General features: G+C 44.5%; 1 long non-coding RNA gene across 1 annotated transcript; it reads left to right on the top strand.

The window, feature by feature from the left end:
* Nucleotides 1–39,092: 39,092 nt before the first annotated feature.
* LOC144100618 (uncharacterized) lies at nucleotides 39,093–57,800 on the top strand. The gene is made up of 2 exons (XR_013307760.1): nucleotides 39,093–39,305; nucleotides 56,597–57,800. It is a non-coding gene; the product is annotated as an uncharacterized LOC144100618 (long non-coding RNA).
* Nucleotides 57,801–72,089: the final 14,289 nt, after the last annotated feature.

Below are 72,089 nucleotides of genomic sequence, written 5' to 3'. Positions count from 1 at the left end.
CGCGACGTATGACGCAATGCGAACCTTGTGACCTCATCATAAACTTTCAAGAGTGACAGGTGGAAACCGGCTCACCGTATTGCGAGAAAACAGCGTATAACATAGCAGGTGACCGCAAAAGCAGTGACTAGACGCGTGAGGTTTTTCAATGAGAAGTGAACTGCCAGGCACACAGAATTATTCTGCCCACACTTCCTTGTTGCCAAAGAACTTCTATTTCGGGCGTCCAAGTCATGAGCCATCAGTCACCCCTCAGAGACTCATTGCCTCACTTCCTGGTGGATGAGGTTCATTGCAGAAAATGTATGAAGCCGGAGCTTAAATTTCAACCTTTCTGTTGTAACCTTAAGAGATATTTTTCTTCAACACAGATAGTTAGGAACTTTTACACAGAGCACTAGGTAAGAAGAAATAAATAAATGCTAGTGCCACGGGAGCTTGTCCCTAAGGCAACAACTTAAAGCTGCACGGATTTGAAGCAGGGGGGAGGGGTGGCAGGAATCGAACTTAGCGCATATGCAAAGCAGGAAGCCAGCGTGTACAAGAAGAAAGGAAATTCGTTTTAATTAAATGTGCCCTCAGCTTTGACAGCCATAACTCTGCACCTATTCTGCAGGACTTTCAGATGTCTCAAATTCGGCATTGCAGAGACAAGCACCGTGTGAAAGAGCATAACAAATATAAAAAAAACTGAAATAAGCCTTCTTAAAGTTATTGGGGAATGACAACGAAAATTATCTTATTTGTATCACAAAACCAATTTCACCAGAAAATTTCAATTTTTGATTTCAATTTATTTCCTATGTACACATGGTGAGGGTAGAGGGGAAAAGCCAAAAATTGTGGCTTGACGTGCCCCTCGGCTCCTACATTGTAGGGCAGCAGGCAAAACGCAAATAACATATCCCAGAACATCACAAAATGCATGCGAATAATGGCTGCCAAAAACGACTGCCGGATAACTGAAAACAAACAAACAAGAAATCAAAAGTAAAAGACATCAAGGTAAAAATGGAACATAAACGTAGAACTCTGAACTCAGAAACCTAGCTGATCGCTATGGAAGATACAATTAAGCATCTACCTTCTAGCAAACAAATTTATGCACGTGGAAAATGCAAACTAAGGAACCCTCAGAAGCATTCTACGTTGCCAACAAATACAATGCACCCACAGGGACGCTATCGTACTCATCCAGTAGGCAAGTATTTTAGTTCATCGCGGGCGGCTACAGGTCAGTAAAGTAGCACATTCAGACTAGCGAGTGTATTGATGACTTCCACCTCTTAAAACATCAATAATGTCTCAAACAAGCCGCTACAACTCACCACGGGAACGATGCAAAAAGAAGTGCTCGACGATGAAGTCGACTTCGCGAGCCGCTCGGCGACCGCAGAACTGTGGACGCAAACACACATTAAGGATCATACGCCGAATCGCTGAATGTAGCTGCGTAGTTAAGCGTTAGATTAGCGTTCGAGAGTTTCTTTTCGCCCAATTTTAATCGCTATTCATTGTTGTTGAAAGCTCGCTCGATGCACAGAGTTCATTTGGAATGAAAGGATCCATATATATGTGTTGCTCGCTTTTAAAAGTGAAAGCTAATTCTGCTCTCTTTATCTGGTATGTGTCATCGCATCCAGTGCAATGTCGATGAAAATATATTGCAAGAATTAGAACGTATTCGGGATTTCTACAATGTGAAACACAGACGACTGAAAAGTGACCGTGATTCTTTTTCGTAACAGGAGTTCGTGATGTGGTGATATCGTGTTCGCACATACAAAACTGGGCACTTGTTTGGCTCAGCCCATCATCACATGCTGAAGAATTTGTGTTCGCCACAAATATGGTTCTTGCATTCATAGGTGCGCATAGCCGGCTAGAAATAAAACTACAGAAGAAGCTCTCGAAGTTACAGCTACCGAGAACTCCGATGTTGTCACGCAGGTTACACAGAGCCGCCGGCACACTATCCTAGTACGAGCACCCGTCATCACAAAATGTACTTTAAACGAACACCAAGCCACAGAATGGCGGCGGAGTGCCCGCCGACGGCCGTCAGGCCAACATCGTTACGCGTGCGTAACAGACTCTTTTCGGAAAAGTCACGGTGCACACACAGCAATTTACACGGACAGTACACACACGAACCACGATCAGAACTTGCGACATGCACGGCGTAGAAACTAATTGGTGCGCTTGCAGACACTGCAAACAACGTAACGCGTTTGACACTGCATGGTGGAACGTTCATTTCAGCATGCAGTGTATGGCGTGCGTAGTGAGCTTTTCAAAGTTGGACTGTTGAAACTTCACGGGAAAGCACTCGTTTGACTACACGGGGACTTGTTAGTGTGCTGTCGAGATGATTCCATATGCAGGCAAGTTACCACGAGGTACTATTACTCGCTGCTGTCCGCGAAAACCCTACCGGGCATAGAAGCCTTCACAAAAACTACAAACTGCTCCAAATAAGCACGTCGTGACTTCACCATCATGTATGTTGCCACGTGGTGGTAAAGTCACGACGGAAGGAGGATTCTAGTCCACGTTGCCAACTTGGGGCAGACGATTACAGAAGTGAACTTGGCTGGAACTGTCGCTTGAAACGGCTGCGCACAACAACGTCTGCAGTTCCTGTGAACACTATGCGTTGATTATGCGTGTTCCGACCCAGCCACGGTCACCTAGGCCTCGTTTGTTTCTTCAATCCGCAAGCGACCATCGTTTCCTTGGCAGAAACAACGACAAGCGCTCTTTGAAATGCCACTTGAAAGCAGTCAGGAGCTGCAATCCGGGTGTCGCTCAGGCCCGCTCGCCCGCACACATGTTACGCCAAATATGTGCGGAAGCCGCATCGGGCCGTCATGCTCTCGTCCGGCTATTACGGTACAGTGTGGAAGACGAAAAACGAAATTATACGGCGGCCCATATTAAGCTGGGGCTCAGAGATAGGGTTCTGATACGGTGTCCAAACAACACGGACGGCGTAGGAAAAATTCTAGACAGAAGATAGTCGCCAAAATACATGAAGTGACAGTCTCCTGAGGAGTCGTGGAAGAAGCCTACTCTGCACTGGTCACGCTGCAAATAGAAAAGCCCTAGTATGTGAAGCAGGAGTGTGACAGCGATATTGCTTTACAGGTACAGCTCTAAGTGGAAAGTATGGCCATCCCAGTGGGTCGGCCAAGATAGAGTAAGAAAGGAATTGGAGGCTGCCGAAGCGATAATGACAAATCGAATGAAATGCAGCATTGGTCAGACTGCGCTGTCACACTGGCGCAATTTTTTTTCGAGCGCCGCCTGACGGACACAATGACAAAGCGCCACCTCAGATATATTCAAAAATATGTGCAGGGGGCTCGAAATCAGCAAACCTGAGCAAAACAGAAGAGCCAGTAGAGCTAAAGAGTAGTAAGGGTAGTGGGAAAGTGGCAGAGGACTGCTATCAAAGGAACAGGCTGCAAAATTAGTGGACAGCAGAAAGTACTGCAGTCAATTCTGAAGGACTGAAGCTTAGCTGCGACAGCAGAGGGAAAACTCGTGTGCTCAGCGAGCTGAGTGCCCGCTACGCGTATGTAAAAGCAGCGAAGAACATTTCTGATCACGCGACGAACGCAGGAAAGTTGCAGCCAAACGAAAGGGCGAGCACACCGCTCACTGAATGACCGGAAATCGATATCCAGAAGAGTGATTCAATGGGGCTAGTGATTGGCATTCAAGACAAGGTTCCTGAAAAACCAATGAAAACGGGTTCAACACTGTGTAAAGGAAACGTGAGTAAAATTTCTATGGATCGACTTAAGCGCATGTTTGAGACAATAAAACCGTAACGAATGCCGAAAATCTGCCTTCTCCATGCAAGAGCGTTGTCAAGTCCGCAAAAATGCTTCGGCTCGCAACAGCTCAATCGTCCCGTCTTGAGAAAAATCCATTCAGGCAAGGATAAAGCGGCTTACCAGCAATGCCTGATTTCATGGTCCGTTAAAATAGGTGATGTCGGTCAAGGGAAATGAGCCTGATAAAAGCATTCAGTAACGGGTCCCTTCTAAAGTGTTCACGCGCCTCCGGAAAAGGGCAAGAGGTCGCTTACATCTACGAAGATAAATGCTGACCAGAATGAAGCGACTAACATGAATCGGGCTGCTTTCTAGTAACCAGCCGAGGAAGAACGCATGCAAGGATTCAGGCTCAAAACAAGAAAATCTGTGAGACACTCGTTTTCCTTGCACTACATTGTTAATCAGCAATTTTCGGCTGTGCAGGAGCTGCCATGGAGAACTCACCGTGTCGGAAGTTCTTGAGACGCCACTGGAGTGTAAGAGCAGTTTTCAACGTCCCTTTTTGAAGCACCACGGCTACAGAGAAAATAGCCAACCAGCAACCCTACATGTTCTGCTAAAGGGTTGAAATATCGCGTTGAAAACGAAGTCTTTATAATCACAACTATGCGGCAATTTGAGGTCCCTGGTTTTATAATGTTCTTTTGATTGTCCGTTGAGCAGTTAACAAAAGTTTTGGTTTATTTAAAAAAAAAAACAACTCTCGTGAACTTCGTTGAAGAGACGCGAATCAGTGTTATTGTTGCCAGGATTCACTTCTTTTAGAATGTCGGTCTGAGTCATTTTTTTTTGTGTGTGTGTGGGGGGGGGGGGGGAGGGGGGGGGCTAGAAGTACGTTGTGTGAGGGAGATAAATAGAAACAAGGAGGGCAGAGATGTTAGCCAGAAGCGTGTTCCAGCTGGCTACCCTGCAATAGGGGGGGGGGGGGGGGGGTATGTAAGAGGTCTCTTACATCTATGAAGATAAATGCCGAACGTTAGCGACTAAGACGAATGGGGATGCTTTCTAGTAACCAGCCTGGGAAGAACACACGCAAGGATTCAGTAGTGCACAACGCAAGGTAGCCAACCGGAACACCCTTCTTGCTAGCATCCCCTGCCTTTCTTCTTCCTCTTCATCTCTCTCTCTCTCCCCCTTACACAATGTGTTTCTACCCGAAAAAAAAGTTACTGAGACCGGCTTTCTGAATGAAGCGAGATAAAGTGGGACTAATCCTGGCAGCAGTAACATTGATTCCAGTCAGTCCAATGAAGTTCATGCGAATTCCTTTAAGTCAATCAAAACGACAATCGTAGACTACGGCAATCATGTATTTTCCATTCCTTGTCACCGGCGCTAAGGTAAATCTATGCCGACCGTCGCACTTTTTGTCAAGGCTGCGAGCGCCCCTTCCCGGCGATCGGCAAAAGTACGCGTGCGGCGATAAATGAGGTGTTCGCCGCAACCAGGTGCTCGCATCAGCGAATACCTAAAAACTCGATTATCGCATGGTTCACGCGGTTATAGCCTCAGATATTATCTGCGCGTTCGTTTAGCGTCGCGGGTTATCTTGGAGACTATGTCACGGCACGTCTATTTTTGCCACTGGCCGTGATGAGGCGCTCGCATCGCAGATAACGCGCTCGCCGCAGAAAGATAGAACTGTACGCGAAACAGCAGCTCGCGCACAGTGGCGCGTAGTGAAACCTTCTGACTTCCTCACACTTCCCCCGGGAGGAGGGTTGGTAGCCTTCATTTTGCTTGCACGGCCGCTTTAGGGCCGATGCCCAGGCATGAAAAATATAAGAGGCAATGCTAAAATACATCCTTACAACAGGTTATATATTTCAATATATTTTGTACAGTAAATACAGTATGAAATAGATTGTATAGGCTTATCTGTTTATAGAGATGCTTCTAGCCGCACCATATGTAATGTTCATATCAGTTTTTGAAATATCCAAAACGCAGTTACCCTCGGCTCTGTGACTCAACAACTGCCTGCCTGCAAGATTCTCGAACGTACATGTTTTCGGTGAGGTGTAGCCAGAATTTGTTGGCCACAGCTCTGAAGGCAACTATGCTTGGTAAATTCTGGAAACTCATTAAGTAATTGTTTACTGTTGACTACATGCCTCTCAATAAATACCGAGACTAACGGTATTACTGAACCAGCCTACAAGTTAGCCCATATGAGCTGTAATCTGACAATGCTCTGCCTGAAACAGCGCTTTTGTAACCAAAAAAGTGTATTTCGTAAAATTGCAGAACACTACACCTGAAAGATATGCTTGCGCTTAGATGCAAAAATTGGCTTTGACTTTTATTTGTTATGTCGCGAGTAAGTGGAACGAGTGAAGAATCTGGTGGGCTTGAAGAGCTCATTGTTTCTCAACTTCAAGCAGTGAAGCCACTACTATATAGTGGAGGTGGGTGAAGCGGAGCGTAGGTCACATTTTAAGCGGATTTTAGAATCTTCTGGTAGTAATATGAAAATGAGAGGTTTGGTAACGAATGGGGTCTCTCTTCTAACTTGCAGGCTATGATTAAACGCTTATCGTTCATGGCAACCAGCTTTCCTTGGCGACCTCAGGTAAGAAGTCGACGCTCGCTTTGACACAAAATTCAGGAAAAATTAAAGGGTCAATGTCAGAAGCTTCATTTTATTCTATTAGAGACATAACTTTCCAGCTGGTTTTAACGCCTGCCGCTACGATAGACACTCACGTGGCGTATGTCTGCTTGTTCACTTGAGTCTTCGTTTATGTGCTTTGCTTGCACCGAATGGCTGCAATCAATCTGTACGGTGCAATCTTCAGTTAGAGAATGGGCAGCTACCGACAGTCGGTTTCTTTTGTCGTTCTCCCATGCAGGCAATTACAGAGATAATTGTACGCCTATATGAATTGACAAGTACCATAAGCATTGATTATATCGTTGGAGGTGATTTTAACATGTCTCTACATGGATCTACAGTACACAACTTTTTGCCAACAAAACAATACCTTGCCTTCCGTGGCCTCATTATTGCAAACGACCTGTGTCAGTGTGTCCCGAAGCCAGCCAGGACAAATCATGGATCCCGTCTCTCGCAGTACTGCTCATTTCTAAGCGTGAGTTACTTTCGGCCGACAACCACATTTTCCGGGTACGAGTAAGCACGACAGCGTTTCTGCACGCGTGTTGTGTCCCTGCGTGTTCCCTTGTTTTATGTCCCGGTCGTCTCGCGGTAGTCATGGAATGCCGATAAACCAGTCTTCAGTTCTACACTGAAGCCCCAGTGAAATTTCACTTAAGGTAAAGGCAACTGCGCGTCATTATCTAGTGAGATTGCTATCTTCAGCAACGTAGCGTAGTGGGCTAGTTGGCATTGCGTCTTGAAAGCATGAAACAGCGCCACTAAAACGAACTACCAGAGAAAGGAAACATAGCACTTGTGCCTGTCTTTCCTTTTCCTGGTCCTTGGTTTTACTGGCGCTGTTTCGTTCTTACGAACTGCTAATTTCTTTCGATATTTCAGTCATGAACCAAGTTTTAGATAGAAAAGTTAGTTTTAGATAGAGTTTTAGATAGACACAATTAAGTCGATGCTCGAACTGCTCATCGATAAATACGCTCCTTTCAAGTCCATATCAGTTAAGCGACGCAAGCACAAGCCTTGGGTCGCACTTTAAATATGGACAGAAAATATGGGGATCCCAACACACTTGCAAAGGCTTGGAATTCATGTGAATATAAAAAACAATGCTGCGAAAAGAGAGAGGCCTGGATGAGTTGGGTCCTAAACTTCAGAATAATCCGCAAAAATTGTGAAAATTTCTCAAAGTCAGTGCCCGTGAATAAGTCGGTATTCCGGCACTGAACAATGGCGCTGAACCTATCATTGACGATTTTGAAAAGGAATGACGCTTTAATCAGTATTACAAGTCAGTTTTCCCGGAAAATGTGCGTCATTAACTCACAAGCAAGGGCGTCCTTGTTAAATAATCGATGCTACAGATAAATATTATGTACAATGGCGTGTCAGTCTTTCCCACTAACATAAAGGCATCTACGGCCAGCGGGCCCGAGGACGTGTTTGGCATGTCTTTAAGGTGTGGTGGTCTCTGCGTCTGGGCCACTGCACGGACCGCTAATCCGAACCTTCGTCATGCAGGTCTTTGAAAAGGTCATCACCTTCACTTTCCTGCCGGTTATCGCGGCGAGATCACCTGGCATCGTAGCCAACATCTGGACGCCACATCAAGAAGGCGAACTTTGTGCTCGTCAAACGGTCGCCACCGACAATTCAGAGCCCCTTGCTACGCCACCTCTCGAATACTGGACCAAAGAGGCTGCCTCGATGGCCCGATCGTCACCTAACAGCATCATTTACGTCAGCCATAAAACACCGACACCCATCTTCGGCACATTGTGGGCTCTGCGGTTGTGCCACTGCACGTGCCGCGTATCCGCTTACCTTCGTCTTGCAGTCTGGTGGTCCTATACCCTTTTCACTAGGAAAACTAGAAATGTTTGTCTCGTGCAGATTCCGAGCCCACAGTGCTGCTTGTGCCTTGCTGTTGAATGGTTGAATGCGATTCGCGCTCTACTGCTACTGTCTGACGAAGTTGAAACAAATCCGGGACCACCTAAGACTCATGCTGTTTTGGCCAAACTGCAAAAGTTGACAGCAGGTATTTTAAAACTCATCTCCAAAGTCCAAAGCCAGAAAAACCACCTAGTAGCAACAGATAAAAGAATAACTGCCCAAAGCGAATGAATTACGAATCTTGAAAAAACAAAGTGAGGTCCTTAGCTACCTGCAAACAGAAATCCAAACTCTCAAAATTAACACTGCTAGAACGACCCACCAGATTTTTGAGATAGACACACGTCTGGGTGACGTCGAGAACCACTCGAGAAGAAAAAACCTAGTATTCTATAGACTTCCTGACCCAAATGAAAAGGACAAATTCTATGACCAATCATAAAAAAAAATAATCCAGCACTGCCTTGATAGCTTGAACGTCCCAATCGACCCTAAAGAAATATAGCGCGCAAAACGCCTTGGTCGCCACAACATTGACTGCCAATGACGAATAATAGGGCAATTGTCTGCTTTCAAAACCAAAGGGGTAATTCTTTCAAATGGCCCAAAGCTTAAAGATACAGATTTTTTTCCATTGGCGAATATTTTTCTCGAGCCGTCCGAAATGCCCGAAATGTTATATAAAATCTACCAAGAAAAAATAAAAATAAACAAAGCTTCCACTGCAATTTCAGTAAAATAGACTTGACCATGCATGGAAAATAAGAAATTAAATCCAAAGCTAACACCTATCGGAACGCATTTTTCCACAAAAGATTCAAGAATGAAATCGGGCACAACAGCAAATTTTTAACTGACGCTCAGAGTCATTGTTAGGCGCCCTGTTTTCGGAAGTGCAACTGTATGGAGCGGACTTCATTTTGTACTTCCTTGTCATGCCTGTCGTTTTTTCCCTTCGTTCTTTTCTCTTCCCTGGCTTATTACTTTCGTGTTATGTATCTGCCCTCCACCTTCCCCCTGTAGTATTGCGCACGGGCGCTCCAGGTATTTTCAATAAAAAATAAACAGACCATCGAGTTGAGCAACTGCCTGCAAACATAGCTTTGTAGCCCGTCATTAGTAATAGCCCCATCTATTTTTTTAATTTCTAAAACACGATTTCTGTCAGCGCTGTGGCCCGACACGTTTTCGCTACATCGCGACAAAATGTATGCGCTTTGGAAAAGCATACAGGTAAGGCAACTCCTCCGGTGTACGCAATTAATCGAAATAGCCAATCTTTGCCGAGCCGCCGCTCCAAACGCAATCGCGTTTCGAAACTATAAAGCTATAAAGAAATTAGTAATTATAAAAAAAATTATTCCATCGACTGATTTGTGCCTCTGCGGTGGCTGAGTTATTATGGCGCTCGGCCGCTGACCCGAAAGACGTGGGTTCGATCTCTGCCGCGGGGGTCGAATTTCGATGGAGGCGAAATTCTAGAGTCCCGTGTACTGTACGATGTCAGTGCACGTTAAAGACCCGCAGGTGGTCGAAATTTCCGGAGCCCTTAACTACGGCGTCTCTCATAGCCTGAGTCGTTTTGGGACGTTAAACAACCATAAACTATCAATCGACTGAGTTGTTAACTATCTCCTCTTTTCTAATGTCCGCCAACAATGGTATTATTCTCCCGCAGAAGCCGTCAGTAATTCAAAAAGCCTATGTTTAAAAATTAGGGATCGGTCTCTCTGAAACACCTTGTATATACCTGGTAGGATGTTTGTTGTTTAGCGTTCCAAAGTTGCGCACGGGCTATGAGAGATGACGCAGGGGAGGACTCCTATTAATTTCGACTGACTAGGGTTCTTCACTCATCTGTGGTCCGCACAGCTCAAGGGAGTGTTGGAATTCCATTCCATCGAATAGCAGTTGTCACGGCCGGAATCTGACTCCATGTTTTCGGGCCCAGCCGCCGAAGGCATCACCACTCAGCCAACCCTACTGCTCTCTAAAGGCTTTTAAGGTGCATGATAGATTTCGGCCGATCTTTTTAATGTAATTAGAAAGCTTGTCCCGGGGTGTGCCGCGGGTAGCGCGCCCAACTCTTAGCCCGAATATGCAAGTCCGGATAGTGCAGGTCGTGTCACTTTTCTCTTCAGGCTTCAAGTATTGCTGCGTTGGGACATACACCTTACAGTGAACTGTGAGCAACGACATGAAATATAATACTGTTTCTATTACACTTATTCTCGGCAAAAGTTACTAACCACTCATAACGCTATAACGCAAGGTATGCGATTATACACAGAGCAGTTGCCGACGTAATCGATGAGATCAAATTTTCTGTCCCATATTTAATGGCCGGAATTACCCAGAATGGTAAAAAACGAGCACGTTATCAAATATAGGCCTTTAATTAAACTTCGCTAGTGAAATTTCTTACGAAGCGGCTCTTTGATTTGAGGTACATCGAGTAAAGAATGCTGTTGTAGATTAGCATATGCACGAATACAAAAAAATGAACTCGAAAAGAACGCCCATTTAAGTGTAAGTGAGCTTAAGGGGTGCCGTGGTACCATACGAATTTTTATTCTTTTCCACGGGCGACGCTTGTCACCAGCTGTTCTGGGAAGGAAGGGGCGTGAACTGAGAAAAGTAGCGTGGGTGCCGTTTACAGCGAACGATGCACATGAAAACCCAAGATCAAATAAACAAGACGCTCTCAAACTCAAATCACGTTCTGCAGAGGTCGAGAATGTCAGCAGGAATGGGTGCAAGCGCTGCATGGAATTCGGAGTGCCAGGGCGGGGATTTAATAAGGAGCCTTCCAGCCTTCGCTAAATGCATTAGGGGAAGTTTATGGGCGGCGGGCCAAGCACGCATTTCGTATGCGGGCTGGTTCTCATGCATCAGCGCACTGAGAAGGCCGCGTAAAGGTGGAAAATGAGCATTTCACTTTATACCCTCTTTACTACTGCGTGCGGCTTCACGCATTTGTTTTTGCTTGCGCGCAGGTGTACCACAAGCCTGGTAAAAAGAGCTATGATGTGCTCCACAAATGTCTTCAAATGAGCGGCCGCTGCAGTGGGCATCACAGCTAAAAATCCAGCCTTCCTTGCCACGTGAATGAGGTAATAAAAAAAAAAACAAGAGAGAAGTTAATGTCTAAATGCAAAGCGCAAGTTAAAAATGGGGGCAGTTGTTTCAGTAAAATGAACTTTTCGGCAAGTTGGTTGCTTTATTTAAACATAACTGCAGCTCGAAAAAATTTAATGTGCATTAGCTCACCTAATCCAGGAGATACAAAGCGAAAGATATCGGCGTTCACTGTGTTCATTGGCGTTGGCAATGTTCTAGACGGCGATGGCTTTGAGCAATGTAAGGGCACATCCCTGGATATGCGGACGCCTCATTCGTGCTATGATACATGTGGCGGTGGTGAGAGAGAGAGAGAGATGTGGCTTGAGTGCATTACCGCTGAAAGCGTTGTGGCTGACATGCGACAATGAAGCGACAGCTACGCCGCAGCGTTCATTTAGTGATCAATCTCTCGCGATCAACCATTAACTGCATGCCACCTCCCAGGTTGGCAGGGAAGGCGCGTTGCCTATCCAGTGTGCGGAAAGCGATCAAAGCAGGCTTTTGCGGTCGGACACCAACGCCATGTACACGAAAGCGTGATTTAGGTCTCCACTGACCCACGGAGTCGGTAGTGCACTTTTCCTTTCGAGAAAATGAACGGCCTTTGCAAACTTGTCAACGCCAATGAACTCTATGAACGCCTTCGGTTGACTGGTTTGGTTTTTGAGGAAAGGTAATGGCACAGTAACCGCCTCACATATCTCGGTGGACTCCGGAACCGCGCCGTAAAGTAAGGAATTAAGAGGGAGGGAAAGAAGAGAAAATTAAAAGTTGGATTTTCAGGAAAGGCGCGGCGCTACGCAGCGGCGGAACACCTGTGTCTCGGTGCTACTAGTGGAGCATGCGCAGTAGTGACTAGGAAGCGAAAGTGAGAGAGAGAGAAATATCCGTGGTGAGGCGCGCGTTGTGACGTCATGTGCCTCCTCCGAGCGCCGTCACGCCGAAATCGCAAGTTCGCGGCCAGTAAAGCTATCGCTTTCAAATACAAACACAGCAGCTGTCCATGTCTGTGTGTGTTTCTTCCTAATGTGTTTGTGGTTTGCGCCAGTAAAGCTATCGCTTTCAAATACAAACACAGCAGTTGTCCGTGTTCTGTGTGTTTCTTCCTTATGTGTTTGTGGTTTTCGCGCAGCAGGTATGCCCGAAGAACACTTGTTTGCTGTGTAGGCTGCTCCTACAAAGCAGGACAACTCATATACGACCTACTGTTGTTAAAGTACTTTACGAGCACCTTAGTGGTTGCACTTGCACTCTCTCCTAGAAATAAAAATGATGAGGCTTGTGGTAAATGAAAAACAATAAATATTTACATAAAATTCAAAACGAAAAATGTCGTCGAGCAGTGGTACCCAACAATTCTAGAAAAAAAATTGAATGAGAAAGAGTTCACGAGGGGTATCTTTCTAAATATACTGTAAAATTTCACTATAGAAATCACCATATCCCCAGATCTTCCCTCGGCAGACTTGAATGTTTTTGCTATTAACAATTTTGCTATCATCAAAAGCATTCCTAATTGTTTTCCTAAAGCAGTCTTAACTGCTCGAGTGAACGATGGAAACACTATAAAATAATGATTCTGCTACACATCGGAACAATTGAACTTTACCTTCAAGTTTTTTATACGAGTACATTGCAGTCTTTTTTTTCAATTAAAATTTTTTTTCTCTAGTAATGTTGGACATGTTCAGGGTCTACAGAAGAGACCACAAAAGCTGCCCTGCTCACAAAGTTGCACAAAAAAGTTCAAGAAGAAATGCTTTCCTCCGATGTTTTTTTCTTAGTGTTTCTCGAAACTGTATCTTATATCAGAAACTAAAACGGTTTCATTCATTGAAAAACTTACCACTGATATAGGATGAGAGCGAGAAATTGGAAGATCATGCCGACCAAGTAAGACTGGACCATAAACTGTCATTTATGATGTCACGTGGTGGTGACGGCAGTTCAGCGAATAGAAACATAGCGAAAATGGCGTCTAAAGAAAACTATTTATTTGGGTGACATGCGCCCAATAATGGACTGAATCACTCGGCGGCGGTATAGCAAGAAGCATGCTCGCCGGTCGTCCAACAGAATCCCCGCTGCTCTCGGCCGTGCTCAACTTAAAGCTGATAGCGAACTTTCGAGACACGACGTGCAAAGTTACTACAGCATTATCGAACAACGTAGAATAGGCTCCGCCTGGTTGAAATCAATCGAGATAAATCTTATCGTATCTTGTGTCACAAACAAAGCGATAAAGTGGCGTAGCGGTAGCTTTGAAGAATGATCAAACAAACAGTAAAAGGACTCGCGGCAGCATGCCAAAGCTTCCTCTTTAAACATAAGTGAATGATGAGGTTTCATGCGGTTTATTCCTTGCACGAAGCACTGGCCACCGCTGGCCCAAAAACGCAGCGAATACTCTTTAGTTTTGTTTGTTTTCTCATTCATACTGTAAGGAATACTAGATGTGCACTCTGGTACGCGTGCGCATCAGGAGCGACATGCTTTCCATAACGCAGTTTCCGGCGTAGAGCAAGTAATTTGCACGGCAACACCCGAAATAAAGAACACGATAGGCATCTGAGCCTATTTGTGAGGTTTTCAATTCGGTAGCTACTTCTTGGAGAGCATATGACGGATACAGACGCTAAGGACGTAATTAATTGCGCTGCGTTGCGTATTAATTGCGCAGCGCGAAATGCAGGCTCTGGCGCGTCCGAGGGATGGCGGTCAAAAACTTACACAGTAAAAAAATTTCCACCCCTAAGGTTGCTATGCTGTGTCTATAACTGGGACCATCCAAAAAAGGCGCAAAGAATGATTGTCACGCCCGTACAGTGGGTGTGACACCCGTACTCCACACATGGCTCTTCTTAGCTCGGGAGGGCGCTTGCAGCAGCAGCTCTTAGGTAATGTGGGGCATGACGTTGCATAAGCTACGAGAGGAGGATACATGGAAGCGGCCCTTATTCTCTTCGCATCGTGACAGTATGGTGAAAGATGACTCTTACAGTGCGGTGGCCCTTGTCTGACGCTTCTAAGTGGCCCACAGCGCTCGGATCCGGGAGACCATATGAAGGGCTTGCACAGACCCAAAGATGTGTGTTGTGGAGCAGCAGTATTCTCGACACTTAGAACGAACACAAGAGCGAACACTCAAGCATTTTACGAGAAACCGATTGCTCGAAATAAGAAAGACTATGTCTGCCTGGGAAAGAAAAATGCATGCAGCTCTCTTTTGCGGAGCATAACGTTACCACTGCTTCCACAAATCATTTACCCACTGCGGTTGATACGAAATTTCGCTCAGTATTCAAATATGACCTATGTAACGATAGCGCCTAATCCTAGCAGCTTGGTCGCCAATAAGGCAGTTCTTCCAGTTAGTGAAACGACACCATTAGACATTGCACGCTGGCAAAAATGGGCAGCCGCAAACTAATATGACGCTAGGCACCGGACAATAATAAGACAGTTTTATGTAGCGCAGAGTACTATTTGCGTTTCCACACTGAAAGCTGTTTCAGTACATTGATCTGCACGCTATCGACCGTAATTTGTACTAGACCGAGGCTTTAGTTTCTACCAGGAAATGCAAAACAAAATACTGTGGCACCATCTGGTAACAAAAAATCGAAACACTTAAACGACGACGCGGACTCACCAGAACTTTTAATCGAAAGCTGTATCAAGAGAGCATGACCCACAATAAAACACTACGAATGCATTTTGATGAAAGAAATATGCAAGTAAAACAATATGAACCTATAGAATACATTCACTAGCAAGACATTAGCCTTGTGACAACAGGTGCGAAAAACAACCTGCACAGCCAAGAGAACGACACACACAAAACTATACATGTACGCGAGTACAAAAAACAATGTACTGAACAGATGTCATCACTCACGGAGACTCTGCTAAGTTCACCACGTAGCCGAATTGTACCTTTCGTGGTTTGTGGATAAGACTTATCCCCAATTCTTGGATTAGTAGGAATAATTTCAAACCTCATAACCGTTTGTGAGATCGTTCTGAATTACACTAAGTAGCCAACATTGTTCACTTTTATTGATATGAATTTGGGTGCATAATGTCACTGAGGATATTTCCTTTATGTTATGCTTCCTGGGCTTCAGCGGCTCCAATTCTAACGTGGTGTCTTTTTAAGTGATACATCACAACAAGTCGAAACCATACATAAGAAATCCCCCTGCTTATTTTTTAGGTTTTGCTACCATTTGATCAGATGGTTGGGGCAGAGGTCGCATAAAATTCACGCATAATGAGTTATATTTGCAGTCGCCATACTAGTGAATGAATTGTAATATTTCCGCGAAGAAAATTTATATGCGGTTTTACTTGCCAGTGATAATGCAGGATCTATGTGCCCGTTGTTAGGTGAAAAAGTAAAACAAATACCTAAAAGTGCTTGCAGCTTTATTGGTTTATTCTTTGCTTACGTATTCGTCCTCTTATCTGAAAATTACGCAAGTAATTTGCTCATGTCATTTCACTACATTTTTAATGTTTAGGAATATGTGTCACCGTATGCGCCGTTGCGCTATCCTAGTCACGTCGCTTTGAAAGCTTTCTGTATGATTTGAATAGTTGCTTTTTTCTGCAAACAAGGCTTTAGCCTGCAAGTAGTTTTGAGGGAGACTGATCGGTTCCAGCAACGGCGCTTATGGATGTAGCAGAGAACTGTGGTCCTATAATGCATCCGTGTCGTGCACATCACGTAGCATTTCCAATAAAAGTCCGGAGTCATTGACAATAGACCTTGTCGTGACCAGCTAGCCGGAACTAAAATGTAATGTTCATCTTACCAACTTGGCAGACCACCGTACTATTCCCAGACTATGATTTTTCATCAATATTACTATCATCCAATGATCAAGTCTGTTATCAGCCCTGCCCACTGTATCCCCAACCGCGCGAACCACCAGAAGTCTGTTTACCCTCCTCCTGCCCGGACATTTGCTTATCTGCCATCACTTTTTGTCCGCACTGCAAAGGACTGGAATGACTTGCCCAACGCCATCCTACTTAATGGCGACCCATCATCATTCAGATCATCCATCGAATTAACCATGTGCCCTGAACTCCACTCCCTCATGTAATAAACCCTTAATGGGGCCTTTGAGGTGGTAATAAAAAATAAATAATCGCTTTTTAATTGCAAAATTATTGCTCAAAAGTTTTAACTTAGAAAACAGAACGTTACTGCTGCTGCATGACACACTTTTCTGAAATCGGTACATAATGCACATATCAGATATTGCGCTGTCCTAAAAAATACTTCGCTTTAAGCTACTCAGCTCACACTAATGATGACCCGGAGGAACTGAAAACAAGGCAACCAAACAAGAAAACAGCTCAGAGGGCTCGATTCACTTCAAACTGATTTATTCTTCAGAGACACTTATCTCTATGTAAGAAATTCACATCCGGTTCATAAATATAACAAAAAAGTATACAAAAAGGTCATGTTTGGAAAGGAGGCATGCCTTTCCGTAGTAATTGGTTGTGCAGCGTTCTCCTCAAATACTGTCGGGGCAAGAACGATTGAATTTTTTTATTAAGGTTAGAGCATAAAATTCTTGCTCAAAAAAATCGCTTAATGAATTCATGAAAATCTTCAGCGCTGAGATATCTTGAATGTAATGTAGGAGGTGCTTATGAGAGGCATGAATGATCGCGGTTTTCCTGCATGCCTTTATGGCCTGCATCCCATAAAGAGATCTAAAAGAGTAACATGACTAGAGGAACACAAATCGAATAAGGATCCCGGCAAATGCCAGAGAGAATATAGTGTATTACAGTTCCTTTTGGCAGCCTTTTGAGATTACTTCCCGGGAAGTTGGCACGTTGATTTTTTGCATCTAGTGCGTCGAAATTATTTTTGAGTGCATTTCCTGATTATGTCCTAGAAAATCGGCACGTGCATTTTTATCGGCGTAGGTGGTGCGAGTGTAGCTCACCATTTCCGGACACGAGTGTTCTGAAAACCAAGTATAAGCAATTCCTTGCGGGCTTTATCCAAACAAAAAGCCGTAAAAGCGCAACAAGCGAAGCCGGACACGTGCCAACATTTCACAATGATTGTTTTTAGAGGTGACGATGAAATGTAATGGAAGGGCAAACTGGGCTGACAGACTAAACTCGAGAGATATTGGAGAGGCGTTGGTCCGGCGTTGGGAGTACTTAAGCTTAAGATGATAATGATAATCTGAATTGGAAGACATGCTCTTCACTTGAGCGATCTTTAATGCACGCGTCCAAAAAGAGGAGCCTCCACTAAATATTAGTTTATTTAGGGAGTCGAGCGGAAGTGCCTACTTAACGCGCATTGTAACCGCACTAAAAAACGGCAACGAATGCAAAGAGCAGTCCTTGACCTGAGTTTATCGTCCTTTACCTTCTATGGCGCTACAAGCACTCCAAGTGATGCAATTTGAACTTGAACAAACCTCCTACTTAGCAACGTCATGTAGTTTGAGCACTAAAAAAACGGTATAAAAAACAAACAACGCAAATATTTTTATCTCTGAGTTGGTCAAGGAGTGTAGACGCGCTTCACGCCGGCTCCGCGAAACGGATGTCCTACTGCCAAACCATCGATCTGCACCGCTCAGCACTACTTGGTTTGTCAAGCAGGCCACCAGGCACCCGTAGACATCATTTTAATCCAGGTGTGCCTTCCTTTGGCGATTTTACGGGGTTGTGTCTGTCGCTCACGCTGGAGCAGCTGCTAAGCCTAAGGCTTGGCGACGACGCCGGGCCGCTGACACGCGACTAGGCGCAGCCACCATGAGTCTTGCACGGAGCTACGACCCGGAAAGCATGCACGTAGTGGAGCTACAAGCTGCGAAGCAGCCAGTCATCGATGAAGCCATTAAATATGCTTTTCGAAATAAATTGCAAGACGAGCGTGAGCGAGTTGCGCGCGCTCGGAACGGCAGGAACGCTTGCGCGGTGGAGACGCTGCTGACGCCAACGACCCCACTTCGGCGGCAAGCGAACCGCTTCAACCGAAGCGTTGGAGACCAGAGGTGGTGCCCAAGTTCGGCACTGAAGACTCTGTTGTCGTGAAACCCAAGAAAAGCTCAATTTTTCATATTACAAGGGTACTAGTCAGATAGGAGAAGATATATATGCTGCTGGCATCGAACGCAACTCACAGGCGCTTGCAATATGGCCAGCGTGGGATCAGAACACAGTTACTGATGGAATTCAAGACGCAGCGCTTATATGACAAGTCCTCGCGGTCGAGAATCTTCGGATTGGCGGCAAATTGCAAACGGTGCAAGTCTACCTCAAGATGCCCAAAAATACGTGCCGTGGGGTACTTCAAGTGACTTTGAAAGTGTCAGAAGTAGATATTTCTCAACCTCTTTACTCGCCAGTCAGTCCAGTGGTGCATGTGCGGAAATTAGGAGAGTCGAACGCGGTGGTGATTACGTTCGAGGGCTGTAAAGTGGCGTTCAACGTGTTCGACTGGGGAGGGGAGGGGGGGAGGCTGCGCCCGTCCGTCTCTACCGAAAGATCATAGTAGCATGTACCCGCTGCACAACAAAGGAACATAGAGTTGACGTTTGTCCTAATCCACGAGATAATGTCTGCCGGGCCTGCGGAAACATCATCCAAGAAGAAGGGCACGAGTACCAGCCACGAAGCCTAGTCTATGGGGGCAGAGCTCCGCGGACTGTACCTGAAAATACATGAATGGGGCCAGCGCCGGCCGGAAGCCTGGCGGAAGGAAACCTAGTAACCAGCGCCAATCCAGAGAAGACCGGAGGAATTCAGGGCCTTGTCCGCAACCATGGAAGAAGCGGGTGGCGACTCCGTCGCCGGATCCCGCAGCGAGGACCGCAACGGGTTCGTCCCGGCACAGACCTGAAGGAAGCGGTCGTCCAGGCGAAAACAAGTTTGGAGGAGCCGGGTCGGGTCAGAGGAAACTACGGGCAGCAACGTGAGCTGGGCACGGGTTGCCACTTCCTCGCCTCCCACGTAGGCTGTTGAGAAACTTCAGGAGGAAAATAGCAGAATAAAACAGGAAATAGCGAAGTATAAAAGTCAGGAAGTAAGGACATCGGCAGTGGGAGAAAATATGCCAGAAACGCCTGGCGAATCTCCAATGGTGGAGGATGCTCCGCTTCTTCCTACTCAGCAGGCACTAACTCTTGTCTGCGAAAAAAGGAGCAGAAGGGAAACAGTAACGCCGTGCCGATGGAGACCGATAAGGGGGTCGGTGCCAGAGAGAAAGCAGCCAGGATTGAGGCGGTTGTGGAGCGATGTTTGCTGGTCGACCTTCCGTGTTTGGGACCTCGCATAATGCAAAACATACAGACGAGCCTCGAGGGAACTCTACGAAATATTATTGAGAAAAATGTTCAGGAAGCCATTGAGAGGGGCATTCAGGCGGCATTAGAGCGGGTCTTACAAGGCATCCTGGAGCCCCGTCTGATTAAGCTGCAAGCTTTTGAAATCAGAATCGATCGCAAACTTCAGAAGCTCGCGGAGTGCACGCGGACGAAGGATCTAAATTTAACTGGCCGGGTGGGTAATAGGCAGCTTGGAGCTGATGATTTGCCCGACACCGGAGTGGACGCACCAGGCGCGATTTCCTTTAGTGTTCAACATGGCCCGCCCTCCAAAGTTGCAGATTTTGCAGTGGAACGGCGGCGGTTTAGGAGGAAGAGGGAGTCGCTACAGCAATCCGTAGACTCGTTGGATAAATTACCAGATATTATTGCACTGCAGGACATGAATATGGAAGCCAAACTCAGATCATACAGCATGCATCAAAACCGCTCATCACATGCATTCTGGTGCATAAGGATTGCACGGCTGTGACAATCGAGCTGCAGTTAGTCACTGAGGCGGAATATACATTTATTCAGTTATTACCGAGCGTACGCACTAGCAGAAGTGCGTATGTGTTGAACATATGTAGTCGACCGAAGAACAAGGGGGCGTCTTTCGATGAGATTTTACAAAAGGCAGTGCTATTGGCAAAAAGTGCACCTCTCATCATTGTGTGGGATCTTAACGCGTTTACGTTTTGTGGGGTTATATTAAGGAAGCTAATAAGGGCAACAAGCTCCCTACGGCCATATAGGACGTAGCAATGTATGTCGATTCTTACTGATCAGCAGCATCCAACGAGTATTGGCAACAGTGTCTCGAGAGATAAGTGTCCAGATCACTCGTTGATTAAATGAGCGGGAAACTATGATTGGTACAACACGCAGGAGACCTTATTGAGTAACCACTGCATTCTCAAGATCTGCCTCGACTACAATAAGCATCGCAAACCGAGAGGGCACACCTGGCACACGGACTGGCCATTCTTCCGACAGGCTACGCTTAACGAGCCCATTGAAAAGTACGAGGAGTGGGCTGAGTCACTGCTGGGAGTCAGGGACCGTCAGGATCGATCTATTGCATGCTGCTGAATTTTATTTCAAGGGACCGGGTTTTCTATGCTGCGACTATGCCTCTTTTTGCGCTCTAAAGTTTTTACATCATTGCGAAAAAACAAATATTTCCTTCAGGGTTAATATTTACGGCCGCAATAAAAGCTCTTGTAGCGTTTTACTAACAGCCGCCCTTACCGTTCCATAGTCAGCTTAAGCAGCCATCTTTAAGCTTTTAGTTCATGCGTTAGAACTCCTTTGCCGCAAGCGCGCTGTCATCTGTATCTCTTCTTCCTAAAAAGAACCCGAAAACGACCAGTATTCCGTCCGGTGTCCTGCGCGGTGAAACTTCATTTATTACAATTGTAGTATATTTTCCCACCGCACCACTCTGATAAGGAAGTCATTCGCAGTTACTGTGCAATTTTTTCCACTCGATACATTCGACAGCACTCTAAACTTCGCAGCGAATATACCTTATGTTTTTAAGTGCAAAATGCACGGACAGCGCTTGTTGCGAGTATAGCACTCTGCTCCGTGATGCCTATCCAGGAAAACTAGTCGAATCGTCGGACTTTCGAAGCTGCTATTTTACAGTTTTCGACCAGAAATAGGTAAAATTTGGAAACAATTTCTGTGTAAATATGCAGACAGAAGAAGGGTGCCGTTTCTGAACGGGGGTGAAGATAACTATGCCGTTCAACAAACCGCATTTCAAGGGCTGAACCAAGCACCACGTGTTGGGAAACCCTTCCGTGACTGGTTTAGGCTCGCTGAATATACGGTACCAATCTGCGCAAATTGTCACCCGCCCGGATGTGCGTTGTAATGGTTGTTCGGTCTCTACGTAGGTGGTTATTTCCTGTAGTGGTTCTCGCATATTGCCTGTTTGCACACTGCACAATGACGGTGCGTCTGGAGAATCATCCAGATGCGCCACTGCGACAACTCGCATCTCTTTGAAACTGCGGGCTGTTCGACGCTCCGGTCGTAGAACTGGTCAGGACGGTTTTGTGCATCTCCTCTAGGGCGCATTCTGCCAAGAGTGCGTGCAAACTCTGGCTGTGGCACTTCTCTGCCTGCTAACCGCTTTCTGCGATATCCGCAGGAGGAGATTGGATGTAGCGCACTGTCTAGCTTGGTGAAGTAGTTGGGAGCGTGTGCCTCAAACCGAATACGGCTGTGCTACGACTTGCCTGCATCCTAGTTACACAGTTTTCACACTTTTTCTGATCTTTTAAAGCAAGCGCATTGACAAATATCTTTCTTTCCTTCAAGCCCTTGTTGTTACCAGAACTTTCCGGAAGAGAAGAGCTCAAAATGTGGAGCGCTTTGAAAGAAGGGTGTTTGTTCCCTAGCGGAGTCCTGGCATTGACAAGATATAGAAATTCTGGTACGGCCGTTCTTTGCCTGCAAACCTGCACAGCACTAGGGTTCACAGGATTGTTTGAACTCATAAATATCTTTCTCTTTCAAACCAAGAGAGCAACGGGTGTGTAGGGACATACCTTTTAAGATAACAGTACGACGACCACGACAAAACCGTTATAAACTACTAGTGATTGCTACCACACACCAGAAAATATTACCGCATTCACTGACCTGTTGCGTTTTAAGTTTACAAGCGGTGGCAGTCATCCTAGCCTCCTCATTTAGTAACACCTTAGTCATGTTATGCTCGCCTCTCATGCGATGTCCCGGCTAGGAACCTTTAACGTAAAATGAAAAAATTAATAAATAAAAGCGTTTTACAGATATGGTTTTCTCTCGGTTTCCGGGAACAACAATGAAGGAAAGAAAGTGGACGTGAAAATTTCTGAACCTAGTTTATCGAAGACATCGAGCAAATATCGAGAAAGAACGGGCTCTGTATGAAATTCGTTACGGTCTGCAGCACAAACGTTTAAGAAAGGAGACGAGGTGCAGTGCCTTTAAATTTTCCTTGTGCCACTTTGGTGAAATTTGCTTAACGCGCTTCGTCTTGCCTAGACAAGGAGAAAAAAATCTGCAAATTCTGAGGTTTAGGTGCCGAAGCAACACAACGGCTATGCAGGACGCATTAGTGTAGGTCTCCAAGTTAATTCAGGTACGCTGGGCTGCTGACACCGCGCAGCAAACGGACGTTTCAATTCAATGGGGAGATCCAGGGAAGAGAAATGGTATCTGACAGACAGACGTAGCTTTCGGAATACATTTTACTTACTCTCTTTCTTAACTTACTGCATTCACTGAAAGGATTGCTAAGGTGCACAACCTATCAGAAATTACGTTGAGTCCATTCCTCCTCTTATTGCAAACGTTGATGTACTTCTGGCCTTCGGAATCTCAGCTAGAAAAATTTATGTTTACGCCTTAGGGGGTTCACATTTCTGTGGATTTAATGGTTGAGGTGTACAATTAGTAACTGAGAAGTACAGCGACGCTGCCCTACTAAGCCTCATCACTTTAAGCCCTAGTGTCGACCCTCGCGTCAGTCGTTCAGAACCCACACGCTGAATTTAATCAGGCTGGACACAGTACAGCAGAATAAGGGATAAATTACTCAGTAGCATTTACTCAAGCACACCTATACGGCTACAAAGGAAAGCTAGAAAGCTTCCGCATACACTTCGTAGTTGAAGACAAATTCTTCCTGGTGCGGGGTTCAAAAACCAGGTCTCGCAATCTGCTCGGGGCAGCCACTCTAGCAACTGAGATAATGAGCGCTAGCAGACCGCTTCTCTATATTGGGGAATTCTTCTAAAAGTTGTATCAACAAAAAGCAAGCTTGTACCTAGGAAAACGGTAGCCTGTCAGCTGTATGCAAATGAGAACCTGACAGCTATCGCGAGCAATTCAGCGGAAAAGATCGGCATATGTTCCCGGTAACCAAGCCAGCTTGTTGCAGCCTATCAATTGCATGTGCGTGGGAGTAGCATAGCGCCTTCATTTTGTAAGAATTTATCTCGGCTGCAGTGCGCCATGCGTGGCTGTATCGCTGCGTTAGCGTAAACTCTTATTCTATTGAAGTACGAAGTTTCTATTGTACTTTTATGTAAAAAGCTGTGGATTCACAGTTGCAGGTTCAAGTGGCCAGTGCGCATGTGGGCTAAGGATAACAATTTTAAATTTCCATAGTTTAGAAATGAGCAAATTTGCTTTCGCAAAAAGGACGGCGATCAGGCTGTTCATTCAATACGTGCTGATTTCAGCACATTGGTTAAAAGAATTGCTTGGTGTTTTCAGGATATCATTAGCAATTCAGTATTGCATCTTATACTCCCTATTTCGAGGGTTTTGCCTCTTTTATGGATGGCATTGCAAACACGAATATAAGCTGTAGTACAGGGAGGTGGGGGTTTGACCCCCAGCTCTGCTGGTACGCATCGTTGATACAATGGGTGCAAGTTTTTGCTAGGATCTCTGCAGTCGAAAGGCTTGGAAAATGGGTGTTTGGCACCACAATTTGTAAACGAAAATAATACCTTGCGAATTGGCACTTCATGGCCTATGCCGACCCTGTACCATTAAAATTCTGCACCGTCACCATTCCTGTTGGCTACATAAATACCAGGCGCGTCCTAAAACACTCGGGTGAATTTGTCTCGCAGGCTTCTGTGAAAGAGACTGCATTGACGATTTTATGTAGAAGAAACTGAAATGACAAGAGATCTCATGCATAACTCTTCACTTACCGATTACTATGATTACTTTAATGCTCGATGAAACAGTGGTGTCGGTTTGATTGAAATGTTCATCAATGGACTATGGAACGTTTACTTCAGCGATATCTCGTCCGTATCTTCTGAGGTTTTTTTTCGTGAACTTCTACATCTCACGTTGTCAGATATCCTTGCTCACTCTTTGCCGACCACCCTGCGCAGGCACACTGCTTGATCAACTACGACTGGTCCCTATTCAACCGGGTAATGTTTGCAATAATGGTAGTACCGAAACAAACTTGTTAAACACCGAGTAACCAAATAGCTGTGTGTGATATCAAGCTATTCAAGCTGGCATCAGTGTATCTCCTAAGCGTGTGAAATTATACTGCTCGTTATTTCGGTACAATTAATTTTGCTACGCACGTACAACGTTTAACTCGGAAGCTTCTTCATGATTTGACAATATACATACTCCGAACAGAGCAATGTATTTTTTTGTTGTCAAACGCGACATGTTGCATCATTTCCTGCTCGGCTGCCATTTTGTAGCTGATGCTGCATCAATAAATGATGCTTTATGACTCTTTGCCGTTCTACTTGCCATTAAATATAAACTGGATTCGCTGTTAAGGTATCACGACAGAGAACACTTAATGACTGCCATGAAAGGACAATACCTTTTTGATTCGCTCATTGGAATAACTCATAATTCTTTCAAGAAATAGAAAGCTTCGCTCAAACAGCGGAAGCCTGGATGCTCTAAGTTTAGTAGTAGGATAACTCTATTCATCGAAAAGTGCAACGAATGGAATCACGGGATATTTGCATTAAAGTTCATGGTGTGTTCTCTGCCAGACAGGACGTCAGGTGGCTACACGGCACCAGAGATGGGCATCCTCATAAAGGCCAGCCCTTATTAGAGTGTCCTCACCCTCACCTCATGAGGATTTCACTCGGTGAGGTGAGGGTGAGGGAGGATGGGCGCGCGAAAAATCGTGAGGACGATGGTGATGGAGGAAAGACATAGTGAGGTGAGGGCGAGGGAGGGAAATATGCACTGACTGAGGGCGAGAGTGGTGGCCCGAACCGTACTCCGGGCTAACGTTTTCTTCTCTGTGCAGCCAGTTATAAATTCCCGTTTAGCTCGCTAGTTCTTAAGATTCCCGTCGAAGACGTAGATTGTGCAGTCTAGAGGTACACGAGGCGAACACGAAACGGGGGTGTCGCACACCTCCTCCGTCCCCGCGATGTACTACACCGCTGACAACGGTATGCCGGAAAAGTGCTGTTGTAACTAAAAATGCCTATTTTTTAAAAAAAATAATAAGGTTTAGATGAACCACCCTGAATAGTGTTCTAACAATGGGGCACTGGCCGGGCCGTGTGGATGGCCGCCTGTCCAACGGGAACCGTGGTACCGCAGTCGACATTTTCATCATCAGCTCCGAGTCGGTCGGATGATCAGAGTGTAGAGTAAAATACATAGAAATTATGCTTAGTAAAGCTATTGAATTAAAAAGTTCTAAGCCTTCTGTACCGGAATAAAATCTGATTTCAGCTCAGTGAGGTTTCCAAGAAGCGGCTGCAGTGTAAAAAATGCTTCTGCGAAATTCCACTGCCAAATCAAAACCCGTTGGCAGCGCTGCGGTGGGATTTTTTTTCATTAGCACTCTGAGTAGTTCAGTACAGTCGTATCTTCTTTCTATATTCTGTTTTACCTGTAATTGCGGTATAGGAAAGCGGTGCCGCAGTGTGGTGGGCAAAGCAAACCACAGTAGTCTTACCATAGAATTAAAGCGGCAACTTACCGAGCTTGGTCTGAATCATCGCTCGCTCCGCCTTGCATTGTACGATGTCCTAAAAAAGAAAAATAATACTGCTTTCCAAATAGGAGGAAGATCTCTTGGTATATTTCGGTCCCTAGTGAGACGTGTGAAAACGTAATCGCGCGCCTGGTATTGTGAACCAAATTTCAAGAATACTTGGTAATTTTGCATTCAGCCTTTGGGTAATGCGTAAATGTGCAAGCAAAAAGTTGCGGACGGTTTAGTTTGGGGTTAACCACAATTTATCGTGCGCTACGACCATTATCCTTCGTTTTGCAGGGTTTATCTTGATTTTCTATAACTTTGCTTCGCCTTAACTGACTAACTTTGGTTCATATGATGTAAGTTTTCGTGTTATTCCATCATTTTAGACTTGTACTGCGGTAGAATTGGTCACTATGTACATTCGCAGCTACCTGGAATACCTGATTCCGCTCCTCCCGCAGAGGTGCAGTTGTTTACTACGCAGCACTGCCCTGCGATTGTAGGTGCTGCCATCGGTGGGGCTTTTGAGACCTATGTAGTGACGGAGGAATCTCTCGCGACTAATCATTAAATTGAACTGCCACGGTGGGCAGTTTGCTCACACTGCGATGGGCAGCTTGAGATGACGTCGCATCGTCACGTGAGGAGCAGGCTTCGGACAGATAGACAACTCTTTTCGGCAGAGTGGAAGCGCTAGAGCATTAAAATCGCAGCTACAGGTTTCGTTCACTCCGGACTCGGGGAGTTAGTGATTACCATTTTCAGTTGAAATTCTGCATATAGCGAGCCGTTTGATTTTCAGGTGGCGTGAATAATTTTTTTATTTTAAGCCACAGCATAACAGCCTCACGGCAGCGGAAAGCCGGCATCTCACTGCGGGAAGACACTAAATAAATAAAAAAAAATCATAGCTTGGGGAGCGCGATCCGAACCCGTGGCGGCGCTAAATATCAGTTCCGCTGGCCGCTGCTTCAGACCACTACGCCGTCGCCTAAGCTTTTTATGGGTAATATTTATTACATTGCAAATATATTCTCTTTACATTAAATAAATTATTGACAAAGCCTTTAGGAAACGCCAAGAAACACATCGCAAAAGGACTGAGAAACAGAGCACAAGACGCGTGGCAAGGCTAAGCACATCACCAAGAGGGAGTGCCACTCCGATTTAAGGTCGGTCGGATCATACACATCCTTCAGATGAAAAATCAATTGGGAGAAATCTTAACACTCTACCTGTATGAAATGCCAAGCTACCGAGTGCCAAGCAAAGCTCTCGAGCTTGTCAGGTAGCCGCGTTCAATCGTGTTAAACTGCCAATCTCTCGTGCGGTAGTTTGAAAGCGTGGTCTTCATCATCTTCCATCCGTGCGCGTGGAAGCGTCATGAGGAGAGCATGTTGAAAACCGCACGAAATCGGAGATTGGAAGCAGTGGAATTCAGAAGAGCCCGTGGTATCTCAATGTCATCGGGTAATGGTAACTAAGCGACCTGCAAACTTTCCATGCTCTGACTCTATTCTGCGCTTAGCACTTATTGTAATTCTCGTAGTAAATGTTAATGCATTGTTTTCTAAATATTCTTGGCACGCATAAGTTTTTGTACACAGACACAACAACACGATGACTCAGTTTAGTAGTCCAAATAGATAACAATAAAATATTATAAGTGTAGGGCACATGTTTGCTTTTCGTGCGTGCCGCAACCCCACAACTAAGGGCACATTGATATTTTAGGACTCAACTCGCAACTGTCTAGGTTTTCTATCACGTATTATCTCAAACTCACACAGACGTACACGCACACACACGAGTATAACCATGTAACCTTTTCTATAATAGTGCCTTGAGGGCTTATCTGGTATGTTAATTGATCAGTAATATCACCAGAAGTTGCAGACTACAAAATCTAACTCTAGTTTTAAAATGATTGTTAGTGAGGCTGAGGGAGAGGGAGGGCCGACGTTGTGAGGGCGAGGGCGAGGAAGGGCCACCAAATTTTTCGAAGTGAGGTTGAGGGTGAGTGAGGACCGGATAACTTTTGAACATGAAGAAGATGGTCAGGGAGGGCCATCGATGCAAAAATGGAGGGTGAGGGAGGAAAAATAAAATTTAGGGCCTTTCCCCACGTCTGCTTATTATAGATTAGCTTCAAAGCTTGGCGCCCTCTTTCCCCTCTTCTTCATAGCTTTTCCACTCCGGTTTCTGCATTTCCCTAACTCGCTTAGAAAAGTCATCAGCTAATGATTTTGAGATTTTTGGTGTTTGGATTTTGAGGTGATTTTCGTGTTTTTGAGTTAATAGCATGATCGTAATATTGAATTTTTTTTACACAAATCGAGGAGTTTCAAAATGACTGGTCGTGCCTTATTTATCTTTTTTTTACCCACCCTGTGGCATCTTTCGGCACCACTCGCTATTAAACCTCGTCTGAGAAAAAAAAGCACCAATAATTACTTCCTTGCCCAGTTCCTCACTAGTCGCCTCGCTAAGCTCTTTTATTCCGTAAATGATCAGGTTATTTCTCGTACCTCTGTTTTCTAAATCGTCTATCTGGTTCCTAACTGTACTAAGCTGCTCGTGAAGTTCCGATATTGCCGATTCCATTTCTTACCTTCGTGACTAAGACATTTAGGCCCGACGACTGTTTCCCACTCTCATCAATTCGCTGAGTTAAACCGGAAAGTTTATTCTCAGTTATGTCTTAAGACGCCTGCAGCCATCCTCCTCCCCCCTTTTTTTTAAGTTAATCTTGCTCTGGCCTTCTAGCAATAAGGATAGCATTTGTTTTTCAATCGGACTAGGATTTTTTTCCAACACCACCACAAGACAACAGATCTTTTGCTAATCCGATCACGCAAGAGAGGAAACACTGAACACTTAGTGGGCAAGGCAGCAGCACAAGAAAGCGATCGTCACTCCTGCAGCAATATGCAAGTTTGGAATCACTAACCTGGATGGCAAAGCAAAAAGGATTGCTTAGCATGCTGCCTCGTTTCCTGCTGCCATGCCCACTGTGCGAAAATAGACTGCTAAAATCATTCAGCCCGTTGTTGTGTATGTGTACAAAAACTAATGTACGACAACAGTAATTAGAAAACAGTTCAGTAGCGTTTGCTACGGTTATTACAATAAGTGCTTAGCACAAAACATATTCAGAAGAAGGAAATTTTTTAGGTCGCTTAATTACCATTACCCGATGAAATTGCAAATGTACAGGGTATTTCAAATTTCACCGCTTCTAATCTTCCGCCATTTAGTGCAGTTTGCTACATGCTCGTGTGATGACGCTTCCACGCGCACGGATGGAAGTTGATAAAGACCACGCTTTCAAACTACAGCGCGACAGACTGGCACTTTCAACAGCAACTCTCGTGAACGCGGCTACGTGACGAAGTCGATGACATTGCAAGCACAGCACGAGAGCTTGGCAGTTCGTACATACAGGATGTTAGGATTTCTCCCAACTGATTGTTCAAATTAAGCAAATGTATGAACCGACCGACTTAAAACCGGAGTGGAAATACTTCTTAGTGATGCGCTAAGCCTATACCTCGCGTCTGCTGCTCTATTTCTGTCTTTTTGCGATGTGTTTCGTGGCGTATCCTAAAAAGCTTTATAAACAATCTAGTTAATGTAAATAGAATATATTTTCAATCTTGTAAATGTCACAGTTAAAGAAAAGTGGTGGCGACGGCGTAGTGGTGTGACGTAGCGGCCAGCGGAGCTTATTTTTTAGTGCCGCCGCGGGTTCGGATTCCGCTCCCCCAGCTGTAAAATTTTTTGTTTGTTTTGTGTCTTTCCGCGGTGCAGTGCCGGCTTTCCCCTGCAGTGAGGCCCTTATGCGGTCGCTTAAAATAATACATTATTGAGGTCACTGGGAAATCATACAGCTCGCTAAAACGCAGCAGTTGGGCTGAATAACAGCAATCAACTCCCCGAGTTTGGAGTGAACGATTCCTGTGGTTGCCATTTTAGTGCTCTATTGCTTCCAATCCACCGAAAAGTGGTTGTCTGCCTGTACGAAGCCTGCTTCTAGCACGTGGGCCACATTGGTCACGTGACGTTGTGACGTCATCACAAGCTGCCCATCGGAGTATGGGCAAACTGCCCACCGTGGCATTTCAATTTAATGATTAGTCGTGAGAGATTCCTTCGTTACAATCCGCGCCTGGAGCGGAATCAGGACTCATAGGTATTTGTGAATGTAAAGAATGACCAATTTTACCGAAGTAGAAGCCTAAAATGATCAAATAACACACAGACTTACATCATATGACATATCAACCAAAGTAAGCATGTTCAGGCCAAGCAACAGCATAGAAAGTCAATATAAAACCATGCGAAACAGGACTAATGGTTCTAGCGCAAGAAAATTGATGGTCAACCCCAAGTGAAACCGCCCAGAATATTCTTGCTTGCATGTCTATGCCTTACTCAAACGCTGAGTGTCAATTACCTACCACGTCTGCTATAAATTCGGATCATAAAATCAGCGCGAGATTACGCGGTCAGATGTCTTACCTGGGTCAGAAATAAACCATAGAAGTTTATGTTCTATGGAGGGCAGTACATACTTTTAGCGCATCATTTTTAGCACTTCATTTTTAGCACACCGTACAATGCAAGGTGGAGCGAGCGATGATTCGGACCAAGGTGGTCAAGGTGCTGCTTTTGTTTTTATTTCATGGTAAGACTACTGTGGTCGCCCTTGCCCTCCACAATGCGGCATCGCTTTCCTATACCGCAGCACCAGAGAAAATAGAATATAGAAATAAGATATGACTGTACTGAACTACTCACAGCGTGAATAAAAAAATTCCACACAAACGCCGCCAGCAGGCTTTTATTTGACAGCAGAATTTCGCAAAAGCATTTTTTCCGCTGCAGACAATTTTGTGAAACCTCACTGAGCTGATATCTGACTTTTTTTCGGTGAAGAAGGCCTAGAACTTGTCAATTCAACCGCCTTACTAGGTATAATTGCTACGTTTTTTACTCTACACTCTGATCATCCGACAGACTCGGGGGCTGATAATGAAAATGGATACTGCGGTACCATGGTTCCCGTTGGACTAGCAGCTACCCGCACGGCCGCCAGTGGCATTTGATGTCGCACTGTACAAAGCGTTTCACCGAATACTTTACACAATTTTCTTAAAAAAGGTTTTTGATTTAGAAGACCGCGTTTTTCGCCGGTGCAGTGCATCACGACGACGGAGAAGGTGTGCTGCACTCAGGTTTCGTGTTCAGCTCGTGTGCTTCCAAAGTGCAGAAACTACGTCTTCCCCGGGATCTTCACCCTTATAAGTAGCGCTTTAAAATGGGAATTCATAACAGGCGGCCCAGGCAAAAGCGTTAGCCAGGAGTACGGATTGGACCACCACCATCGCCCTCGAATAGCGAATTCTGCCCTCCCTCATCCTCACCTCATCGTGTCTTCCCTCCCTCGCCCTCACTTCTACATGTATTTCCTCCCTCATCCTCGTCCTCACGTATCTTCATCCGCCCATCCTCCTTCACCCTCACCTAACAGAGTGAAATCCTCACGATATGAGGGTGAGGACGTCCCTTCGCCCTCGTGAGTATGCCCGTGTCTGATGATAAGCTAAGCGTTAATAGCGTATAGTATGGTTGGGATGAAACAAGGGCTCCTAGCTTTAGGCTTACAATGAAATCAAACTGACTCTGGACTAAGAGACTTCAGACCGTGAAAATACTAAATGTGAATTGTAGAAGTGTCATAAAGAAGACAACTTAGTTGGAGGCCCTTCTGCTTTCGCACGACCCTGAAATAGCGGAAGTGACATCTGAGCTAGTTGGTTTTTCATTTTCAAAAATTATAAAGCGCACTTAGGACACCTGAAATAGCGGTTTTGACACAAGCTTGACTTAACACAGTGTTTGACAGTGAGTTCGTTACCAATGGCTTCAGTTCGTACCAAACGTATCGTGATGGTAGAGGTGGAGATGTCAGCATTCGGTTTAAATCGTCCCTCTTAAATTTACGAATGCCTGATGTACCAAATGTAGAGTGCATTTTTTGCACAAAGTACTATGGAAACGTCAGATATGTTACTGGAGCAATGTTGAGGCCTCCCAACTCTACCGTTGCCATATTATAGGAACTGAAATAATAATTGCGCACGAATGTTAAACCTGATGGTCGTATTACACTGTCCAGATATTTTAATTTGCCTGAAGTAGACTGGTCAAATTTTTCAGTTAAAAAGCCCTACCCCCAACGTGAAGCTATGTTGGGCATTGCTTTTGGCTCCGACTTATTGCAGATTATAGACGAAAATACCATTTTTCTCGGCAATTGTCAATCAACACTCAACCTCTTTTTTTTTAGGTGATCAATTGCTGCCAAAGCAAATTGTCAGATAGTAGATAGAATATCGGACCACAAAGCTGTACTGCTCACTACTGCAGACGCCGCTTTAGATAATAAGCCTAAACATTCATCCTGTCGAAAGTTTTCTCGAGCTTTTCTGGAGATACATTATAAGTATCTCGGACTCTTGATCGCTAATGACTCCACTGGGACTAAGCACATTGACTACATAATGGCTAATGTTAAGCGCAAGTTGTTCTTTCTGTGGAGAGCTCTGAGACTTCCTGCTCCTTCTGGCTGACAGCTCGCATACAAAAACATAATTCTGCCGATACTAGATCATGCATGCGTTATTTGGGACACTTTCACTAATACTTACAATAATAAGAAATTGTGCCAAGAAAAGAGGCTCGCTTCATTTAAAATATATTTGGACGTACGTAAGTGACAGAACTGTTAATCAATGAGGAATTGCCCCCACTAACGGAAAGAAACCATGTGTCACGACTAAGCTCCGTCTTTCAATTTATTAACGGCCACTATAAGACTTATCTGAGGAGAATAATCTCTTCTTCATCTGGTTACGCCACTAGGCAAAGCATAGCCGCACAGTAACACCATTTACCACGCGTAACCGTTTCAAGTAGTCTTACCACGAACAGTAATTGAAGGTAATCTGTTAACCAATGACCACGTTTCGAAATCATCTATGTCGAAATTTTTTTCCAGTATTGTTTCAAAATCTGTTGTTTATGCTTATCTTTCAGAAATTTCAAGCTACGTTATTCTACTTCGTTCTTGTGTTCATTGCCTGTGTTATTACATTGTGTTTCCTTACCTGTATCCAACGCTGCTAAATCGCCAGTTGGGATTGCAGTATAAGCAAAATACATACCGATAACAATGAAGTGTTATAAGTGCAGGGCACATTTGTGCATGCTGTGCGTGCCAGAAGTAAAGCAGAAGTGATAGTTAGGTCTCCACACGTAACTGTCTCGGTTTTGTCTCCCGTATTAGCTCAAACATCTCACACAAACCTACCCGCACACACACAGTAGTATAAGCATCTAGCCTCTCGTTCAACAGAGCCTTGAGGGCTTGTCTTGTAAGTTTATTGCTCAGTAATATCGGCAGAAGTTGCAGACTATAAAATATAACTCGAATTTTAAAATGACTTTTAGTAAGGATGAGGGAGGGCCGGATGATTTATCGAAATGAGAGCGAGGGTGAGGGAAGGCCATGAATTCAAAAGTGAGGGTCAGGGAAGAAAAGTAAAAATGACGGCATTTGTTCACCTCTGTCCGAGACTGAGTCCATTAAATAAAAAGCATTCAACATTGAAATAATCTGTGCAGCACCCCTTCGAAATAGTCTTCCTAGCAGTCTACACACCGCTTCTAACCTTTCTTAAGGTCTTGAAAACAATTGGAAGACGCTTCTTTTGGCAGTGCTATCAGCTCCTTTGTCGTGGCGTCTTGAAGAGCGTCCACGCTCTCTATCCAGTGGCCTTTTAGGGCTCTCTTCACACGAGGAATCAGGAAAAAATCGCATGGAGAGAGGTCAGGCGAGAATGGCGGATGGAGAAGTACAGTAATGCTGTGCTTGGCGAGAATTTTTGTCGGGTTGAGAGCAGTGTGCGGACTTGCGTTATCGTGGCGAAGACTCCATTGTCCAGATGCCCAGAAGTCAGGGCGACGGCGTCGCAGGACATCACGCATGTGTTGGAGCACGCGGACATAAAACTCCTGATTCACCGTCTGCTCTTGTGGGACGAACTCATGGTGTATGAATCTTCTGGCATCGAAAAAACTATCAGCATCGTCTATGTTTTGATCTTCTGTCACCGCACCCTTCTTGACGCCGGAGAGCTTGTCGACCGACATTCGGCGCTCTGCCTTTTTTTATGATCGTATTGAAAACACCAGGTTTCGTCTTCAGCAATGATGCTGTCGACGTATGCAGCATCCTTCTCTGCCTCGGACCGCAAATCACCGTTCACTGAAGCCCGCGTGTCCTTCTGGTCCTCTATGAGGGAGCGTAGTAGAAGTCTGGCATCAGCTTTCGTTTCCCCATGTTCTCACGCAAAATTTGGTGGCATATTGTCTTTCTAATGTCGAGAGCATCTGATAGCATGCGGGCTGTAATGGTGCGGTCTTCCTGTACGATTTCCCTGATCCGAGTCACGTTGTTTTCTTTCCGTGAGGTTGAAGGGCGTCACTACCTTGTGTGGTCTTCCACCGACGTTATCCCTGACACGAATCACTTGTATGACTGCAAAACTCGCGCCCGTGATAATGTATCGTTGCTGTAAGCATCACAAAGGAGCTCATACGTCTGTGTGGCTGTCTTGCCAAGCTTGACACAGAATGTCATGTTTACACGCTGTCGGAGGTGGAAGTCCATCTCTCCACTTTTACTCACAGTAGAATGCGCTGACGACTGTCGACAACGTATTTTTAACATGTAGTGCCACCTAGCGGCTGCCAGAACAGTTAACATAAATAGCTCAGGTTAGCACGAAGAGATGGCGCTACACATACGCCCCAACATTTGTTGTTGGGAATAATTTCTAGAGAACAAAATAAATCAGTGTAGAAACTTTACGGGCAAAGGTTGTATGTTGCGTTTTTGTTTTTCGTTAGGAATACGTCCACTTAGAACAGGTAGTGATCGCGCATACCAATTCCGAGATTTAAATAACAAGAAGAACATGATTAATTGGGGGGGGGGTGGGGGGGTTCAAAGTTAACATTTTCATGCCGACCACTCTACTAGCCGTCAAATATTATTCCATGCATGTTTTACAGGGCAAAAATATTGTATGGCTTCTATTGCCTTTAGCACAAATTATGATTGGAGTGCTCTCCCTAGTTTCTATGCTTCAAAAAAATTGTAAAATAAGCGGTTCATTAGTAATGCCATTTCACCGAGCAAATGGGGCCTGCTGCAGGCGTTCTTATTCTATATCGTGGAAGGCTCACCGGAGGAAAAAGCCAGCGATGAGGTTGCGGCGTTGTCCGGAAAAATTCTGGTTGACTGGCTGGCAATGACGTCTTAGCGACGTCAGCGGAGAGGAGAAATCACATTGGGCTGAGGGACGTGACAAGGCCACAGCGGGAGTGACATCGCCGGAGCAGCTACTACATCTGGGTAGCGCCACCAACAGCCAACCGTAAGTGCTGTGCGGGAAGCGCAACCTGAGCTCCACCCGTCATTTCCGACAAAGGCATCAACAGCTTGTAAGGGTGTCGCACTGCAAACGCAAAATAGAATTTATGGTACCTATGTTTTCTCTGCATTTTCTCGCAGACGCTTCCTGGATAAACTACACATGATTTCGGATAATATACGCGTCGGGAAAGCAATCACACATAATTCCTGCCCTTTTGCTCAACCCATGAGTATCACTCAACCATGTGTGATACTCATGGTCAAGCTTTGTAGCTTTATAGAAACATTCTACAGCCGACTCGCGTGTCACATTGACTGTGCACAGTTTTATTTCGAGGGTTCTGCCTGTGAGACCTCCTGCTAACTGAGAGGGCTGCATCAGGTGCCAGGGTGCTTTCTGGCAGTTTGAAATATTTCGCATTATTTTTGTGCCGTTCTCGGAATAGCAGTGTGCAGTGTTGGTAAAATGCGTTCACTGTTACGAAAATTCTTCTTCGTAAATATCACGTGATCGTTTTGCTTCAAAAGTATTTTTCGGCCAACAAACGTGATTTCTCTAAAGCCAGTCAGGAAGCTTCTTCGGATGAGAAGGAAGCAATTTTCCCCGAAGCTCGAAGAAAACGCAACCCCAGGCCCATCTGAAGCAACCCAGACGCGTTCCTGTTTTCTGGTATTTGTGATTTTGCTGACGCCGCCGACACCCTTTCATGCATGCATTCTATGCTTCCACTACAAAAAGGAAAGGCACTTAAATTTATGACGTCGCAGTTCGGTGATGTTTATAGCTAGAGTGTCAGGCTGTCTCTCTTTTCCGGCCTATACTTTAAATATACTGTACGCATGAGCAAAATGCCAAAAGGATGATAAATGCGGTTGTACGATCCTTAAATGCGATAACCTCTTCTCATCGCCAAAACATGAAAAAGGCGCTTTAGACATATAATAAAGGCGTCCAACCCCAATTGGCCGAGAAATATTCCTGGAAGAGAAGTTAACATTTGCGAGCAGGACACTTCGTTAAGTTGATGGGTGGAAAGCGCGCATGTTTAGCATCTTTTATATCTTTATATATTAGTTTTAATATCTTTCGTATGACCTAAGAAGAACCCGACAGGGAGGAAATTACAAGGTAAGTATTGCGTGGTTTGCGGAATATTTTTCAGACAGGCTTGGTGTGTTCAGCCGTGTCGCAAAGCTTTCACCGCACATTGCCGCTCAGCTGCTCAAACCCGCAGAGGCCTCCTCTTCTCGCATAAAAGCAATAGTGAAGATTATTGTGTCTCTCGGGAATGATTCCCAGAGCGATTCTATATCGTTTTATTTCGAGTGTCGCTCTTCCCTCACTATACGCCACGTGACAGTTGATATGTATGCAGCTTGTTCCTTCACCCCGCTTGCCTCCTTCAAAACAGCTCTCATGACATTTCTTCTTCGCCTTCTACAGCATTTCTTAAGCGTAATGGGCCAAACATCGTACAAAAAGCCATTGTAAAAAACAAACGCGCAAAACGCAGTCGCCCGCAAACTGACAGTGAAAGCTGAAAAATCAACCCAATCGTTCATTCCCACGTTTTCCTCATTTGTCGCCGATGTACATTTTATTTTGGTCTGAGAATCGCCACGTTGCAACCAACGGAAGCTGCGATATCTTTTCTTCACAGCGATACTAAAATGGTGGTGGTCCATCGTGGGAAACCTATCGAATCCTAGTGGCGCCGCCACCATTAACAGGGCTATTAATTCGCCATTTTTCTCCATCGCTCATAGAAAATTTCATTTTCTGATGTTGTACTGTTTATTTCGCACTAATTTTTCATCTGGAGACGTAATGCACGGTAATGACGAAAAAAAAAACTGAGAACCAAAGATTGTGACCATGTTGGTGATTTTGCATTTATTTCCTATTTTCCACAAAAAGAGGAATAGGCACAGTTCTTTTAAGACATAATCACCCATGTCCGCAGAAAATACTGTTATTCTTCAGCACTAGAAGTAGCGCAGAATCAGTGTAGAATATTGTAAACATGGAAGCCGTAGCATCCCGAAAAGTCGTTCTTTCCCGACCATTGTCAGTGACCAGTCAGGTTTATCTGTTATGGTTCCTAACTAGACGGTATGCCGTGAAACCATACACTTGCACTTGTCCAGGTTGTGAATTGCTCTTGTGTTTCACTATGCTTCCTTTAAACTACGACAAACAAAAATTGAGATTTTTTAAAATTCTTCCGACGCCTTTTAATATCTCTGGCGGCAGCAACACCTCCCCTCGTCACCTGGTGCTAGCGAGGCTGCTATGTGCTAATATGCTTGTTTAAAGCTGAATAGAAAGGACTAATCAGGACAAAGGCCGATCAGCTTTCGAGGTCGAGAGGACGGGCTCCTTTTAGCGCAGAGAGAGAGCGAAATTCGCAAACCGACCCAGGCGGTTTGAGGCTGGAGGTCGGTGCGGGTGCACAAGTTAGAAAACTTGTAGTGAGTTTGGGCTACCGAGAATGGCCATAATCTTATACGCAGCTGTGTATGTGGGCCAGCCGAGCCCTCCCACTATGAATATTCGTATATTCGTAAAGAGGGTTGAGGTTACAGTGAAAAAGGGCTGATGGCTATGTGCCTCTTGAAGAGTACTAACAAATACAGCGCCCTCCAATATAAAATACAACCAGCGTGCACGAAAAGATCCAATGTGTTCTGATTTATTAACCAAACATTAAAATGCGTTAGGTATTAGGATAAAACTTGTTTGAAAGAAGGAAAACGTGCGTTTGTCCCCTATATTTATGAACTAGCCAATAAATGAATGCCCAGGTTTTGTTCCCTTTTATTTTGCTGGACCATGTTAGTACTTATCTTGTAGCTGTAGCGGTCGCAAGGCAGTGAGGTGATTTTGGCTAGTTGCAGTCAAATCGATCCACACACGGTTGTGTGCGCATAAAATGGACGGAAGCGGCGCTGCGAAAAAGGTCACGTGACAGCGGGGATGTGTTTGTTCCAAAATTTTTACTACTAACATCATAGTCGCCAAGCGAAATGGAAAGGAAAACTTCGAACTGTGGTGCACGCCTCCAAGTCGCGCGTCAGAATTGATCACAGGAGGGAAACGTGAGCTATCTTCGCCGTCGCCAATGCTTGTACCTCTGCCTCTATCGCTGGCCCGTGGGAATACCCGGTTGTCGGTGCACACACGCTCCTTTTCTTTCGCTGCTCCCAAACCACAGCCATGCTACACGATACGACAGAACACCTACTTCGAGGAGGAGGAAAACAAGAGCTAAGCTTCCGGCCGTGAGCCGAGCAACTAGAAGCCACCGCCAGCTCGTCATGTGACATGGTGACGTGGAGGACAGATTCACCATTGTCCGTCCGCCTCAGATATTCTGGTCCTGCATGACGGCAGAACAGCACAGACTACTTGGACGTCCTTTTCTGTCTCACCTTCGCGTGGTCTCCTCAAACAGCTGTGAGTTCATTCTTTTCGCTTTTTACTCTAGAGGCGAGCTAAGCATGCTCCGAAAAATTACTCTGCGTAAAGTAATAACGTTTCCACAATTTTGCACCGCTTTAGCGCCTCTACTGCCTCTCATTAGCGGTCCCCGTCGCGGTGGTTTTCTCACGTGTTGGGAACGGTAAGAAAGTGGCTGCACCAGAACCCCTTTAAAAGAAGGCGAATTCTACGTCACAATTATGTCACACCATCGCAAACCGAAATATCTTTATAAGTCCGAGTGAATGGCTCATTCGCAAATCTGTATACGCACTGAAATGTTCACGATGTTTTAATGAAAATCCATGATTGAGATGGCGACGCGGCAGATTGAAACCACTCTAATTGTCCAGGCAAACTGGCGTTGTCCCACGGAAGGCAGAGAGTGATGTTCCATTGTTTTTGTTGGCTCGATTGCGGATTCTCAGAGAGTGGCTTCCAAGGACTCCCAGACATAATGCGGGTGCTTGGTCGCAAGAGTGAGATATCTTGGGCTTACATTTGCAAGTAAACACAAACAGTAAAATATTTGCAATACACCGCAGCGTACCTATCATGGTCGCCCATGGCACACTTAAGGATTGCAAGCCGTTATAAGCGGGCCAGCCACGATCGTGTACCCGTCAATACGCGATGCATTCGAGCGACAGCGGGAGATTTAAACTTGCAACCGCACACAGTAGCTGCTTCGTTAATATTCTCCATACTTTCCCATACTCACAGCCGGACCTCGGTTCCCCAGCGTGCATCCCCCCCCCCCCCTCTCCCACGATTTGTTCATCTCAGCAGTAGTCTTTCATTCTTTTTCCGCTGCCAGTGGCCGCGATTCTCGCCTTGCTTCTCGGGTGCGTCGCCCGCACGCGCCGCGTTTACGTCAGCCGGTGCGAGGCGCCGCGATTCTCGGCTAGCAGGGTACGTGTGGGAAATTATGGGATGACCGGGTCTCAGGACACCGCAACTGGAGCTAGGCACTGTTTTTTTAAGCGGCTGCGAGAATTGCGAGCCTTGGTTCGGCCGGAGTTAGAATACTGCTAGTGCTACAGCGCAGATGTCACTGCAGTAGGAGAAGCAGGATTACACAGGAGTAGATAAACTGAAGCAGTTTTGGTTTGCGCACTGTAGTAGCCGCCATGAAGTCTTGCTTTGACGTCATCTGTACAATCTTGCAGTATTTTTCTGCCATCACAAAAAAAAATTAATTTCTCGGTTTTGTGATTCAATGCATCCTCGTCTGACTGCGCAGTGTCTAAAACAGGCATCACGAAGGCTGATGCATAAGGGAGCGATCGCGCTGACTTAAGTTGACACCAGTGTGTAAGCGCGACATGCACCCCCTAGAAATCGAAATGTAATCAGGAGGTAGTAAATGTTGTAATTACTTACTTACTACAGACAAATGCACCACCAACTGAACGCCAGAGATCAGAAAAGCGGTGAATGCTTTAATCATTTGTCGTAACGTCTTGCTCGGTATGTGGTGCAACTTGGATGCTGATTTATATCTTCTGCGATTGCTGTCCCGAGAGATGCTCGGCAGTGTAGACAGCAACGGCATTAAAGTAAGCCAAAATGAAAGTTACTTACGCTGAAGTTGTGATATAAAGTGACAGAGAAGACTTGTTTTCAACAAAAATATATTGTGCCCCTTTGTATGGATATGCTTATGTTACGCCTGCAGCAAACGACGAATTCACGTAATAGAATCGAATTAAGAAATGCAATGTTTTCTTTCACGCCACTCAATTCAATCGCACGACGCAAAGCTCGGGCAAGACACCGGGATCACCATCAGGAACACTTTATGCAGCTGTAGCCTTGCCGCAGAAATCCCCGTCATATATAGGGTGTGTCACCAATGACGTTACACAATTTTTAAATACAGGCTTTTTCAGTCAGAATAGCCCTTTCTCGGCATAACATTGTCAGCAGTATCGCACATCTGAATAGAGCTGATATAGAGAAACTAGCAGGCTGGTGAACTAATATTAAATAATTTAGTTTTTAACTATTAATGTTATGCTTTATAATTAAAGGTAGGCGTGCAGCCCACCCGTAATAATATTCATATCAGTTTTTATAATTTTGAAAACGATTTTACCCTTTGTGCTGTGGGCCAACAACTTTTTGCTACATGGCGCCAAATAGTACACCCACTCGTCCAAATAGCCAAAATTTGTTGAGTCACAGCGACTAGGGTAAGAAAAATGAAAGTCAGGTTTTCAGGAAAGGAAATGACGCAGTGACTACCTTACATATCTCGGTGGACACCCGAACCACGCCGTAACAGCAGGGGTAAAGGAGGGAGTTCACCGCCTTTACGAAATTCTAAAAACTGACATGGATATTAATTACGATTGGCTACACGCCTCCGAGTTATTAAGAAGCCTAACAGTATTACATCAAAAAGTTAACTATTCAATATTAGTTAACCATCCTTCTAGTTAGTACATATTAGCTATACCATGATGCCTACACCGCTGGCAATGCTGTGCCGAAGAAAGCGGTCCTGTAACTCAAAAAGTCTTTATTAATAATTATGTAAAATCTTGGGTGAAACAGCCTGTATAAGGTCATGACGCACCGCAGTGTATTTGAGGAAATGGCCAGTTGTGACAGCAAATATTTTTCGTTTTGTAAGTGTCTAGCTGGCAAGAATTGCGTTTTAAGTAAAGTAGCCTCTTTGTGATTACAACAAGGTAATGCATCGAAACAGGTAAAATAGTAACCCTAATGGATGTTCTTGATAAGTGCTCGTGCTCACTTAGCTGCACTCAACTTTATTGTCCTGTGCGCACGGAGGTCAGGGCCCTTAGACCTGTTCTCATAGCCTTTACCTGGCCTCCCCGTAACACTCTTTTGTTTTTCATAAATATCAAATCTCTATCAAATTCAATTTATCCTCAATGAGAAGATATTTATACCGCGGTATGATCGCGCTTCACAGTTGGCTACATGAGGCCATCTAGTCCAGTATAGCCTACAAATGGCTGTGCCGATGGGGAGGGGTGCAGTGTAGCAGTTGGCACCACTTAACCCTAGAGAAAAGCGAATATTGAGGAGGTCTTGGAAGCACTAGATTGGTCACGGTTAAAAACAACTTGGCGTAAAAAAAAAAAGATTGCACGAAGAGAGACAGACTGTCTTTTTTATTGCGCTAAGTTATTTTAAACATGATAAACCAACTCGCCCATAAGCCTTCAGTATTGTAGCTACAACATGTATTACCTAATTAGTTACTCCCGTTTCTTGATCTCCACGTACTAGTCCGTATTGTGGTCCGTTAAACTGCCCCTCAGCAAAGGAATTCAACTGCACAGCAAGGCGTGCAGCAAAAAAATTTTGCGCCCTGGCCTTAATCCTCCTGTGAAGATGAGGCATGAAGGCAAGCAAATTCGAAGCGGAGGCAATAATCCGGATCTTGAAAACGAGTACGCAAAGCCAAGTATAGGCCCCAATCACACATCGGCAAATGCGACAGTTCAGTGGCAGTGAATGCTGGCTTCCCTTAGCAAACACAATCGTCAAAGCGTAGTACGAGGCATCATCATTATTTTTAGCATTTCGCGGTCCAGCTCCCGCTAGTCACTCGTCGTACGTTGGTGTAGGCGGCTATAATTCTTGCTTATATGAGTGCTTGGCGCTTAGAGGTTTCGTAAAAGCGCTACACCTCAACGCCTGGTCTTTCTAGTCATCCTCCCTGCGGTGCCAAGCCATACAGAGTATCGAGCTTTACGTTGGATTTTAGCGTAGAATATTATTTAGGGTTGTTATTTCCGCAACAAAGACGTTTTGTTAACAAGAGTTAGCTAAAGGCGCCTTCCGAAACATCTTGCCATGTTGCAGGCTACAAAAAGCTTTATGAAGATGAAGTTAAAATATATGTATGGCTAGCTACTGATTTCTTGGTAAGCCTAAAACACGCACTTAAAATAACATCTAAAGGCAGTAACCGAGATCATCGCGCAGCCTAAGATAGATTTAATTTGCAGCTTCGAGTGCGCAGCAGCTTTTACCGTTTCAGACATCGGAACACTATAATCAGTTCTTTTCGTCGCTCGACCACTTAGCGCCCCTCGCTCTGAAATGGCGATAGAGGACGTCCTACGTGGGGGATATATTAACTCCAGAGCAGCCAGAGTTTTATAGATGTGCGCTGCGCACATATCTCTCGCGTGATCTTTTTCGTGCGCAGTGTTCACGTGCTTTGTGTGAACTGCATGCTTTGTTCATCAGTTTGTCACGGCTTAATTGTCTGCCGCGGAATTCCCACAGTGCTAACGGTTATTAGTGGACCTCATCTCGGAATAAAACTTTCTGGCGTCGGCGTCCACCGTTTGAAGCCTCGCAGCCGGACCGACCGCACCAAATGGCGCTCCGGCAACCTAGGTGGGCACTAAATCTCGTGACCATGCGGCGTCATCTCAACGTGACACCTGGATTGTAAGCAAACTGACCACCATTACAGTTGGCAGTAAAAGTAATGATTGGCCACGAGAGGATTGTAGTGAAGAGCAACCTCGGTCGCTCAATCCCCCACCGGTGGCGCATCGCTAAACCGCTGCACCAGTGCGCCAGGAGTGGTATGAGTACTGTCACATGTCTACGAATATTAAGTTTAGAATTGACTATTCTCCAAATATGGGCATTAACACACTACGGCTATCTCGTCCTACCCTTAAGGCGGAGCTTTAATGTCCCCTACGTTTTGTTTTAAATCTTTAAAGCTTAAAAAAACGACGATGATGGTCACGGGCATTTATTTATTCATTTCTTTATTTAAAAATACTGCAGGCCTTTTTCGGGTTCATGCAGGAGTGTTTACAGTGCATCAATGATAAAACGGAATAGAACAAAAATACAAAAATGCAGAGATATTCTCGGAACCAAACACAAATACAATAGGAGAAAATTAAACAGAAAAAAAATTAGTACATTAAAAAATAATTTCACGGACGTACACTTCACCGCATCTTCAGGCAGTTTATTCCAATAGGATATAGCATCTGGAAACAGGGAGTACTTGTGGATATTTACACGGCTGACTGGTTGAAGGACTGTTTTACTATGGTTAGTTCTAGACAAGTGTTTGAAAGGAAGATGCAAGTATTGTGAATTTGTTATTTTGAAGTGGCCGTGAAGAAGTTGGAACAAAAACTTTAATCCTGTAATGATTCTTCTCTGTGGCAGGCTTTGTAAATTTGATTGAATGATTAGACTGGTAGCGCTAGTCTGGCGTGAATGCTTTGAGTAGACAAACCTTACTGCTAGTTTTTGGATGCGCTCTAATTTGTTGATTAAAATTTTTTGATGGGGCCTCCAGACTATATCCGCATATTCTAGGGTAGGTCTGATAAGAATTTTATAGGCACTGAGTTTAATATGGGCCGCCGTGTTACGCAGGTTTCTTCTTAAATAATTTCATTTACCTTCACCTTTAGAACAAATTGATTTGATGTAGGGTTCCCAATGCAGGTTGGATGTTAGGATGAGTCCCAGAAACTTCACCTGATCATATCTTTGAACCTGTTCAAATATAATAGTAATAGTTCAAATATGTGAAAAAATTTTGAATGCGGATTTAGCATTTTGTCAATATATTAAAAGCGTACATTCGTAAATATGAAATTAATGCATTCGAAGCACATGTCACATGCCAGCGAAAGGTACCCCGATTGGCAGGGCCGACCGGCTGCCATAGACGCTCATGTATTTGTTGGTTGACAGTTCGACTCCTGACCGATGTCTGACGCAAGTTACTTCTAACAATTCGGTTCTAGATAGACCGCAGATTCGAACGCGACCACTCCGACACTTGTGCGACAATTTGGGGCCCCACAGTCTATGCGTAAAAGGCGCCTTACCGGGCAAGATAATGTGTCCCCTCACGAGGGTATATATGAGCCAAGCCAAGTACTGGCTTGTCGAATGAGTTCGTGCTTGCTGCATGACGTCACTTTTCGTCGACATTTCTTGCGTGGCGACATCTTTCACGTTCAGGTCCCGTCACGTGACCTTGCATTGGCATAGTCTTCTTGATGACAACGCTTTTTATCTGCGATTATCTGTCTCCTAATGCTTATAACCAGTTCTGTCATTACTTCTGCTGTTAAAAACATTGACCAGTATTATCCGGCGAATCCGACTAGCCAACCTTTCGTAAGCCGAGCCGAAGTGCATGTATTTTTAATGTTTACATTGTATATTTTAAATGTGGTTTCATGTATTTAATGTATATTTTTAGTTTAATTTATATGTATTAATGTATATTTTAGCATATTTTTAATGTATGAATTTTATATCTTTAGTATATCTTTCATGTATTTATTGTTTTTAGTATATTTTTAATGTATTAGTTGTGTATTTTTAGTATATTTTTAATGAGTAATAAATATACTAAGCGGACAGAAGATGCATTTTTGATGCATTTGTAAGAATGTTCAGAATAGTACTCCTAGCATACTTAGAAAGCATTCATGCTACAGTTTAGGCATAGGGACAAAAAATTCGAAATAAATACGAAATTATTAAATGTGTTCGAAATGCGTTTTTAGCACAGACTTTTTTCGCTAAGGGATGACATACCGTCTGCCCAAAGTTTCTACAGACTGTATTTTACTCTGGTATTGTTTAATTCAATCAGAGGAAACGCAGAGTGTTTACGACGCGGGCGAAACATGAGCGCTTGATTCTAAGGAATTGTTAACGAGAATTAGATCTTATAATATTTACAGCTATGTATACGACACAATCATCTGCAAAAAGGCGTAGCTGAATCGATGAAGTAACATTATGCATTATGCCATTACGTAGAGTATTTCCTGCTAGGCGGACACAAGATAACGATGGACATCATGATTTTGCAAACAAAGAGACAATATTATTTTAACACTTCCTAAATAATCACGTTATGCTGCAAATTCCAAGCGCAATTTTAAAGACGGTAGCGAAATGGCGATCTTAAAGACAAATACAGTGTACAGAACTTGTCAAACTGCAATGGGTCTTGAGGCATTGACGAATTCATTCCTTGCTCTTTCTCAGCCTGCGCTCAGTTTTGGCGTACGGTGAGCGACCAGTTTTGGAAGGAGGTGCGAAAGAGCAGCGAAAAGATTGGTGAATATCTCAAGGCGTATAGCACTTTGGCAAGTTACATGAATCGTGTATTCTCGAATCAGTAAAGTTTTCAAGATTTTACTGCAGCATGCAGCATAAACAGAACTATTAAAAAATTCCTGCACAAATTCTGGCTATTTGTTTTTATAAGCTTCCACGATATCTCAATATCGTGTGCCCACCGAGCCCAAAAAACTCTCAGTAGGCAGCATCCACGTCACCATTAGCATCAATTTTTTAAGAAAGCATTGAATAATAAAAAAAAGATCATCTGGTGTAAATCAAAATAAGTAGTGATTGCATGTTGTGCAAAATGAAATTGAAATAACCAAAGTAATTTTAGGTGAAATGAAATGCATTAGGTAGGTACTCTAGGCAATGAGGATTGGCTTACTTATATGGCTTTAAAGGAAAATATTGAAGAAAGTAGGGTATAAAACTGGTAATCAGCAACTCTGAAGCATAAATGCTGATGTAGCGAAAGGTTTGGAGTAAACGACGGGACAAAAGAGTGAGCTATGCAGAGCAAAATGATGGGCCTAACGTTGGCTGTGTGTTAGAAACAAACTCGTGTTAATAGAGCTCTGGCCGAAACCGAAAACAGGATATGGACTTGAGCACAACATGTAGTGCGGAGTAGAAATTACGAACTGTCCCGTAGTGAAGTCCATGTAAGCCGGAACTGTTAATGAAAAGCAGTTGTAGTCCCTATCTCTGGTAACCGTACGTCCATGCTGCAAGTGTACACCAAGCTATGTTTCTTTTCAGTATTCCACAAAAATAAAACTGATTTCTACCGACTTCGTCTTTTCTGGAGTCACCATGGTGAACTCATATTTTCTAGCGCTTAGTGAACACAAGGGACAAGAACACAAATACACAGGACGTACGCTAGTCTTCAACTGTCGTTTATTCGAAAAAAACATTCAGTATAAGACATCTCAATTGCTGATATTCACACACGCGCAGTAGCAACGCCACGTTTAAAGAACAGCAATGCTTTTTTTTATAGATATAAACAGATGGGAGGCTGACACATTTTGAACCTTCTTTATCAATGCACATAGGCCTGCCTTACTAAATGTCACCATGGTGCTCTGGGAGGATTAGATATCACTAAAGTGGATTACCTGGCAGAACAGACATACAGGATACTCTTCGAGCAAATGGTCCAACTGTAACACTTCACCCAGCAGCAGGGGCGGCAGCATCAGCGGCGGCGCAGACTGCCTTCATGGAAAATAATCGCTCGAGAACTTTTGCAGGTTGGTCGGCCCTTTAAGACTGTTTCTTGCATGTTCGCTTCAACCACGTGCGTTTGGTTTCGGCGGCCGCTGCTGTTGGGTGCTCCTGAGCGTATAAGTTGGTATCATTTCTGCATGCCTTAAAATAATGTCTGAGGACTGTCTTGCGTGCCATGGAAAACCATCAGACGATGAGCTGCACCTGTCATACGCCGAATGCGATTTCAGTTATTACATTGGTACATGCTCAGTAGTCAGTCGGCTAATACGAGAAGATCGCTAAAAACGCATGGAAATGCGCTACTGGCGAAAGGGCACAAGCTAGTGGTAACATTTCATAAGAAAGATAAAGAAACCGGTCTAGGCCTAGCAAAATAAATTACAGGACGTACAGGACGAGCTTGCCGTGGTACTGGGAATGAAGTCTACACTAGACAACGTTGATGCTATTATGACCACCGTAAGCTGCATTTAAACTGCTGTAAGAACAATGCTACATAAATACGATGAAGACTTTAAACGCATGAAAACTCAAAGTACGGATATAACTGGAATGAAAAACAACACATGCAAAAACTTGAGGCAGAAGTTGATGAATTAAAATTAAAGAAACTGAGGCACGAAATGAACTATCTTGAACAGTATACCAGGCAACCAAATAAGGGAATACATGGTCTGGCACAGCATAACGACTAAAAGCTTCTGGAAAGGACTGACCTTCTGACTGATGATGTTGAGATTCACAGGCTTTCTGAGCGGACATTGAGGCAGTTCATCGACTTACGATAAAGAGCGAGAATGACGCGTCAAACAGGATCTCTCCTGTGCTAGTTTCCTTTCATCTCGCAGAAATAGGCCGAAGTGGCTAAGCAAAAAGAATGAACTCGAAAAGAAAGAGACCAAGATATATCTAAACGAGGACCTTTCAGCTCACAACAGCAACCTGCTGTGGGAAATGAAGTCAAAGGCGAAAGAATTGGAATAAGTGTTTTCTTTGGTTAAAGACAAATCTGTGCGTCGCGCCGCTCCTATCCGGGTTATCAGGACTGTTTCTATCCACGACCTAGAAGAAATACGATAAGCTTTCTGGAATGACAAAAGAGGTATTTACTTCATGTTCTAAGTGCATGACAAATGACACTTCTAAAGATGGCTATCATGACCCTCGTTCTTTCCGGGATTGCAAAACATGTTTCGATAAGAAACTTTCTGTGTGCCACTTAGGTCCACAAAGCTTCAGAAACAAAAAGAAATCAATTGGTACGTTTCTTGACACGCTTCAACACCAGTTTGACTTTGCTTGCACTGAAACTTCGTTTTCAAATGAAATAGATATTTGCGAATTCAATGGTTATAAACAGCCATCAATGTTTCGCAATACTATTAGGTGTGGAGTCGTCACAGGCTATCTCAAGAAAAACTTGACTGTAATGTTATTTCAAACTATTGGCAAATTATTGATCATTATGAGAGTGTTATGACAAAAGTGTCAAAGCCAATATGTCTAGTGGTATGGCAACGTCCTTCTAGAACATTGTCTGTGTTTCTTGAATTTCTTGAAGAAATTCTGGAATACTGCAGACAATATAGCTTATCTTTTTCTGTCAGTGCTAATAATGTAGTAGTTCCTTCTCTTAATTTGAACAAGCGAAAGCTTATTGATGTGTTTCTGTCATACGGTTATAAAAACGTTATCCATGTGCTAACAAGGGTAACAAATACTTCCGGAATTTTCTTAGACCTTTGCTTCAAAAACTGTAGCTCGAGCGATATAGAATCTGGTGTTTTGTTAGCGGACGTGAGTGACCGTTTACCTATATTTCTTTTTCTAACTCACCATACAAAATATACAGTGCGAAGCTCCCGACAAGGGATTGGTATGGATTGGTCATTAATGAGGAAACAATTATGTTATTTCAAACCCTAACAGCAGAAACAAATTTGGAGACAGTTGATTTCTCTGAAGCTGTAGTGATGGCATACGATTTATTCATAGATAATATTGAAAACTTTTATAAACCGTTATTTCCTCTAAAATAATTCAGGAAAAGAGAGAATTGTAGAAAGCCAATGATTAGCAGGGTCCTTTTAAAGGAATAAAAAAGTGACAGACTTTTTGCATTGTTATAAAAACTAGAATTCTGGACTATCTAAATCAATATAAGAAACTCCCGAACAAGCTAGGACAAGACATTAAAAAAGCGCATCATACCAAATGCGAAAAGAAGTTTGCAGGTATCACCAACGACCCAAGGAAATTATGGGAAACTGCAAACCACCTTATGTCAAGAAACCAGAGCTCAGAATTGCAAGAAGGGAGCTTTGATGGCTCGACCTATGGTGGGAAGTCGCTAGCTGGTAAAGTTAATAACCGTTTCCTAAATGTAGGAGGATCTAATATAAAAACCCGAATTGCTCTCTTGAGGACCGCAAATTTTACATGAATATGTCTATTGCAGGTTCAACTAGTTTGACTCCTGCTACAGAGGCAAAATATGTTTGCTACTAGAGAAGCTAAATGACAATAATTCTTGCGGAGTACATGAATGAATGAATGAATGAATGAATGAATGAATGAATGAATGAATGAATGAATGAATGAATTAATGAATGAATGAATGAGCGAGCTGTTTATTTATAAAGAGAGGCTCAAAGTCGTTTGTAGGGGAATTGGGTTGTTAAGGAAGAGAGAAGTAGGGGTCTATTGAAACATGAAGGGACGGCATGGGTGGTCTAGCCACGCTTTACACTGCTTTGCAGACGCCACTTATCTTAGCATATTTGCCAATGTCTTACCAGATGCCGTTCGTTCCGGCTCTGGCCAACGCAAAAAATTCATCGCCATCTGTGTAAAAACCATGCTTGGCTACGAGGTCGTCGCGTCCCTTGCGGAACTTTGAAGAACGCCAAACTAGGCGGTACAGGTCCGCACGACACATACAGCCGCAGTACGGGCACTATAACTTGAAAGCACAGCCCATACAGTCAATTGCAAGCATATTCAACCGCCCGATATCACACATATGCAATGTTAATATATATACGAGGGTCTTTCTTGAAAAACTATAACGGAAGAGCTTCAGTTATTCATAAAGAGGGTGATAAACTCAGCCTGAATAAATATAGGCCAGTTTATAGGTTGCCAATATTTTCAGAATAAATTAACATGCTATCAATAGACGTGTTCTAAACTACTGTCAGCAAAACGGCGTCATAGTAATGGAGTAGTAGGGGCTTCATAAATGTAAGTAAATGGAAATGGCGCTGTTATTTATTAAAGAGAAAATAATCGATAAATTTGAGCACAAATTATACACAACAAGCTTGTTTCTCGATTTTAAAAAACGTTTGACTCTAATAAACATCAAATATTATTACAAAACTAAAAGCTATGGCAATGGAGGTGTTGCTCTAGACTTAATCAGGTATTACCTACCAAACAGATCCAAGAACGCAACGCAAACCAAGCGCAATCCGACATTGGTATTATGCATGTAGGATACCAAAGGGCTCTATACTTGGCCCATTAGTATTTCTCATCTACATTATTGATATCTTAAACAACCCGCTGACTCCAGAAACTATACTGTTTGCTGAAGAAACTAAGACATTCTTTTCAGGAAGAGATATGAAAGATATCTAGAGGAAAGGAAATAAATGGTTAGATAGCCTATAGGTGTGGTTTGGGGTAGATAAGCTATCTCTAAACAAGGACAAAACAAAAAATGTTGTGTTCATACCTGAAAATAAATGTAATAAAGACATCCTGATTCATTTTGATAATGAACAAATAGAACGGGACACGTCGCATAACCTCCTTGGTGCATTTTATCAAGAAAACCGGTACTGGTCTGCTCATGCCGGAAAAATAAACAGATATCGCAAGAACGGTTGGAATCACATTCAAATTGTAGGATATATTACTATCTTCGCTAACGCACAACCATATTACACTCTAACACACTCCCATCTGCACTATGTCTTCTCGTATGGGGTACCACCACGAAAACAAACTTAGGAAAGCTACACGTATTAAAAAAAATTTGCGCCAAATAGATTTTCCACGTTTAACTCAATATGCCCCATTATTTTAAACGCATCGAGTCTGGACTATCATTGATAGCCTGTGTAAAAAAAAATAGAGATAAGTAGATACTCTCGAATTAATCAGAATAGATGATTGTTTTCAGAGAATTATCTTCACAAACTACACCTGTATAACCTCCACATACTAATTACAGCAAAGAAAAGATTCGTACATACTACAGAACACAAAAAATAACATAGCACGATTCCCGACTTCTTGAATAAACACGATACGGCTTTAGGCATCTTTACTGGAAGTGTCTCACTTCAAGCATTAAAAAAGAACACAAATACACGGCTTCTGGGCACACAATTTTGATCGTTTTTTCTGTTTTTCAGGGTACTAATTCTGTGTCAAATACCAGTTTAAGTTATGAATGCGTTCTGTTCAAGTCTGGGTGCTTGTACTTCAGAGCATGAATGAGATGTTTTTACATCGCTGTGTATTTTTCGCAGTATGCATCAGTATTTTTTCTTCATGGTGTGTTATTTTATGGCGTTTGTTATTTATGAAGTGTTTTTTCGATGAGCGAAATATTTAATGCTGTTGAGTGATGCGTATGGGAAGGGTGCCGACACTGATTGAGGCCTTAATTTGCCTTGATATCGCCTCCTAGGGAACTGTTTTTTTCCTTAAAAAATCTTTTGACTTTGACTTTAAGGAATATGGTAGGCTAAGACATGACTCATCTTTTCCTCTAAATATTTCGGCTTCTTTTCAAGAAGATGTGATCAAAATTTTTATGCCGTTTATAAATCGGTCGTGTTTTTTACGTGCGAAGATTTACTACCAAAACGACAACCACCGTGGTATCACAATATCAGTGTTATAAATTGTTTCGATGCTTTATTCGCGATATTGGATTGGGTACTGTCCGCTTATTTCCAATTACATGGAAACTCTTATGAGTCAGAAGAAAATGAGTAGTCTGCCTTTTTTTCGAGACGCATTTTTTAATACTGGCGGATTAAATTTTGCACTCTCTGTGAAAACATATATATATATATATATATATATATATATATATATATATATATATATATATATATATATATATATATATATATATATATATATATATATATATATATATATATATATATATATATATGTAAATTATAGTTTTTTGAATATGCTGTCCTTTTTGTTCACTCCATGCGCCAGGCGTGTAGAAAACTCAGGGGAAAAAATACTCGTAAGAGGTATTTGGGCTGCGGTCAAAATGTTCCTTTGCATGCAGAAAAATTTGGTTTTCACAAACCGAATTATTAAAACGTTTAGCGCAGAAACAGAGGGTGAACAGAGAACTGCACACCGGGAGCACTATAGAGGAAACAAACCACAGAAGTGCTGAATGCTGTGCTATTTGGTGATACATTAATAAAAAGTTCAGCGCAGAAACGCCGGACGAACATTGAAGCAGACACACAAGTGAAAGAAACTGCATTTTGATGTTTGGTCACTAAATCGTAATCAAATGTGCCTGATGCATTTGGTATTCATTGTCGTTTCCTTCAAAGCGAGTTATGAAATGTTTCTTGGCAGATGCCTTCAACTTCCTTTATTTTTGTTTCCAATAAAAGCCTCAAAATGTTGCCGTTGTTATCATGACGTTTGCCATGTGAATCAAAGCACAACACGCTTAGCGTAACAGACGGGTTTCTGCAAAAACCGTATTTCTTTGTGTATTGGCAGCAAACGAAGCCACCACATCCTTCGCAGTGTATTTGTAAAACTATGAAGCAGTGGGAGCTTTTGCAACTGCAAAAACTGAAATGCATTACAAGGAAGAAAATTAATCCTAGCCCAACAAATGGGAAAGGGCGCCCGTGGGCCCAAAACTGAGGTATTCAATACGAGAGACTATTTGAGCGATATGTTCGGTAAAATTCATCAACAAAAAAACAGGCTTACATCGCGTTTTCGTTATTTGAAAATAAAAAAGTAAGCATGCGAACAAACATGTCTGCCACCTTTCAGGTCCAAGATATAGAGAGTGCCCTGACACGGTTCGTGCTAATTATACTTCTTCGAATGATCATACAAGCACATATTTCAGATGAAGTGTTCTTCAGGAGCTCTAGTGTGCTTAGGTGAAATATTTAAATCACACTTTCAGTTCCTTTTACCGCACCTCCACCATTGCGCACCAGATCAAGTCGCTGCTAAACGTTCAGAAAAGAAGCGAATCCTGAAGACATACGTGGAGACCTGAATCGCATAAATTATTGCTTAATTACGCCAATAATAATGCTATAATGTTAGAACATGTTTTATTTTATCTACTTACCTTAGTGACCTCCAATATTGGCGGTAATACATAAATACTCTTAAAGAAAGTAAAAATTTTCTTTATGGGTTTTTTTTACGAATTTATCGACATAAAGTTCATGTACGATTTCTGTGAGCTGCCTCATTGCTGAAAGTCTGCTTTTAATTCGCCAGCTGACTTGCGAATAACAAATGATTACTGTCAGGGTAAGTAAGTTCATAAATGTGGTTGTCCACCGAGCAAAAGCTATCATGTTTGTGTTCGTATTGCGAACATGGCCTCACGTTCTTTGCAACGCAGTTTCGCGACCATTTTAGGGGAGGGAGCTATCTTAATCCGCACAAAGCCGCTCTGGTTTCAGATCATGCGCAGTTGTGGGAGGCTAAATTCTTATGGCTGTCTATTGTAGGCTCATATATTCGAAGTTCTCTTGTCGACTTACGGTGGAGGTAACACAATGATTTATTTTTGCTGTGGTCCGTATGAAACATGAGTTGAGTGATCTCTACTGCAAGGCTGAAACATTTGGTCGCTATTCTTACCTTCTCCCTGCCTTAATTTCTGCCTCGCGTTCTTTTCACTGGTTTTTAATGAATTTCTTTCGAAGTATCAAGTGAAGAGGAGTGGCCCAGCGTCGTGGCTTTTTTTCTTGTGTATCACTTCTCCACAACACGAATCCCAGGAATCGTGAAATTCGCATTTCACGTGGTACACTGTTTGTAGGATTTCGCAGATTTGGCTTCTTAAACATAGCTTTAGGATAGTGACCGCAATTCCTAGTAAATAAGGCTATATTATTAGCATAATTCTTACATTAAAAGTTCATAACTTAGTTTGCTTTTATAGGATTTAACGTAACAAATAGACTGAGGCTATGAGCGGCTTCGGATAATTTCGACCACCTGGGGTTGTTCAAAATGCATTGACGTCATACAGTACACTGGCTCTAGAATTTCACCTCTATCGAAACGCGACTGCCGCGGCCGGGATCGAATCCGCGTCTTTCGGGTCAACAGCTGAGCACCATACCCACTGAGCCACCGAGGCACCCTTTCTTTTTCAAAGTGAATGCTTCACGAAAGGTGCTTACGGAAATTATTAAAATGTGTTCTGCGGGTTCTACTCTAGATGACTCGTATACTTTCAACGTAATCTACGTTTCCGGGTAATCAGTAGAAAGCCAAATATGAAATCCGCTCTTTCAGTCATTCTTGTGGCGAATGAACGACGGCAGCGCCCCTTATGTCCATATGATGTACAGAAGTTTTATTGGAACGGTCGATTGCAGCCTCGCCTTAGGCTCCCACCTCGACTCGCTATGGCAATAAATTTCAGCGCATGCAAGGCCATTCCGGTGCTCACGTGTTTTCGGGCATTAAAAGTGCCGCAAATGATAATAATGGGGATGTGTTCCAGCTCCCGCGCATTTGGCGCTGCTCTAGGCAATAGCTTCACTGAGTGACCCTGTTTCTATGGTGGTTTATTAGTCGAATTCCGTCCCCACCCACCGTCAGGACCGTCTCGTGCGTTAAAAAAGGAGCGCAGTTATCGTAAACAAACTTGCGGTCAAATTGCGTGCTTAGCGGGTAAGTGGCGTACCAAGATCTGTACGCAGACAAGCTTTATCCTCCATATCGCCGTTGCTGAATCATTCCTGCGCGTGGTCTGTCTTGCCTGGTTATCTGGCCAACAACCGATGGAAGGGGGGTTTTCATTGCTAGCTCATCAAGCTTGCGATCGCACGACTTAGTGCTCACTTCGCGTCTTCGTCTCACGAAGCAGAGTTTCAACGAGCTTACCGACTTTAAAAAGTACTTTTCTGTGGGCGCACACAAGTAAAAAGCATGCGCTCAGACTAGCCTTTTGCCGTCCCAGCCTATAGCCTCGAGTGCTTGTCTTCTGAGGATAACTTCCACACCCATAGCGTGGTTCGCTGTTTGTACCCGTAATAGGTAAACACTGATTTTACCTATCGTGGAGTGAAGCGCAGCGTGAAACCGGTGACAGCGGTGAGAAACACAAACTGCAGGACCAGTGCTACCCGGCCATTTAAAACACAATTTATAACAGTTTCGACGATGTTTACATTACTTGCGACACTCTTCCACGGATAGCGACCCGCGCAGGTCCAGCTTTCGTGGCGTTCGTGGAGATAACCCATCAATGTTGCAAGCTGTAATAGTCGAGAATACTGTAATCTTCATGGCGGACATTTGTCCTCAATAAACTTTGCTTTCTTGAACCGGAAGCCCCGCTCTTCTCTGAACCGCTCTTGAAGGCGCATTTTAATACTAAAATGCAACTCGAGTTAGTCTGAGTGGGCTGGTACGGTGCCAACTGCAGCTTTGCGCAGCATAGCTACTTTGAGATCCTTAACACACTATGCTGTGGCGGTTCTCCCACAAAAGTATTGAAAAACAGCATAAATGAAGGTAAGGGAGAGAAAGAAGGAAAGAGGTTAATCATGAGGAAGGTTGAATGAAAACTGAGAGCTAAGTTAAAAACGATAATTAAACAGTTTGAACATTTACTGCTTTCCTGCTCCTTGCAGCTGCCGGTCACTGAGGAGTTGCTTTATCTGCCATGGGAAAGACGCCACCCACAAGGGCCCAAATGGACGCACTGCTCGGTCTTGGGACAAGTGCCATGGCTAATCCATATCGTTTGCTGTTTTTGGGCACTTGGAGCTCAGAGAACTACATCTGCCAGTCGCCGTTGTACCTGAAGCCCTGTTTCTACGTCGTCACGGACTTGAGCCTCCAGGCGCCAGTGGAGAATGCTGACCACCTCGGGAAGATGTTCGTGGTTCTTCTGCGCAAGGAGTAGGCCACCAGTCCTGCTTCACTTTCCCTCACCGGCTGCTCTGACTCGTCTCTCTGCAACGATGCCGCGCATGGTCTTCAGTGTCGCTTTCAATCGTTACTTGAGCTTCTCCCTGCCAGGCAGTCCCGGCGTTAGGAAGCTACATGTTTCCTGCAACGAGGTTACTGGCGTCGTCCGACCGATTAACATGCTCAGCGTATGAATCAAACATGACGGAAAACTCCTTCTTTCATAAATAAAACCACCATGACATGTAATCCAATGTTTGAGATATTTGTTTTGACAGGGCTGATAGCAAACTCACAACGCATGGCACAACTTCGAATGAGCGATCTGCACTTAACAATTTATTGTAAGCTCATCACGAATGAAACTACAGATCAGACATACCGTTCCACATGTTGCCTTGAGGCTCTGTGCTTTCGCCCAGTATTTCCGAAAAACACCATGAATGGTAATGTGTTTCGTCTCAAATCATATTAGGTACCGGGTACGGAGAATCTACAAAACCTAGCCAATGCAATCTTCATAGTCAGAATGCTATGTGAGATCACCGTTAAGATAAGGCGCAGTACAACTGAAGATAACACGATTTTCGCGGTAGTATTAGCTCTAGCAGAACGTTACTGAGGCTGAGCTTCATAGTGACAAATTGGCCGTTAGAGATTCAACGTTTTGTCTATCGCCGTCTTCAGACTAAGAAGGAATCCAATACGATACAACATGCCCAACGTTGCATTCTTCGGAACGTCAGAAGGGTGGGCCGTTATTATATATAATACTGCCACAAACGAAGATATAAAGCTTGTAATGCTTCGCTACTTTCTGGGTCACGGCCCCTCTGTCAGTTCATTTTTGTCGGGGCCAGCACAAAACATCACAGCACATTAACAATACCGCTAAAGATAGCAATAATATAACGATGCGTTTCTCTCGGCAAAACTCATAGAACATATGTAGTTAACAATTCCTTGTTAATAAATAATTCATTCTAACATTTTGTTAACTCTTTCATAACGTGTGTTAAATATTTCGCATTTTCCGAAACAAATAAATGTGTAAATTGTCAACACTTGACTAAGTTGTTATCTTGCACGGGTTCTGTTTAAAAAAGATAAAAATGTCTAGCTAGATATTTCTCCTTTTTCGGCGTTAAGAGGTGAGACCATCTCCTTTGCTGGTCTCGCTATATAACTGGGAATTTCTATAATGAAAGATTTGTACTGAACGATTTGAGAAAATCTCATCCTGCACAGATGTTACGGATCTCCCCGGAGAACACTCTGAGCGAAAGAATGGACTAGGCGACACGTGTACCCACACAGACGCACATTTAATGCACCCTAGGTGACACAAACGCTAGCACACAAAAATAACAAAACTGACACAAAACACAGACTATAAATACACACGACCCGGGAACACTGCTACTAGCGTCTACTACTAGCGTTCTACTATTAGCGGTCGGCGTTCGTGCTCACGGTTGGTTGGGAGTGGAAGTGATGCTGCATGGGTCCAGTAGTCTGTGTCGAGATGGTATTCGACGTGCTGCTGCTGGTGTCGCTGGCTGTGTCGTACAAGCTCCCGGTCCAAGCACCCGTGGAGGTGATGCCGGTGCTGTTAGCGTTGGGGGCACCACCCGGATGGGTGGCAACAGCACTGAAGACACCCCTGGCCGTAGCATGTGGTAGCGTCCTCCGTTGACTTCCCGGAACGAGGTCAGTAACGGCAGATAGTCCGCGGCGTGAAGCCGTAGAACAAGAGCTCACCGGAGCAGTAGCCGGTGTCGCTCTCTTCCAGCCAAAGCGTCCGCGACCTGCCGGAGACTCCGCTTCTCTGTTCTTCCCCCCCCCCCCCCCCCCCACCCCCGTGCCTCGCTCACACTCGCCCTTTTATAGCCTTGGCGTTAGTCCACGTAATCCTTGTCGTCGTCTTCTCCTTCTTCTCTTCTCCACCAATAATCTGTTCCCACCTCACTGAATACTTATTCGTCATCTTCTTTAGTCATCGGTTAATCCACTTCATCCTTATCGCCATCGTCTTCGTTTTCTTCAAACCTCTTTCCTTCATACTTTTATTTCAGACTCCCAATTATATGTGACTACACAGACAGGGCAGCCTTTGGCACTCGAGAGAAGCTACTGTTACCTAGAGCTGGAGGAAGAATAACTTCCTCCACTTCCAGCCTCGGGCCGTGGAATCAAGCACCCGGCTTGATGCTGAAGCTGAGGGCAATAAGGGAATTGGCCAGCGCATAACGCATATGGGCCTTCGTGAAGGGCCGTAGGGTTACGCGCAATTATAGGACATGGATCTGACCAGTCCTCCTTTCTGTGATGAGCAAAATTTGCGGCAGTGAAAATTGCCCCAGTATGTCCGTGTGACACTGCTACTTGTGCAGGACGACCTCGAATCCAGGACACGACAGAACACGACTCGCTGAAATCCAGGACACGACTCGGTGAAACGTCGCTGGTGCGGAACACAGACCAAACGGCATCACCTTGAACTCGAAGAGCCCAACAGGAATGATGAATGTGGTTTTCTGGTGATCTCTTTCATTCACCTGAGTTTACCCCAAGTCCGCTTTTGAGGTTAATCGATGAGAAATACTTGGCGTCTCTCAGCAAGCCCAATGTTCCGTCGATGCGGGGGAGGTTGTAGACGTCGTTCTCAACTATTTTGTTCAAGCGGCAGTAATGGATGCGTATGCGTGATCCAAGTGCGGCGTCTTTGTTCTTCACTAGAACAACTGGTGCTGCCCATTGACTTTCTTTCACTTGGTCCCGGATTGCTTGCTTGTGCTCCCAGCGGCACACGGTAGAGGCTGTGGCGGAGAGGTCAGGCGTGCTGGTCGGTCATAATGCGATGCTTGGCAATCTGCGTTTGTCGGACATTCGGCGATGACGACAAGCACCCGCTGTAGCTTCGAAGCAGATTGCGGATCTTTTTTTTTCGGGGCAGGGCTGGGTTGTTGTCAAAGCGTGCTTGTAATCTTCCTTAGGCGAATCTGCTGGTACTCGATAGGGGAGCGTGAAGGTGTCGTGAAGGTGGGATGGTTTTTAGAAGAAAACAATCATCGTTTCTTTGTTAACGTGCAGATATTATTCGCAGAAGTTCTTCAGCAGCAGTTCGGCTTGGCACTTGCGGAATTGTGAATTGCCCTTTGACATGCCGTTTCCTCGTTTTAGAAGCAACTCCATGTTACCCTCGATGAGAGCTTCCATGTTATTAACCAATCCATGTTATTAACCGTGGCTTTCATGTTGTTAACCGTGGCATCTACGTTAGCCATGGCGCTTCATCGAAGTGGAACGCTCACTTGTTGATTCGCGACACTCAGGGCAACATGTTCATCTGTGGTTGACATCGAAGGGATGGCTTCATTTGCCGAAAACATGATGAGCTTGGGTCGAAAGCCGATGACCGCCTGAAGTTCGCTTAGGAAATCGATGCCCTACATTACTTCGACGGAAGATTGCTCTAACATTGCGAAGGTCGCATATAGTTATGTCCCATTACAGTCGCTCGCGCTGTGCATCGTCCTTATGGTGTAATGAGTTAGCCCTCTGCGGTGCGAATTTCTGGGCCGTACCAAGCAGTTGTGACTTTCCTCAGCTGTGCAGGGAACGTTCCATTCATCACATATTAACCTGCTCCAGTGTCGACTAGAGCGGTAGCATTCTGACCATCGATAGCCACTTAAAAGTCAGGTGTCCATGGTCTTGCGTTGCATGTCGTCTTCGGCGTCGGAGCACAACTTCATCGGGCGTTTGAATCGTGATTATGGCGTGTTGTCAAAGTTATTCTTGGTTACAGCCTCGTTTTGAAGGTGGCTCGCGTCGTGGTCGATCCTGTCATTTTATGCCACGTCAGCGTATCTGGGCGGCGTCTTCATGCGACCTGGTCGTTGGAGGATATTCGGCGTTTCTTTCGTGAGAAACTTCCCCTCCTGAGGTTGCTGCCTTTAGCTTCCTTTGCGTGGGCTGGGACACTTCCTCGTACCGCGGCTGCGTAGCTGCGGCTTGGCGAATCAAAACGCGTGGCTGACATTGATGTTGAGTGCGAAAGGCGGTTCGGCACATACTCCTCTCGGCGCAGGCACTCGTCGATTTCTTGTGAACGTTGGCTGAAGCCTGGTCGTGGTGCGTCGATGGCAACGCCACGAAAACTGACACGTCGTTACGGGCAGTGACCAAGAATATGGCCGGCTTCAACCTATTGGAATCTCTTGGGGTAGGGTAACAGCTTGTTCACGTCGAAAATGCTGACTTAGGGCGTGTTGTTGGGGCTGAGGACTGCGTACAGCAGCAGCGTAGGTCAAGGCTGAAGTTTCAGCTGGAGTCTTCGACGACGGAGAGCCAAGTATTGCTGCACTTCTTCGCTGACAAATTTCGGAATGGTCGCGATTTGAGGCTGGTTGGAAGATAGTAGCAGGCGACGCAGCTACTATCGCGGGTGGCATCCCGCACGTTGCCTCCGAATGATGTGCCACGGGAGAGGGCTGTTGTGGTCACTTTGAGCTGTCAGGGGAAATGGCGGGCACAATGGTGGCTGCTTCGCTGGAGAATCCAACGATAGTATTCTGCGGATTGCAGGTAAAACTGCCGAAAACTCCCTCTAGAACACCACGTATCGAAGGTTTCACCTTTTTCTCTCCAGTCATGTGAGGATGGACATGTCGAAAAGAGCGTCTCATGTCTTCTACTTATGCAATCACTGCCTCATTTGGGTGATGGATGCATGACTGTAGATACACGTGAAGTCTCTCTTTCCTGATGATACTTGTGAATGCCTTTAGGAACTCTTGCTTGAGTGATTCCCTCGTCGCTAGAGAAGATTCGTTGTTTTTGAACCAAATTCTGGCTGGTCTTTCTAGGGTGCAAGAAACGTGGCTCATTTTAGTAGGATCATCCCAAGTTTTCAATGCGGCGACACGATCAAACTCTTCCAGCCATTCTTCAGGACCCTCCCCCGGTCGGTCAACCATTGAACGTGGACGGCAGTCGGGACTGGTGCAAAATAGTGGGGGCTGGTGTTGTAGCAGTGGTTGACGTCGGCGTGAGGAGTGCTTTGCTCGCATGCCGGTAGTAGCCCGTATTCAGGTGAACGCCTCTGGAGACAACGGCTGCTCCGCACCCAGTCTTTGACTTGGGTGGCTTCTACAGCTTTCTCGTAATCTGCTTCTTCGAAACGGCTCAGGCTGCTTTGGCGGATCTCAGGGGGTGAGGGAGAGAGGGACAAATGTTAGCCCCTCCGCAAGATGTCACGTAGTTTGGCGGGAGTCCAGGCAGTAAGGAAGACAGCGAAAAGTGCTTCTGAATGTAAACTGTTTATTGGGCTGAGTGGAGCGCACGATTTTCTGAATCACTCGGCCGCGGCGAAAGCAACAAGCGTACTCGGCTGTCGTCGAACAGAATGCCCGCCGCTCTCGGCCGAGCTCAACTTAAAGCTGATACTGAACTTTCCAGATACGCCGTGCAAAGTTACAACAGTCTGAACAATCGAGAATCGTCTCCACCTGGATGCAATCAATTGAGATAAATCTGGTCGCGCCTTGCATCACAAACAAAGCGATCGAGCCTCGTATCGGCATGCACCTTTGATAAATGAACAAACAGTAAAAAGATTCGCGGCACTATATATGATGCTGCTGGTGCCGCTGGATAGCGCGTACTTCAATCTCTCTGTGTCGCGAGCCGGCTGTCTGAGATGCGAACGCCTCATAATGGCCAGCGGCAAAAGTAGGCGCGCTGCAATGAATCACGCGGTGAACGAGGTTTTCGGCATTTTCCGATGCGAGCGCCTCTTCATGGCGAGCACCTCATTTATCGCCGCACGCGTACTTTTGTCGATCTCCGAGAAGCGGCGCTCGCAGCCCTGACGAAAAGTGCGATGGTCGGCATTCTTTGAGCTTGGCGCCGATGACCAGGCATGGATAATATAGGAAGCTATGACCTGACGTAGAGATTAGACGGAAAGGTAGCTGAGGAACGGGTTACGGGTTTAATGTGTGCAGAAGATATTTACGGTTAGCAGATAGCCAGGAAGATTTGCAAACTCTGGTTAATTGTTGTGGAGACGAAGGAGACTCCTTCGTTTAAGCTTTTGCACAACTATGTCAAGTGTGATGATTTTCAATGATACTACTGATCATGTTCTTACAAAACAAGGCCATGAAAAAGCCAGAGTGGCTGAATACAAATACCTCGGAGTATGGGTAATTGAAGTGCAGATATACATGGAATAGCACGAGCAGTCTCTTTGGGCAAAATGGCGAAGAGATGCCGGGATAATGAAACATAGGGCACTGTGAGGGCACATCAACACTGAAGTACTGAGAGGTATTTGGAAACGAGTTATTGATACATAATAATTATAATAGTTGGTTTTTGGGGAAGGAAATGCCGCAGTATCTGACTCATATATCGTTGGACACCTGAACCACGCCGTAAGGGAAGGGATAAAGGAGGGAGTGAAAGAAGAAAGGAAGAAAGAGGTGCCGTAGTGGAGGGCTCCGGAATAATTTCCACCATCTGGGGATCTTTAACGTGCACTGACATCGCACAGCACGAAGGGCGCCTTAGCGTTTCGCCTCCATAAAAACGCAGCCGCCGCTTTCGGGATCGAACCCGGGAACTTCGGTGTGCCGGGCTTACTTTCGGGAATGCGGTACTGTGCTTAAGGGGAGAAGTTCTCTTAAAACGAATGGGAGGGCGTCTAATCGTGCAAAGAGCCCTTCCGAAGATACAAACACAAGGGGCAGTCTGCATACTTGCAATTTGATTTTCAAATTGGCGCTGGAACGCCGGGACGAGGTGAAAAGAGGTCGTTGCGAAGCGCTAACTTTCTTGCAAAGGGACCTAGCGTCACCTGGGTGAGCGTAGGGAAAGCGGGCAACGGAGCAGATCAGAGGGTGGGAGGGCGAAGTAAGAGACCGCACAGTTTGACCTGCAGGAAACGCCGCTTTGATACACAGCTGTGTAAACTTTCATTATGGAAGTCAACAGTCACTGAAACCAGGCAGCATAGGGGAAGTCTTGTTTAAATTTATAGTTTTCATCAATGGGAGTGTAATAAACGCAGGAGAAAAAAGCTACCACATGAAACCGCTGGGACGTGAACCCATGACCTCCTAATTTCGCGTCCAATGTTCTGCCATCTTAGCTATGGCGACGGCTTTTCAGTCTTTCTCTGGTATTTATGTGTAGTATAACCGAACCTTAGAGTGTTCACCAGCGCTACCCTTGACCATAGCGGCGGACGTAGTACGTCATGTACTACAGCGAGTGCAACATAAGACCGTGGTCGAACGATGAGGGCAGAAGCCGTGCGAGAACCCTCTTATGCTACCTACGGCATCAAGATTGCCAGATCTTGGGCCCTCGATGAACTATTCAGCAGACAAGGTAGTGGGAGCAACATAACCTAGAGAGAACCGTACAATGCAGAAGTCTGAAAGTTGTTTTCTTCTTATATGCTACTGTTAGTCCTTTGAACATTGAGTATTCTGATCCCTACAACAAAAAGTGAATCTCAGAAGTAGTGCAAAAAAAAAAAACGATGTGCTCAAGTTTGCCTAATGTAACTTTAGTTTTTAAAACCCCTGTGCAACTTGCTGCTTTGGGAAAACTGCCCGTTTTTGAATAAAGATATAAAGGCTCATCATACAACCATCGCTGTGAACTTCCAGCAGGCAGCGGTGTGGTAATGCCGGTAACGCTAATTGTCTATCCATTTCAACCATTGTGTAAGCAACGACTATGTGCGCCAGCAATTAATCAATATCCCCCTTCACTCCATCGTCCTCTTGAACGATATGCTAGGCCCCACTGTCTGCATAAAAAATGTATGCCTTTAATAACTTTCTATAGGCGATGGCTGCCTCTACAGACGCAAACCGGAAAGTGTGAGGGTAGCGACGATGCACGTTTTGATTTGACACCGACGTGAATGGCTCAACGAAACGAGTGAAGCGGCCTGCAATAGAGTGCTCTACTCGCCTCGCTGACGCCTGTAGTTGGCCGAAGACCCGTTGACCAGGTTTTAGGTGCCACTTATTGTAGATATATCTATGCTAGGTTTTAGATGCCACAATTTATTTGCGTAAGTCGGCGGTGCTGGCGCGAAATTTCATTTGCGTTGCCTTTTCGCTATGATTATTGGTGCGATTAGCTTAGTGTGCAAACAATACATCAACTTTCTTTTAATCATTTGATTGGCTCTCGAAGACAAATTTAAAAAAACAGCACCATAAATTACCAGTATATGCGAACAAAAAACAACAAATCGAGAACGATATTTAAATGACTAACGCAATTTAGTAGCCAGATCGGTTTCATAAGAGCTAAAGAAAAGCGCTTGAATTCAGTGTGGCGGTGTGGTACTGCTAACCACGCCTGGGCTGATCGCTCCGCATAGAGACTTTGATGATTGGTTGGGGTAGTGCATATCAAGAATCCCTGGTTAAGTGTATTTTTCCACAGGAAGTTGTCTTTGAACTGACAGTTTCGCATATAGTAAGAGCGCACCATATTACTCAATATATCCCCAAGACGCATGCAGTTTCCTGCTATTAATTTTAAGGAAATCACCGATCTGGTTTTGTATGGCAGCATTAACTACTTCGTGCCATAGCAGGGCACACTTATAAAACTATATTTTGCGGCGCAGCGGAATATTTCATCGTTCTGATAAATATCTTCAAAACATTATCTTACAATATTCTACAGTTGCCCACTCAATGCGAAGGTGGGCAAGAAGCAGGCTGGCGAACACGTGGTAGGCGACTATGCATTAGGTTCTAGAAATAGCAGGTGAGAGTTATTAGTCGAATTCGCAGATAGAAATAATTTACGGATCATGAATACCTTCTGCCGCAAACGTGAGAACATGAATTGAACCTGGAAGAGCCCCAATGATGAGACTAAAAATGAAATCGACTTCAGACTATGCGGTCAACCTGGCATCGTTCAGGATGTGCCCTTCCTTGGAAAGGTGCGCTGTAGCAACCACAGAATGGTAAGGTCTCAAATTAGCTTAGACTTGAAGAGGCAACGGAATAAGTTCGTGAAGAGGAAGTCTATTGACGAGTTATCGGTAAGGGAGAAAATAGAAGAATATTGGCCATCGCTGCAGAACAGATATTCGACTTTAACTGAGGAAGACGATCTTGATGTTCATACAATGAACGATAATCTGACAGCCATCATTACGGAGTGCGGAGCAGAACTAGGAGGTAGGACAGTTCGACAGGATAGCGGAAAGCTATCTCAGGTGACGAAAGATTTAATTAAGAAACTCCAAAGCATGAGGGCGTCTAACCCTACCGACAGAATAGAGCTGACAGAGCTATCAAAGTTAATAAATAAGCGCAAGGTAGCCGACATAAGGAAGTTTAATATGGAGAGAATCGAGCATGCTTTAAAGAACGGAGGTAACCTAAAAGCGGTGAAGAGGAAACTAGGCATAGGTAAAAATCAGATGTATGCGTTAAGAGACAAAGAGGGCGATGTCATTAGCGATATGGATAAGGTAGTTAACGTAGCCGAAGAGTTCTACACAAATCTGTACAGTAGCTGATGTAATTAGAGCGTTAATGAGAGAGACAGTAGCGCACAGCAATGCGTCATCCCGCTAGAAACGAAAGAAGTAAAGACAACCTCAGGAGCAATGCAAAGGGCAAAAGCAGCTGGGGAGGATCAGGTAACAGGAGATCCGTTGAAGGATGGGGAGGAGATCGTGCTAAAAAATAGCCACCCTGTATACTCAATGCCTAATGACCTCGACCGTGCCAGAAGCTTGGAAGAATGTAAACATTATCTTAATTTATAAAGAAGGGAGACTCCAAGGACTTGAAAAATTACAGGCCGATCAGCTTACTATGCGTTGCCTACAAGGTATTTACTAAGGTAATCGCTAATAGAGTCACGGCAACCTTAGACTTTAATCAACCAAATGATCAGGCTGGCTTTCGTAAAGGATATTCCACAATAGATCATATTCATACTATCAATCAGGTAATAGAGAAATTCGAAGAATATAACCAACCTCTATATATAGCCTTCATTCTTTACGAGAAAGCATTCGACTAAGTGGAAACCTCAGCAGTCATACAGGCATTGCGCAATAAGGGTATAGAAGGGCCTTATGTCAAAATACTAGAAGATATATATATATATATATATATATATATATATATATATATATATATATATATATATATATATATATATATATAGCAACTGCTCAGCTACACTAGTCATCCATAAAGTCAGCAGTAAAATTCCAATAAGGAAGGGTGTCAGGCAAAGAGACACGATCTCGCCAATGATATTCACCGCCTGTTTACAGAATGTATTCCGAGGCCTAAACTGGGAACAGTTGGGAATACGAGTAAATGGAGAAGACCTAAATAATCGGCGATTCGCTGATGAAATCGCCTTGCTGAGCCACTCTGGAGGTGAACTGCAAATCATGATCAATGAGTTAGACAGGCAGAGCAGAACGCTGGGTCTAAAAATTAACATGCATAAAACCAAGGTAATGTTCAACAGCCTAGCAAGGGAACATCAGTTCACAGTTGGCAGCAAGGGCCTGGAAGTGGTAAAGGAATACGTCTACTTAGGGCAGATAGTGACAGCTGATCCGGATCACGAGAGGGAAATAACTAGAAGGATAAGAATGGGGTGGAGCCCATATGCAGGTTATCTCAGATCATGAATGGCAGTTTTACCGATTTCGCTCAAGAGAAAAGTGTACAGCAGCTGTATCTTACCGGTACTCACCTACGGGGCAGAAACGCGGAGGCTAACGAAAAGAGTTCAGCGTAAGTTAAGGACAACGCAGCGAGCCATGGAAAGAAAAATTATAGGTGTAACGTTAAGAGACCGGAAGCAGGAAGAGTGGGTGAGAAAACAAACGCTTGTTAATGACATCCTAGTCGAAGTCAAGGTGAAGAAATGGCCTTTGGCAGGGCATGTAATCAGAAGGCAAGATATCCGGTGGTATTTAAGGGTAACGGAGTGGACTCCAAGTAAACGTACGCGTAGCAGGGGGCGGCAGAAGGTGATGTGGGCGGATGAGATTAAGAAGTTTGCAGGCAAAGGGTGGATGCATCTGGCAAAGGAAAGGGGTTATTGGAGAGACATGGGAGATGCATTTGCCCTGCAGTGGACGTAGTATGGCTGATGATGATGATGCCCCACAGACAAAAGTTTTGTCCAAAAAAGCTGATCTTTAAACGTTGGCACCAACATTCGAAGAACGTTGGCTTTGCCCGAGTGCCTTCGAGCGTTCTACTTTGTGCGAGACTGGCAGCTCGCCTTCTCTCCATACGGCAGCGCATGTGATGACTCTAGTGAGTCCCTTACCCAAACAACGTGTCGAAAAGTGAAAGAAACGAAAGTAATGTAACGCTAAACATAGAGCAAAGAGGAAGGGAAAAGCTGCGCTGCACATAAGTGCATGTGAAGTCCGGGTTCCGTTCCCAGACACGCGTGGCCATGTTACGTCTCAACAAAGGGCTGTTTGCAGGCCTCGGCTGAGAAGCACAAAACTCAAGCAAGTTATTGTGTGCACTCGGCCACTAAAAGCAACTTGGAGGCCGCAGCCACGCGCAAGCAAGCGGCCAATACTTCCGGCTACGCGCGCAAAAGATAACGAAAATTTTCCAGTTAGCGCTCTCAAAAATCGGGTGCAATGCACCACATCCAAACACTTGCCTCGCAGAGCCACGATATCTCGTCTGGTCGGGTCATGTGTGGCAGTGTAATAAGTCCGCATGGTAGCCTGCACACGCCGATGAGCGGAAAAACGCGGAAAAGAAACAGGTACATAATATACAAGACAGAAAAGTAACAGATTACAGAACACTTGCGTCAACATCAAGCTAACCTGTGCCATTGGCTCCCATTTCTCTCACAAATACAACCACCTTCTTCTCTGCAGCCGATCAGTCTTGCTCTTCCTTTCTCAAGTCGCGCGTGACGTCAGCGAGGTAAATTTTGAATGCTCGTAGCCATACGTCACGCCGTGGCAGCTGATTGGACTAGAAACATGTACCGGATTCCTGGGCTTGTTCTTCTGTATTGCTCCGGCTGTAGCCTTGCGTCACTCTTCGTGGAAGTTAGGATTCATGCTTTCTTGGTTCTTGGTGTGCGCGGGGCTGTGAAATATGTTCTCTACTACTTGAACATGTTCATCCTTTCTTCCGTGTAGCATAGTGCTTTGATCTTGATGTCATGTAGAACTTGCCTGCTCATTTTAGTGCATCTTAGACTTGCGTTTTATGTGCTGAGATATGCTTCTACGAGCTCTGGGACCTTATGGTGAATTATGAAGTCCCAACTGTAGTAGTATCTCCGTGGAGGCTGAGGTAAGAAGGCCAATGCTCTCTTGTCATCATCATCAACATCATCATCATCAACCTGACAACACCCACTGCAAGGCGAAGGCCTCTCTCATGCCTCTCCAATTAACCCTGTCCTTTGCCAGCTGCACCCACCCTATGCCTGCGAACTTCTTAATCTCATCCGTCCACCTAACTTTCTGCCGCTCCCTGCTACGCTTACCTTCTCTTGATATCCACTCCGTCACCCCTAAGGACCAGCGGTTATCTTGTCTTCGCATTACATGCCCAGCCCAAGCCGATCTCTTCCTTTTGATTTCAAATAGGAAGTCATTAACACACGTTTGTTCCCTCACCCATTCTTCCCGTTTCTGGTCTCTTAATGTTACACGTATCAATATTTTTTGCATGCCTCGCTGCGTTGTCTTTAACTTGAGCTGAACCCTGTTTGTTAGCCTCCATGTTTCGGCCCCGTAGATGAGTGCCGGTAAGATATAGCTGTTGTACAATATTCTCTTGAAGGATACAGGCTAACTGCTATTCATGATCTGAAGGAGCCTGCCATATGCGCTCCACCGCATTGTTATCCTTCTAGTTATTTCCCTCTCATAATCCGGATCAGCTGTCACTGCATGCCCTCTTTTGTATGCGGTTGTTATTGTGGAGTAGACGTTTCGGATGTCTGTCTTCTTGAGTTGGACGTATGGGGCAATGTAAATGAGGCCAGCTGACAAGGAAGGCTTGGACTACACACACCGTGTCTCTTTCTAGCACACGTCATTTCTTGTGGGCTATTCGGTCGATCATCCTGGTAAACTCCAGAAGAGGGATAATACGGTTTGGTTGTTACATGTGGACGGAAAAGAAATAACAATGCATTTTTAAGACGGGACCGAGAACGAAGCGCACTCCCAACTGCAAGAGTGTCTGTCTACTCCAACAAAAGTAACAGCACAGGTGTCTATCTCATTCTCTGTCCGGCTTCAAAAAGCCCTGGTACTTCTTTACCGTCGTTCCGCTGTCTTGGTCGCACACGCTCCTGAGTTTGGTGGGGGCGATCGAGTTCTTGTTCTTGTTGTTGTGAGTCCCAGGTACTTGACGTTGTCCAGTTCCTTTTCGGGTCATGAAAAATTACGTCTGGTTTCTCGCGACGGGCTTATTAAAAGAATATCCAGTAATAACTAAGGATAAGTTCTTCCCAGCCGCCAGGGTGGCTGAGTGGTTATGGTGCTCGGCAGTCGCATTTAGATTTGTGAAGGTGAATTTCTGCCAAGAACCGGGAAATCGAAAGAACTCAAAATTAGTTCAGGGAAATCAAATAAGCTCAAAATACTCTACATTGGCTATGCATACGCTAGAATGAAATTGGTGACGCACATAAGAAGAAAAGCTGGTACAGTACGGGCTATTGTTAAGAGAAACATGCGATCGCGTGGTCTCCGCTCTTCGGGATTAGCTGCCCCGAGAGCCAGCGAGAAGAAAAAATTTGCACAATGTGGTTTGGTCGCTGCGCCTATGTCTCACATATTTACGGTGCTAATATTTAACTGGCTTGAGTTCTTCATCCCTAAGTGCGCATTGTAAACGGCTTCTCTCGGCTAAACCAGTGTCATATTCATGCTGTAATTTGACGTGTGTGGTGGAATTAGGTGGCCCATTCGTCTTCCATATAATGCTATAGTGGAGTGACTAGCTTAATCAATCAGAAATATTAGTAATCTTCATCGTCTGCGACTACAAAAAGCCAAAACAAGGGTGATATCTAGCATTGGCTCTGGGCGCAATTGCGCTTACTATGCTTAAACGACTTGTCTAGTATGGAGGAGAGGTAGTTTACCAGGGGATAAGGCGAGATGAGCTAGAACCATGCTGCGTGTGCCGCTTGTTCTGGCTCTTCGTAGCTGCAGACTTTGCGGATTTATAATAACTGTGATTTAATCAGGCAAGTACTCCACTCAACAATATCATGAAAAAAATGGACCATCAAATGCCACCACACGCGTCAGATTACAGCGTAACTAAGCCAGCGGTTTTCTCAGGAGGCGTCTTTTAGGAGGTGCAATTAGGGACGTAAAAATCACGCCATTTGAAGATTTGGTCGGGTGTACATGACTCAAAGAAAGAGAAACCACTCTCACTCGGTGCTTTATGAGTCCGAGCAGTGCCAATAATTCGATTAAAACGGTACGCTGACATATGCAAGGGGATACTATTAAACAGAAGATTTCACATCCATCTGGCGTACCGTGCCTTCAGTTTTGTTGTCGCATAGATTCGGTTCCATTTTCTTAAGCCTAGAGCAGGAAGCCTTCGGTGAGTAAATCTGTTCGCTGGCAGATGTCAACAAAATTGTGCCGGGATGCAAAAAGTGTGGGACTGAGCAGAGTTCCGAACAGGTTCGGAACTGTTCCTTTGAATTGTGCCGGTCCGGATTCAGTTCCAAGATGGCGAAAAAATATGGTTTCGGCTTGGATCTGTTTCCAGGCAACAATACGGGTTCGGTTCCGGTTTCAGGTTCAAGTTCGGCTCCGGTTCGACACCCTGATTGCAACACAGCACGAGCGCTCCCTAAACATTACCGCGACTCTATTGAGGCGAAAGGTAAACCACGCCTGTGTGCTGTGCGATGTCAGTGGACATTATAGATCCCCTGGTAGGCGAAATTATTTTTTCTTCTTTCATTCTGCCCTTCGGCACCTCCTTTCAGGAGTGGTGAGGTTGAACTGCACCCTTGATGTTGAGAGCTACAAGTACGCGTAATCGAGGAAATCTTGCCATTAAGAACTTGCGATACTACTCAGTGGGTTCTGTTCCACGACAATGCCCTTGCACTTCGAGTCATTTTTTCTTATCTTGTTGGTGTAAATACCCT

This window comes from Amblyomma americanum, chromosome 8 (assembly GCF_052857255.1).
Source record: "Amblyomma americanum isolate KBUSLIRL-KWMA chromosome 8, ASM5285725v1, whole genome shotgun sequence".
Classification (NCBI taxonomy): Eukaryota; Metazoa; Arthropoda; class Arachnida; order Ixodida; family Ixodidae; genus Amblyomma; species Amblyomma americanum.
The sequence above is the reverse complement of the archived record's forward strand: the minus strand, read 5'-3'. Positions and strand labels throughout refer to the sequence as shown.